The 72,089-nt window shown below is 41.6% G+C and overlaps 1 protein-coding gene across 1 annotated transcript; it reads left to right on the top strand.

Moving 5' to 3' along the window:
• The first annotated feature begins 29,114 nt into the window (after positions 1-29,114).
• On the top strand, positions 29,115-59,557 carry LOC127432798 (leucine-rich repeat transmembrane neuronal protein 4-like). Its single transcript, XM_051684224.1, has 3 exons — positions 29,115-29,599; positions 57,902-59,158; positions 59,226-59,557. The coding sequence occupies exons 1-3, from the start codon at positions 29,596-29,598 to the stop codon at positions 59,555-59,557; spliced, it is 1,593 nt and encodes a 530-aa protein (XP_051540184.1). The 5' UTR covers positions 29,115-29,595.
• Positions 59,558-72,089: the final 12,532 nt, after the last annotated feature.

Below are 72,089 nucleotides of genomic sequence, written 5' to 3'. Positions count from 1 at the left end.
GTAGACAGCGTTCGTGGATGGGTCGTGTACTCATTGCGAGAACATGTCCATGGCAACGATGTGGTCACGGCTTGCCTTTGTAAGAAAACAAGCCACCCCAGCGGCTCCCCATCCCGGTCCTTCTACCCACGTATATGAGGCCAGTGCAGCTAGCACTGGGGGCAATTTGGGGACCCCAATGGGACCACCTCCGCCGGGTATCCCCCCCACGGACCTCCCATTCCCTAGCATGCTCGAATGCCCCGATCGGGTTTCTGGATGAGTCGCCGGCTCGTCTCACGGCGAGTTCGACCTCTTATTCGGAGCCCGCAAAGGTGATGAGCTCTCGAGTGCAGCATTAGAGAGCGGGCTCGTCCAGTTGGACGCGGAAGCCTCAGCTGGGCTCCTCCCCTTGGGTGCGGTCGCCCAGTCACAGGCTGACGCGGAGATGACGGACATGCTTTCCTGGGCGCCGCTCACAGCCACGCCCCACCCCAGTTCCTTTCTTCCCGGAAGTGCACGAGGAGCTGACAAGGTCGTGGGAGGCATCTTTTACTGCCCGGTCCCGATCTTTCAGCTTCCGCGCCCTCACTACCCTCGATGGTGGGGTGGCCAAGGGCTATCTGGCAATCCCCCGGTGGATAAGGCACTCGCACTGCACCTATGCCTGCAGAGCGCTGCCACCTGGTGCGGGCGCTCAAAGCTCCCGTCCAAGGCTTGTAGGTTTACATCGTCCCTGACGGCCAAAGCCTATGGTGCCGCTGGACAAGCCCTGCGCCCTGCATGCCATGGCTCTCCTGCAAGTCCACCAAGCCAAGGTGCTAAAGGAATTGCACAAGGGTAGTTCCGCCCCGGGATTGATGCAGGAGCTGCGCTCGGCGACCGACCTCGCTCTCCGGGCGACGAAGGTCACGGCGCGGTCTCTCAGGCGGGCGATGTCCAACTTGGTGGTCCAGGAGCACCACCTTTGGCTCAACCTGGTCAAGATGGGACCAAGGTTCCTTGGCGCCCCCATTTCCCAGGTTGGCCTGTTCGGCGACACCGTCGAGGACTTTGCCCAGCAGTTCTCGGCGGTGAAGCAGCAGACGGAGGCTATATGGTACATCCGGTCTTTTGTCAAGTGTTGTGTTAGTGTACGTTGTGTCAGCCAAGTCAAGTCTCTTGTTTATTATATATTCTGTTTTGATTTCATGTTTTTGTAACTAAACTGCACTTAGGTTCTCACTTCATCATCGTCCTCATCCGTTCCTGTGTTCAGCCTGTCCTGCCTGCTCATTATCGTTACACACTATAAATTCAACGCATTTAAATACAAGCACTGATAATATAATGCATTTATTTTTTTGATTAGAGCAATTCAACATGCGTTTATGCTTCAAAGACTTTAGTCATAATTTTAGCTGCATAGAAACCCTTCTGTAACACTCTCCCAACTGCCTAGCAACCAGATGGAACACCCTAGTAACCATATAGCTCCACTCATATCTCAGCAGCAGAATATCTGTAGAGACGTGAAAGTAGGTTCTTTTGACTCAGGCCAGCAGCCTTTCTGTAGCACCCTTCCAACTGCCTAGCCACACCCTAGAAACCAGATGGAACACCCTAGCAACCATATAGCTACACTAATATATCAGCAGCAGAATATTGTATAGACGTGAAAGTAGGTTCTTTTGACTCAGGCCAGCAGCCTTTCCGTAACACCCTACCAGCTACCTAGCAATGCCCTAACAACTATATAGCTACACTAATATATCAGCAGCAGATTATCGTAGAGACGTGAAAGTGGGTTCTTTTGACTCGGGCCAGGAGTAGTTATGTCCAGTTCGTGAACGAATCGTTCTTTTGAACTGGTTCTTTTTAGTGAATGAGTTGAACTAGTTCAACAAATCGGACTGAATCGTTTGAAACAGTTCACGTCTCGAGTCAACACTGATCCACAAGTTACTCTATCTTAACCTGTCTCTCGGATGTGCCTGACACTCCGAATTGAAATGAGCCAATAACCGTTCTTTTGACTCTGGCCGGCAGCCTTTTCGTAACACCCTACCAGCTACCTAGCCATACCCTAGCAACCAGATGGAACACCCTAGCAACCATATAGCTCCACTAATATATCAGCAGCAGAACATCGTATAGACGTGAAGGTTGGTTCTTTTGACTCGGGCCAGGAGCCTTTCCGTAACATGCTACCAAGTGCCTAGGCACACCCTAGCAACCAGATGTAACACCCTAGCAACGTGCAGCAACAGTCATATCTAAGCAGCAGAATGCCGTAGAGACATGGAAGTGGCTTCTTTTGACTCGGGCCAGCATCCTTTCTGTAACGTGCTATCAAATGCTTAGCCACACCATAGCAACCAGATGGAATACCCTAGCAACCATATAGCAACAATTTTATCTCAGCAGCAGGATAGCATAGAGAAGTTGAAGTGGGTTATTTTGACTTGAGCCAGCAGCTTTTCCTAACACACTACCAAGTGCCTAGGCACACTCTAGCAACCGTGCAGCAACAGTCATATCTAAGCAGCAGAATGCCATAGAATCGTGGAAGTGGGTTCTTTTGACTCAAGCTGGCAGCCATTCCATGACACCCAACCAACTGCCTAGCCACACCTATCTATCTATCTATCTGTCTATCTATCTATCTATCTATCTATCTATCTATTTTTTTCTTTCCTACTATTCCCAAGTTTTTAAACTTTTTTAATCTTTTAGACAAGGCAACCTCAAAGTTTGTCTACAAACTTTACTTTTCTAGTTTCTTTGATTTGATTTTTTATTATTTATTTATTTGTTTCATTTAATGAATATATTGAAAAAAAAATTGTGGATGCAGAACAACATTTATTTGTCTTTTTTTATCCCTTTTTCTCCCAATTTGGAATGCCCAATTCCCACTACTTAGTAGGTCATCGTGGTGGCACGGTTACTCACCTCAATCCGGGTGGCGGAGGACAAGTCTCAGTTGCCTCCACTTCTGAGATAGTCAATCCGCACATCTCATCACGTGGCTTGTTGTGCATGACACTGCGGAGACTCCACATGTGGAGGCTCATGCTACCCTCCGTGATCCACGCACAAATTACCACGCGCACCATTGTGAGCAAGAACCACTAATCGTGACCACGAGGAGGTTACCCCATGTGACTCTACCCTCCCTAGCAACAGGGCCAATTTGGTTGCTTAGGAGACCTGTCTGGAGTCACTGAGCACACTCTGGATTCGAACTCGCAACTCCAGTGGTGGTAGTCAGCATCAGTATTCGCTGAGCTACCCAAGCCCCCGATGCAGAGCAACGTTAAGTATTTGGAAAAAAAAAGCTGATGGGCCACATGCCTAGCTTTTCATACAGATCCAGCACAGAGCTCTAAGAGGTCGGTTGTAGGACTTGCTGGGTGGGCTAGATAGTTGAGGAGGTGGAAGGTGGGTGGTTGGCAGAGTGGGCCAGCCTCATGGTAGGGTGGGCTAGTCCCGACCAAGCGCCCCCCCCCCCCCCCAATGAGCCAGGCCTGCTTTCATAGGGCTGAAACAACTAATCGATAAAATCTAAGCAGGGATGTTTCTAGGCATAGGCGAACCTATGGTGCCAGCATATAAGCCGCCCCCAGCCGCCAACCACCCCCTGTGGAATCTTAAAAGGTATGTGTCCTGAAAACATGATAATATAATTTTACATTTGGAAGGAAAGGGTCAGTAAAGCATATCTCTAGAATGTAACTTTTAACAACCTAAAACACCAACTGAAGTTATCAATTTGTTAATATTGCATAGTTTGACTTAAATTGATTGTCATCTAAATGTTACTTTAATGCCATAATTTATGCAATTTACATTTGCAGATGTAAAAGCTCAGCAAATGCAAGCAGAGGTAGAGAGGGTTCGATTTAAAATAATTAATCTAATAAATAATAATAATAATAATAATAAGATTCAAAAGCTAGTAATTCTGAAAATGAACTCAAGAGGTGGGTAGTAACGCGCTACATTTTCTCAGTTACATTTACTTGAGTAACTTAAAAAATTTATGTTTAGAGTAGGTTTAAAAGTGGGTACTTTTTACTCTCACTCAACTAAATTTCTAATTTACTTTTACTTCATTGCAATGGGCAGCGTTCCTGTCGTTACATTACTGCATTTAATTTTAATTAATTTAGTAATTTATTGAAAGATTATTGAATGGGACTTTTACGACAGCCGAGTCCATCACTGCTGCAGCATCAGCCTCTTCAAACTAAGTGAAACACTTTCTTCACTCTGCACAGTGAAAACATTATAGTTTCGTCATGCAATGCCTTCATTTAACACTAAGACAAGCGGATATTTCAAGATTAAAATTGCAGCTCCAACTTAAGGCAGCATGCTGATAACACTGGCTTTTCTCTGTCATTGTGATGGTCATTTTCAGGGTGATTTTGTAAAAATGGGCACTTGTGTCATCAGTTTTTAAGTGTACATTTTTAAATCTGCAGCAATATCTCAGTGCGCTTTGTCCCACGTCCCGCATGTCGTAAGCAGTAATTACACATTTACCCTGCACCCTCGCGGGGGTATTGGCAACTATCGCAGCTACTTCGGGCTGATTAACAGTATAAATCCATGTAAACATCCACGTTAAGTGTAAATGCCTTTTGCTCTGCAGAATGTGTAATTGACAACTGGAGAGCGAACAGACAGCATTTCTGTGCGTGGTGCCCTACGCAGGCTGCATACTCTGCGTTTAGGGAGCAACGGTACCATGTACAGAACTAATGATCTAAATTTTTCAACACTGAAAACTGTAACTACACTGAACCAACAACTAAAAGCTATGAAATAGCGAAAGTAGGCATTTATAAAACATGATCTTGCTGTGGTTTATATTTCAGCATTATATATAATGTCCCTGTGGGACACTGTTCATGTTTTTGCCATAATAATTACTAGAAAGGTTTCAAAACCTCTCTTCTTATTGAAAAATTCAACCAGATCTGACAAGAGCCATTAAGGGGATAGCTCACCCAAAAATGAACATTCTCTCATAATTTACTCACCCTCATGCCAGATGTGTATGACTTTCTTTCATCTGCTGAATTCAAATGAAGATTTTTAGAAGAATTTCTCAGCTCCTTTGGTCCATACAATGCAAGTGAATGCAAATATTGATCTGTTTCTCACCCACACCTATCACTAATGTAGATGTGGCTTTAACTACTTAAGTCGAATGGATTACTTTTATGGTGCCTGCATTTGCTTTTTGGAGCATCAAATTTTTGGCACCCATTGACTTGCATTGTACTGACCTACAGAGCTGAAATATTCTTCTAAAAATCATAATTTGTGTTCTGCAGAAGAAAGGAAGTCATACTCATCTGGGATGGCATAAGGGTGAGTAAATGATGAGATAAATGATGAGTCTGCAACCTCATTGTCTGAACACTTGCTGGAAAACCAAATAAAACTAATCATTTTGACTAATTGAAGTCAGTATGTTGGCCACATTCAAAATTCTTGTCTGCATGTGTGTGTGTTTTAAATCACAGATTTCAATGGCAATGACAAGAACAACTATTAGTTCCTCTTTAGGATAACAATGCCCAGAGTGCCTCTTTGTCCACATCCAGAGGTGTTGGCTTACATGTGCGTGACCGCGTATCAGAGGCTCCCCTGTGTTTTAACAACCAAGACCTGACATACTCTTTTGGGTTCCATTTTTGCAATGGAGGGCCATTAAGGTTGACAAACATTAGGGCAGAAACATTCTTCAGCAGGAGATTGCTCCATAGAGGGCTGATGATAGTATTCATTAGACTGAATCCTCGTTCACATTCGGCACTGCTCACAGGTATTAGGTTCATGATATTGGTTAGAGGGGCCAATACATCTGGTATGACTCTGGTGTCCTCTTTATAATCATGAAACCCCTCGAGAACACTTCTTTGTCAAGTGTAAATTGATGTGAGAGCTGTTTGATGCAAATCTCTCCATAATGTTCATACAAGGGCTCAGGCCAGTTTGCTGGTTCTAAAACTTTAAACTTTTCAAGCAAGTCCACATACATCAAGGTATTTTCAGCTGATACAGTTGAATTTTTGCTTGATGCAGTTGTAAATAACCTCTCCTCCATGTACTTAATGAGGGATTCAAGGAAGTGGGTTGAATCAATCTGCTTCATTCTCACATTAGCTTTTAAGGAGATGCCATGAAACTCTTTTTTTCTCTGAAGCATCCAGGGCTTCCTGCCTTTTTTCACCTGAAACCACTATCATAGAGGAGTGTTGCCGAGTTGTCCTTCTCATAAGCTTGTCTGCTTTTCGCAGTGTCATCCCTCTTTGTTGCAAATTCAGGGATAAGTGTGCTATTTCCTCTAATGTGTCGTACATTAACCCTAAATCACAAAGGAACTCCTGTGATTCCATCCTGGTCATCAAGCCTTTGTACATGGCCTTTTCTTTTTCATCCCTTTTGGCATCTTCTGCTGCAGCACTAAAGTTGCAATGGAGGGCTTTGTATGACCTCCACACAGCTTTAACTGTTCTGAAGCTACTGGCAGCCCAACAAACATCAAGCACCCTTCCAATCTTCTGCAGATGAACTTCCACTTCTTGTGCCCCCAGTTCATGATAGTTCTTTGGTGACTTGTGGTAGAGGGTGTAAAGTTTGTCCATAAAATGGTAAAATTGTTAATGTTAGTTACTTCTTTAACTGCGTGTCCCACTGTTGGAGGAAGCTGTCCGACTGGCGGAGGACCATATGGCAGCGTACCCCAGGGCAGAAGAGCCCTCCTACTCTCTCTCCCCTCTCCCTGTGTTTTCCCCATTCTCTTCCCCCTCCCCTCTTCCCTCTCACTCTGCTCTCTCCCCAGAGCCCGTTCCTGGACCGCGGAGGTGAGGAGTTCCGCCACCGAGGCCAGTTCCCCGTGCACGGGGGCCGGTACCTCCAACATCTAAGGTGCCCCGCCGTTCTCCCCCTCAGGTGGAGGCACCCGCCGATGCAGGTGCGGGTGTAGCACCTGGGCCAGCCTGCTAGAGTTACGGAGATTTGGGACACTTCCAGGATCAGTGCCCTGTGATGGAGCTGGGGATGGTGGTCCGGATCCCCGATACTCCGCAGGCTGCCCCCAACTGGGCCGGAGCATACTGGATGCCGGTAAGTGTCAATGGGGGTACTCACCAAGCATTGGTGGACACGGGTTGTGATCAAACCACTATCCACCAATGCTTGGTTCAACGCAAGGCTTTGGGCACAGCTAAAACGGTGAGGGTGAAGTGTGTGCATGGGGATATTCACAACTACCCTGTAGTGACCCTTGTGATTAAATTCCGGGGACCAAAACATAGAGTGGAGGTCGCGGTTAGTCCCAGCCTCACCCATGCACGGATGGGTCCTGCACAAAAGCGATGAGATGTGAAATGTGCGATGCTTTGGCAGGAGAGGCGGAGCCAGGGCCGTCTTCGTCAGCTCCACGTCAGGATGACGTGAGGGGGGAGAGGCTGCAGCCCCTTTCCCGAAGGGGATTTCCCTTTGGAGCAGTCACGAGACGAAACCCTCAAGCACGCCTTCGACCAAGTGAGAGTGATCGATGGCCGACAACTCTAGCCGAATGTCATCCTTTCATATCCCTATTTCGCAATTATAAACGAGTGGTTGTATAGAAAGACGCAGGGTGCTCAAACAAAGGAAGATACAACCCAGCTCTTAATACCACAGAGCCGCCGGGAAATGGTGTTCCAGGAGGCTCATTATAATCCCATGGTAGGGCATCTAGGGGAAAGAAAAACACTGAACCGACTAATAGCCCATTTCTATTGGCCGGGCATTGGCGGCGATGTTCGCAGGTGGTGTGCAGCTTGCCGTGAATGTCAGCTGGTGAATCCACCGGCCACCCCAAAAGTGCCTTTGCACCCCCTTCTACTGATCGAGGTCCACTTCGAGAGAATTGGCATGGACCTTGTCGGGCCATTAGAGCGGTCAACATGTGGACATCTCTTTGTATTGGTCCTAGTGGACTATGCAACACGATATCCAGAAGCAGTGCCCCTGCGCAACATCTCAGCACGCAGTGTTGTGGAGGCACTCTTCAAAATAATCTCCCGGGTGGGGATTCCAAAAGAAATCCTCACCGATCAGGGCACAACCTTTATGTCACGGACACTAAGCGAGCTTTATGAATTATTGGGCATTAAGTCAATTCTCACCAGCATTTACCATCCACAAACAGATGGCCTGGTGGAGCGATTTAAAAAAAAAACTTAAAAATATGATTGGTAAGTTTGTGCATGAGGATACTAGAAATTGAGACAAATGGCTCAATCCCCTGTTATTTGAAAGTACGAGAGGTCCCGCAAGCCTCCACTGGGTTTTCCCCATTCGAGCTGCTATATGGGCAGCGACCGCACAGCGTGCTTGACATCATATGCAAAGCTTGGGAGGAGGGACCTTCAAACAGTAAGAATGAAATTCAATACATTCTTGATCTTAGAGAAAAACTCCACACCTTGGGGCAACTAACACAGGAGAATTTGCTCCAAGCTCAAGAAAGACAGAGGGGGGGTGGGGGGGGGGGGGGGGGGTTAGTGCTTTTACATGTACCTAATTTCTCTCTCCCTTTTGTGTTGCAGACGGATGCTTCAGACAGGGGGCTGGGGGCCGTACTCTCACAGGTGGTGGAGGGGGAGGAGCGCCCAGTGCTGTACATTAGCCGCAAGCTCTCTTTGAGGGAAACAAAGTACAGCACTGTGGAAAAGGAGTGTCTGGCCATCAAGTGGGCGGTCCGCACTCTCCACTATTACCTGCTGGGGCGGGTCTTCACCCTCTGCTCAGATCATGCCCCTCTCCAATGGCTCCACCACATGAAGGATACCAATGCATGGATCACCCGGTGGTATCTGGCTCTCCAGCCCTTTAAATTCAAGGTGGTCCACAGACCAGGGGAGCAGATGGCTGTTGCTGAATTCTTTTCTAGACATTGGGGGGTGGGGGGAGTGGTAGACAGGCTGGATTGCTCCCCGGCCTGAGTCGGGCGGTAGGGATATGTGGCAGCGGGGGTGTGGTCGAGTGTCCATCTGTAGAGAGAGAAAGCGGTAAGGGCACTGACACCTGAGCTAAATTATGTCTAACACCTGTCTCTAATTCCAGTGAGCATGGGGAGAGCGGCATAGAAGCGGCCACACTACCAGCAGACAGAGAGTGAGTCTGGCACAAGAAAGCCCACGGTGCTCGAGAAGCTGTTGTGTTTTACCTGTTGTGTTTGTGAAGCTAATGTGTTTAAGTGACTACATGCCTGTGAAGCTGATGAGTTTTTTAAGTTGTAAAGTATTGAAGTGGCCGATTAAAAAGTCTTACCTGAGCCTGGAACCTGCTTCCCTGTGTCCTCCTTCCCTTCTGCTGTGAAGTCGTGTTACACTTGTGGACTAAATTGTTGTGGACTCATCAATAAGAACACTACATTTCTCATTTTGGGTAAGTATGTGTTCCACTATTTTCTTTCTCATATCATTTGCTATGTGATCAATGAAACTTGCTGCTGTGTAACTGTAGTGCAGAGTGGTTCCCATGTCAAGGCCATTTTGCTGTTGGAGAACCACCAACTCTTGGTAGTCTGAGTATGGCCTATTGTTCTTTGCAATGGAGTATGTAGTGCGAAACAGAGTGGCTGTCTTCTCCCTATCCCCTTCTACTTGTTTAGTAATTAAGCCTTCAATTTAGTTTGATGACACCTAGTTTTGGTGACTGTATCTGCTTTCAGGTGGCTTTTTGATGTGCTGTGATTATAAATCTTACTTCGTAAACATGTCAACTGGTATTGGTGGTCACTATTATGACTGTAAGTTACCTTGGTGTCTGACCACTCTTTTGACAATGACATTCCCATTTCCTTAAGTGCACCAAGGGATGTAATCTTGTGGCATGTTGCACAACCAACAAAGTCTCCATTTACTACAAGCCAGAGATTCTCTTTTTTAAAGTGCAAGTGTTGTTTTACTGTCCAAATGCTTGGGTAGCCTTTCTGTCTACTTTCATCCTGTTGTTATCTTCCTGCACTGCAGCCTGTCTCACCACCATCTGCCTTTAGTCTGTCTGCCTCACTACTCACTGTAAAGCGTGGTTTGGAGGTATAAGTATTTTATATTTGAATATACTTTTCTTATTTATCAACTTCAAAATATCTAGGCCGTTATTATCATCATTTATTAAATACATATAACAGCATTTATTAAATACATTGGTATGTCCCTTGCTTCCTCTCTCTCTCTGTCTCCTCCTGCTTTGCAACCTATCTCACCACCATGGTCTGCTTCTTCTTTGTCTATCTCACTACTCTCTATAAAGAAAGGTATGAAAGAAGGCTATAGGTTTTTATTACTACACTTCCTTAATTTTCCCACTTCAATGGATTAGAAAAAAATATTTAGGCCTTTATTATCAACAAAACACATTCAATAATTGTGGGATGGGGGGCGTGGTCATATGTCGGTCTGCGGGAGAGAGCGGTAAGGCTCGTCACCTGGTTCATAATTATCTCTAACACCTGTCTCTCATTATAGTGATGGCAGAGGGAGACTTAAAAGGCACGCCAGAGCATCAGAGAGGGAGAGAGTGACCAGAAAGCTACAGCAGTCAGAGCTTCTGAGTCAGAGTGTGACATTTATGTTTATAATGACGGTTACCGTCATATGTGTGTGTAAAAAACAGCAAATTAAAGAGACTTACCTTGAATCTGCTGTTTTTCACACACACATACGACGGTAACCGTCGTTATAAATATAAATGTCACACTCTCAGAAGCTCTGACTGCTGTAGCTTTCTGGTCACTTTCTCCCTCTCTGATGCTCTGGCATGCCTTTTAAGTCTCCCTCCGCCATCACTATAATGAGAGACAGGTGTTAGAGATAATTATGAACCAGGTGACGAGCCTTACCGCTCTCTCTCTCCCGCAGACCGACACATGACCACGCCCCCCTCATGCCACATTAATTAACACTAGTAAACAACTAAACTCTTTCCTCTCTTTCTGCACCACTGTGCTCTTTCTCTTTGTGCTCGTTTCTTTACTTTCTGTGAAGCAATGTTTTATATTATAATTTATTGGCATGATAATTATATTTACTGAATAAATAGACAAGTATATTAGTTGATATTGGGGATTTACAAAAACGGCTCATTTTCAGTCTCTCACATGTAGCTAGCCAGTTTACTAGCTAGCTAACTAGCTAGTACAGTAGCTACTTAAACAGAGCTACTGCATTTAGCTAACTACTGTAGGTAGCTAGCCAACTAACTGAAATATCAGAAACTGCAGTATTTTATTTACCATACCTCCTTATCCAAGTGCCTGGTGGGGGGTGAAGACAAGGAAGTCACAGGAATTAATGGACTTTTAAAAGATTTTTGTATGTCTGTCATCTCTGTCTGAGTGAGACTGATTGTTGCCGCCAGCGCTCGCTGGTTCTAAGCCGAGGTTGGGTAGTTCTGCATCATCAGTGTATAGTGTGCACGCTAGAGTGACCACCCTAGCATTTTGCGTAACAGTCCCGAAATTGGAAGCTTTGTCCCACGTCCCGCAAGTCATAAGCAGTGTCCCGCATTTCAATTTTGTCTGTATTATTTTTTATTATTATTATTATTTCTGCATCATTTTATTTCATCATCCTTTAAATTACAATTCCACAATAAAAAAAAAGTTAATAAGAAAACACTGAACATGCGCAGCGCAGCCGTTTTTGGTTCTTGCCAGAGCGGGAAAACACTGAAAAAAATAAAATAAAACTGTAGCAGAAAAATGGGTCTATCCGGAGCTCCCTAGAAGAAAAAGCATTTTTGTTCATATAATAAAGAATGGGAGAAAAAATATACATGGTTAAAACCAGTTACAGGTGACCCTAAAAAAGGAGAGTGCAGTGTATGCCACCGAAATTTCACCATCACGCATGGAGGTGAGGGGGATATAAGGAGGCATGGAGATGGGGAAAGTAAGTCACAAGAGAAATGCACAACAAAGAAATGCTAACGCTAGCATGACAAGTTTTTTCTCTCCACCAAAAGATAGCAACCAAAATAAAATCACAGCAGCTGAAGTGACAAGTGTCTACCATGATGTTCAGCATGGTTTATGCACCAGCATCTTTAGAAACATGCTTGATATGCTAATGATTGCAGATAGACCGGATTCTCTTCCACATTTCTCAATTGCATCTGATGTATCAAACCATGGAACAACCAAGTTATTCCTGTTAGCATTAAGATATTACACATCCGACCTAGAAGTGCAGAACAAACTGTTGGACTTTTATGATGACTGCAACGAAAACTCTGATGCGATTTTTAACCAGGATGTTTCAAGGCTCGAGGAGAGAAACCTGGGGTTAGAACGGATCACTGCATACTCGGCTGATAACGCCAGCGTTAATTATGGTTTGCATAACTCGGTGTATAAAAAACTGACGGACAAGAATGCATCAATTATCAAGGCCAACTGCGTGGCCCATATTCTGCACAACTGTGGGAGGCATGCAGGCGATAAGCTGAGAATTGACATTGAGAACATAGTCACAAAAGTTTACAACCACTTTTCGTCTTCAGCTAAATGTGTGCAAGAATTAAAGGAAGTGTTTGAGTTTGTGGACGAGGAGTACACGGCTCTTTACAAGAATGTGCCGACAAGGTGGCTAAGTTTGTGGCCTGCTGTCAAGCGTCTGCACGACTCCTGGCCAGCTGTCAAAATCTATTTTTTATCTCTTGGAGAAGAGCGCTGTCCATCAGCACTTTGGAAATTGCTCGCAAATGGTGAGGATAGAGAGGACGTGCCCTGTGAACTCCAAGCATACCTGTTATTTTTGCAAAATAGCCTCAAAGTTTTTTTAAGGTTGAGGGAGACGAAACAACTGTGTGTGAGCTTTTCGAGTTGATTACCAATCTCAAATTGAAACTCGGGCAAAGGGAAAAGGATCGATTCTTTGGATTGGAGACAAGCACTCTCCTGCAACATTTTCCCACTGCAGAGGTTGCTGTAATAGAGCAGGACTTTCTTATGTTCTATCAAAGAGCGCTTGCTTACCTAAACAAGTGGTTTGATTTCACTGATGGCAACTACCTAAGGCACATCTCATGCCTGGCTATCAAGAGGGAATTTAGCTTCCAAGACCTCCGTGGAGCAGCTGAAGCATTAAAAATGAGCTTTAAACTGGACATGAACCAGCTGTATGATGAATTCTGTGTTCTTTTGCCACGCGTAAAGGAAATCGCAACAACAACAAATCCTGTTGCATCAAAGTGGACAGCTCTGCTGAAGCACGTCAGTGCCCCAAACATGACAGCTCTGGTATCTTTGGCTTTGAGCATTCCTGTCACCAACATGTTCGTGGAGAGGCTGTTTTCTCTGATGACCGCTGCATGGACAGAGACAAGGAACCGAGCAACTGTGGACCTCATAAAAAGTGAACTCCTGGTGAAAGCGAACTACAGCTACACCTACCAGGAGTTCTACAGACACGTAATGAATAAGAAGGCCCTACTCGAAGCTGCCAGATAAGACAAAAAATATAAATTCAAGATGCACTGAATCCGGTAAGAACGCATTTAATCTTTCTAGTCTTTCCTAATGGAATTTATGTGCTTATTTGGAAATGTGCTTTTTAATGATTCGATTATTATTTTCACTTCATTATATTTAGATTGAGTAGGTCCGTGCAGTTAAAATTAGTTTGTATCATAGACCTTGTGCCAAACTGAGTGACGTTCACAGCGCCGGTCAGCGCCGTCATTAACATTTTATAAAGCCTATTAGCGATTTAAAACATGTTAACATCACTGTAAAAAGACATCTAATATAAAATCGATATTTATTCATATAGTATAATAGTAGTAAGTTATCTCTCCCTCGTGTCCCGCATTGTCCCGCAAAATTAGGTCTGCTGACCTGCAACAGAGCAATAGCCAGGTGGTCATGCTGATGAGTGGAGTTTTTTGTTGGATAGATGAATCAGTGCATGCTTGCAAGGCAAATCGAGCATGCGCAGGCGAACATAACGAGCATACTTTGCCTGCCTGAGCAATGCTGGGAATGCGGTAATAAGTAGGTAAACGATAAATGAAAATGTGAGTAAATGCTATTTCACAAATAAAAAGGTGTGTAAACTGTGTTTACGTGCGTTTACCCTCCACTACAACCCTGATTTTAAAGTAATTATACTTTTACTTGAGTACAGAGTACAAAAAACAAAAACAAAAAATCTAGAGAATGTTGCTGACATCTTTCAAAAGTTAGAATGCTTTGAGGGAGGTAAAATTGTTGCTGCTCCACTCCACTCACATACTCTGGCGTAGAGCTTCAGCTGAAAAGAGCATGACCCAAGCACTTTAAACAAAATGCATTATAGAAGCTCCTAGTTTCGTGTCATAGTTACATTTTACTCATTTATTCTAATCAGTAAATATTATTAACTATAAGTCTTACGAGTTTCCAATATAATTTTGCAAAACAACTTGACCCAACAGAAAGAAAGTCATTGTAACTTGAGGTCTACTTCAAGGAGTGACGTGCACATACGCCGCAACCACATGGAGTGCAACGCACAGAGAAAGGGACAGCAATCAACATATTTCCTGTAAAAATATCTAAAAATCCTTAAAACAAGATCAATTTGATTTATCTTGTTTTAGAAACAACACTGTATAAGATATTTAGGTTTTTCAGAGAATGTATTTTTAACATGTGTATTTTGTCTTACTGTACTGGCAGAGTTTTTATAGTCAAAACAAGTGAAAAATCTACCAGTGCTGAAGAAGTAATCCAAAGTATTTAGAATACGTTACTGACCTTGAGTAATCTAACGGAATACATTACAAATTACATTTTACAGCATGTATTCTGTAATCTGTAGTGGAATACATTTAAAAAGTAACCCTCCTAACCCTGCCTAATAGATATACTGTAGATGATTAGCTGCCAGGCAGTCAATTTATTAAGTGACGGTCTGTTTCCGGACAAAAGTAGTTTATTCAGCATACTAAGGCATTTCCTATATTGACTTTCATTCAACAGAAAAGCCTCTGTTGGGTGTTACACATTTTTAGGCTAACCTTGAAGGCTCCCTAGGGTATCTAGGGTAGGGGCTCTGTGTTAAAAGAAATAGAAAGACATTTTAGCCATATGAAAGTCACTCATATTGAGCAGACAGAAATGACCAGTTATAAGAACTTTCTTTATTATGTTTCAAATGTCAAATTATTATTGAAGATACCCCAAAGGGAATGCATGTTATTTTCTATAAAAAAATAAATAAAAAAAAAATTAAAAAAAATCACAGGCTAGAACATTTTGTGAAGGCACAGCATGCTATTTAATGTGTGAACTTCCAATCATAAGGCCTGTTATGACTTGTAATCATGGAATATTTATGACACCCAGGGAGAATTATAAAGAAGCCTGCAATTGGCTTATATAAGCACATTAGAAGCTTTAGGTGTTGTTTCAAGACAAAAGGTTCACCATTTATTTCTTGCAGGGGCTCAGTTTTCTACCACTGATTCTCACGTCTATAATTCACTTTCTCAACAGGCATGTTTAACACAAATGCAGACATTATGATTTTCCTAAATCAGAAACCATTCATGGCAGTACTTTTTTCTTTTTTCTTTATTTCTTTTTTTTTTTTTTACATAAATGAACTAAGTATATTTATTGTGTGCAGTTGTCATGGTTCCACACTGTAAAGCTATTGATTTACAGGGGTCATGGCATGAGGATTTCAATTGTCCTTGATCTTTTGACATGTCATTGTACTATATAAACATAAAGTTTCAGAACTCAAAACTTCCTCCTAACTGCGAAAAGAGCATTTGTTGAAACCAAGCAGCCAAAACGACTCATTCTATACTTCCTCCACGTTGTGATGTCACACTGTGGTAGACATTTGTATCTGACCGCTTCCTCAACAACACATCAACACCTACTTTACCTTATCACTTCTATTGCCCTGTCCAGTAGAGAACAGGTCAGTCAAGAGCAGAGAGCCAATCATAAGAGAGGCCGTTTACTGTCAAGTCTTAAAGGAGAGGCAGCATCAAAACTGAGTGTTTCTGACAGACACTAGTTTACGTTTTTGGGAATTTTTATGCCTTGGTAATGTTAGTGTGTTAAAAATGGTAAGTGGTTAAATAATAATAATAATTGAAAAAAAAAAAAATCACCATCTCTTTTCTACACAGCTGTCTACATAATGAGAATAAAAGACTAGCAGCTGTGACATTGTTTTGCCATTGTCCATTACTTACTTTGCCACTGGTAACTTACTGTTTGTGTAAACTGTACTTGCAATGCTTAAACTGGATAATCCCCTGATAAAATATATTCCATCACTTAAAATTATGCATGTCTCCGGTGCGGCAAGATGTTAAACAGTCATAGCATACATAATCCACTCTTTCGACTGTCAGTGTGCAAAAGTTCCACGATTTTTATTTCTTTGTGTAAATCTAGCCTGAGACAGGCATGCTGTGAAAAAATAAAAGGAGCAAAAAAATCTAATTCTTTTCACTTGTAGATAAACTCCCAAAGACCTCATTGAAAACATAAAAAACCTTAGTTACAACTTGTTAAAGACAAAAATAGTGGACTTACAATTGGATTCACTGTTAATGCCTGAAAAAAAAAAAAAAAAAAAAAAGAATTAATCAAAATGTGTTTTATGAATACACATTCTGGCTTTCTGTCATTTCACTCACAAGAAAAATAAAATAAAATACCAGGCTTTAAGGAAATATAATAATAATATTCCAGCCAAGGTTATAATAATTTTACATTTTTTATTTAGTTTTTATTTCTATTTCGTTTTAAAATTTTCACTCCAATTTAGTTTAGTTTTCATTTTGTTTGTTAGTTCTTTGTTAGTTAGTTTAGTTTTAGTTTTTAAATATTTTTAGTTTAGTTTTTGTTTTAGTTTTTATATCAAGTGTTACATATAGAATGGGGAAAACAAGCATTTGTGCAGCATGGGTCGTACGTATAGCTGGACACCCAAATGTACAGTTTGTAAATAAAACGTATAATATTAAAAATCTTCATTTTATTAAGACCAACTGAATTTCATTACTGATATTACAGTAGAATGAAACTGTAAACTTAAATAATTCCGATTAAAGAATGCTTCTTTTTTATTGACCGTTAACCACAAAGTCCTCTTTAGTGCATTTGACATGAGAAAGTAAGTCTTGTCGCAACTCTGAAAACTGAACATCAAACAAAACTCTATACTAGTTCCAAATGAAATGTAAAACAAATCACTGATTGACGGTGTAAGACAGAATGAGTGAAAAGACTGTGTGTGTGTGTGTGTGTGTGTGTGTGTGTGTGAGAGAGAGAGAGAGAGAGAGAGAGAGAGAGAGAGAGATTTCCGATGGCAGTTGGCAGCAAAAAATAAGCTCCTGTTGTAACTTACATTTTTGCCAGAGAATGTATGTTTTTATTTAAAAAAATGAAGAGGAGCTGGAGATAATATATCCAGCAGAAGTTTTATCAAAGATAAGAAGAAGATGAAAGAGATGATCCTGAGAGAGAACCCAGAGATGCTGCGGTCCGACTACAGTGGACCAGAACCCAACAGAGTCCAGTGTAACCTGCTCTTCTTCACTGATCAGCCATCAGCCTGGCACACCACTCTCTGCACTGCCATGAACTGCAGCAGAAAAGGTGGCATCAGTAAAGGTAGACAAATCACTCTGGAAGGTGAAAAAGAGATAAAGCTGACTGTAAACTTGCATCACAATGGTACAGTCATGGTCCAGGGATCAGAATCCAGCCTTGATGAATTCCAAAAGAGTTCCATGAACTGTAAAATGGAGGTTCAGAAGTTAAAGAAAGATCCTTAGTTGAAGAGCAGTGTAGAGTCCTGCTCTACAATAGTCACAAACGGAGCCCTCAGCTCAAGCACCGCTGTAGCACACAGACACCCTGTCTCTCCCGCATCTCGAAAGATCAAGGCCTTGAGAGACAGACAACATCGCTGAGCTGGAGCAGGACTACTTCCTGTTTAAAGAGGAAACTACCAACAACCTCTGCCAGCTCCAAAACCAGACCAGCCACCTCAGCACACAACAACTTCAACAGCTATGCTCTGCTGTCAGACAGCTGGAGAAGAACAACCAGGAGCTGCGAGAGGAGCTGAGGAGGGTGAGAGAGGAGCTGATCAATACAGCAGTATGCTGGAGAAACAACTGGAGAAGATGAGACAACAGCTACACACAAGCACTGAACACATCACAGCCACAGAACAACAGCAATAGTGTGCTAGCACAGAAACACTCAACACCTCTCCTCCTGAACACATCAGAAAACAACATAACACCAGCAGTGTGTCAAAAAACAAACACACACCATCCCATCCACTGCAACCTCGCAGGTTTCTCAGGTCTCTCAAGCTTCTCAGAACTCCAAGAGAAAATACATCAGCACCAGACAGAGATATCCACAGACCACAACAACATCCAACAGAGAACAGAAGAGACAACACAACATCATCATCCTCTGTGACTCTAATGGCAACCACCTGGACCAGAGACGACTGACAACCGGGAGAACTGTAAGGAAACTCTGGTGTCCCACCTCTCACTCTGCTTTGAAGCTGCTGAGTGAGGATAGTTTTGGGAACACCATCACACATCATATTGCACACTGGGACAAACGACCTCAGCACTAGAAGAGTGGATGTTGCCAAAGCTCTCATCAATGTGGTGAAAACAGCTAGAGGAATCAGTGCCAAAGTCATCATCTTTACACTGCTGCCTCGCAGAGACGTTCCACAAAACATCAACAATGCCATCAATGCAAAGATAGCTGATGTGTGTGCATTCATGCCGAATGTACATATAGCAAACCATCAGTGCACCACTCATGAGCATCTATATGATCGTCTCCACATTCATCAAGAGGGCATGAGAATATTTGCTTCGTTTAATTCAGTATATTTCATTACATGACTGGGTCAGGAATCATACATTCTTATTTCTGGTAAAAATCACAACATTATCACTTAAAATCACAAGCTACAACATTCAGGGAATGTTTTCTGCTGCATTTGGAGAAAAAAGCAAGAACCAGGATTTAGTAAATACTGTATATAGTTCAGATATCATAATATTACTTGAGACATGGAGTTGATTAGAGTCTAAAACCTACACTCTAAACTATAAAGAACTGCATATACCATCAGTGAAACACCCTCATGTTAAAAATGGAAGAGATTCAGGTGGAATTATAGTTTGGCTTAAAGAACATCTTTTCCATTACATTCAGCCTGTTAAAAAAGGGAGAACACATATTTGGATTAAAATTAAAAAGGATCTCATTTGTACCAATGAGGATACTTACTTGTGTGCCACCTACATCCCCCCACATGAGTCACCCTATTATAATTAGGAGATCTTCAACACATTACAATCTGAGCATATTCAGTTTCAGTCTCTTGGCTCAGTCCTGATAATGGGGGATCTGAATGCAAGAACTGGGAAAGAACTGGATTATATTAGTTCATTTGGTGATAAGTTTATTATTAATAATACAAATATACAGTACATAAAAACAAACATCCTACTAAACCACATCTGAGCTATGACAATACGATAAACAAAAGTGGAAGGCAAATTCTGCAGCTCTGTAAAAGCCTGGGTCTCTATATACTGTAGTTAACGGCAGAACAAAGGGTGATTCTCTGGGCCGATTTACCTACTGTTCCTCTCTATACAGCAGCACAGTGGACTATGCCATCACAGATCTAGACCAAAACAAGATAAATTACTTCACAGTGATGCCACAGCTACCTTTCTCAGACCACTGCCACATTGTTATAAGTCTGAACAAGTCAGCCAGTCTTCTACCATCTTCAGATCAGAAGTCTAAACTGTATCCCCTCCCAACCAGATTCTTCTGGAGAAAAGATAGTCCAGCCTTATATGAAGCTGAACTCTACAGCAATCATGTTGTGAACATGATAGATGCATTTCTCTTCACCACATTTGGAGAAGATGAGAAGAGCATCAATATGGCAACAAAACAAGTAACTAAAATCTTTTTCAAAATTGCCAGCAAATCATTGAAAAAAATCAAAATGAACAGCAGTAAAAAGAAAATTGTTAAAACTGACTGGTTTGACAAAGGTCAAATGTCAAGAAAAGAACTACCATTGTTATCAAATAAAAAACACAGAGACCCCTCAAACCAACAAACACGTGCCACCAATCAACACACTCTTAAAAAGGACAAGTCACTGCTAAAAAGCAAAAGAGCTGAATATATGACAACAAAGCTCAAGATTGAGGAAGCATTTGATCTAAATTTATTGTTGGAATTATGGAACAATTTAAATAAGTCCAAAAAAGATTAACAAATTCCCATCTGTGACCCAAACACCTGGACAGAACATTTTGGAAATCTTTATATACAAAGTGAACTAAACCCCATCCAAAAAAATATGACCTCACAACTACATCAACTAGAACACAAACGATACCAAGAAGGATGTTGATGATATTTAATTTCAAAAATATAATTATAAAAATCAGTGAGCCTAACAACTGAAATTAAATTTTTTAGAGAAATGACAGGACACCGGGACATACCTCGTAAAACCGGGTCAGACTTCTGGTCACCCTAGTTTTCTAACTGTTTTTCTCCTCTCCATGTTGTACTGTAGTGGTTTCCTCCCACTTTGTCTTTGCTAATGTAATGAAGGCAATAGGCATCTGCTTGTGCTCTCGCCGTCTAGTGGCATCTTCATGTTATAGTGATGGCGGGTTTAAAGATTTAAAACCCTATCGCAACAAAAACTAAATATTTTTTACGATTATTTTTATTTTATTTTTGTTTTTTTCAGAGCCATGAACATTTATTTTAGTTTAGTTTCAGTTTTTCCAATTATGTTGATTTTTATTTCAGTTTACGAAAATGTTTTTTACATTTAGTTTTAGTTTACGATAATAAACATTCCTGTTAATTAAAGTGGATGGCAAGAACAGGTATTTCTTTATGTGGCTTCTAATCTTTTCTGTGGTGTTTTGAGTCATATACAATCAGTTTCTGTCTCTCCAGTCTTTTCTATTGACCTGTTTCAATGACTTCACTTTTTCCAGCAGCCGCCATATTTGAGGCCATCAGCGGGAGGAAGCAATGGGGGAGAATGGAAAAACACCTGTAAAACGATGTCAAGAAAAACATTTTCATCCATGCCAAGTCTACACTGTAAAAAAAGTTTTGTTGATTCATCTCATATTTAGTGCCTTATTTTCATGTTTTTTTTTTAGTTTAATTTAGTTTCACTGACTTTTTTTTTCTCCCCTTTTTCTCCCCAATTTGGAATGTCCAGTTCCCAATGCACTCTATGTCCTCGTGGTGGCGTAGTGACTTGCCTCAATCCGGGTGGCGGAGGACGAATCTCAGCTGTCTCCAAGAGAACGTCAATCCATCTGAGAACGTCAATCCACGCATCTTATCACGTGGCTTGTTGAGCGCGTTACCACGGAGACATAGCACATGTGGAGGCTTCACGCTATTCTCCGCGGCATTCATGCACAACTTACCACGCGCCCCACCGAGAGCGAGAACCACATTATAGTGACCACAAGGAGGTTACCCCATGTGACTCTACCCTCCCTAGCAACTGAGCCAATTTGGTTGCTTAGGAGAGCTGGCTAGAGTCACTCAGCATGCCCTGGATTCAAACTCACGACTCCAGGGGTGGTAGTCAGCGTCTTTACTCGCTGAGCTACCCAGGCCCCTAGTTTAACTGACTTGAATAAGTCAACTGACTGATTGAATACGTTTTTCTCCCTGTTAAATTACACTAATGTGACAAGGAGGAGAGCATGGCCAGACCGTGATGGAGCATGGCCAGTGCTGAATCAGCTGATCAGCGGGAGAGCGAGATAAAGGGCAGCCTGAGATGCCGGTTGGAGAGAGAGACGCATGTGGCCGCGTTGCATATGTGTCTGTGTTTGTTTACGTTTGTTTTTAGTTGAGTTTCTCATTAAACCTTATGTTTACTGTTCAGCCGGTTCCCGCCTCCTCCTTGCCCATCCTTGAACTGTTGCAGTGATGCCGAAACCTGGGAGGGAGAAGGGATGCACTGTAGCGGAGTCCTTGCTGCTGCCATTCACCAGGGGAGCAGCCACGGCCGTCTGCCTGGGGACAGAGGGGCTGCTGGCCACCGAGAGCCGGAGGAACCACGGCCATCTGCCAAGAAGAGGAGGAGCAGTTCCGTCCACCAGGGCCTAGAGGACTCGCTGCCGTCTGCCGTGGGAGGACCGAGCTGGCATCTGCCAGAGGGCGGAGGAGCGGTTGAGGGCTGGGCAACAGCGCGTACAGGAGCCGGCGAGCAAGTTCTTCTCTCTCTCTCCTTTCTCTCTGTGTGTCTCTGCTGGCCCTTTCCCTCTCCCCATGCCTCCCCTCGTCTCTCTCTCTCCCAGGTTCCCGGGAGGCAGGGTGGACCACTGGCTGACAGAATGGCCGGAATGGCAGTGTCTCCCCTCCAGAGATGGGGGGGGGGGGGGTGATTAGCCAGACCGGTGGAGCCCCGGCCTGAATCGGGCAAGGGAGGAGTGTGACAAGGAGGAGGGTGTGGCCGGGAGCATGGCCGGTGCTGAATCAGCTGATCAGCAGGACAGCGAGATAAAGGGCAGCTGGAGACGCCGGTTGGAGAGAGAGATGCACGGGACTGAGTTGCATACATGTCTATGTTTGTTTTAAGTTGAGTTTCTTATTAAAATGTACATTGACTGTTCTGCCGGATCCCACCTCCTCCTTGCCCGTCCTTTATACTGTTACAAGTAAATTACTGTCAGCTACAGTCACCAGTTTCATACTGTTATTTTACAGTCCATCTACTGTGATCTTAAACAACAGTTTACTACCATAAAAATTATTACAGTACAGCGCTGTAAAATAAATAAAGATTTACAGCATAATACTGTTGGCTATACAGTATGTTTGGGATTATACTGTTATTTTCCTGCTCCTACTGTCATTTTCATTAAGAATGTATTATTCCAAAAATAGCACAGTACTAAAAATGAGACCATTTGTGACGCAAGAAAACATTGCAAGAAAAACTTTCATGAAAGACAAAATGAAACCCCATGAAACTTGCAACCATAAAGCTCAGACAAGAATCTACCTTATAACATTAGCCATTTATTAAAGGCAGCACAGTAACACGTTAATCACAGTCAAGTTTAAAGTAACAAAATAAACAATGTATCTGTAAATTTTCAACAGATGGGCCTGCTGGTAGTACAAGAGGGAAGGTCATGGGTCAAGTAAATGTAAAAAGTCGACTGGCACACAACCATGATGATCACTATTACATTTTAGCCTGCTACAGACTAGAGAAAATGTCGAGACACCTGAGTTCTGTTTCATTCATTGCGCTGCGTCTAGGTTGTTTTTAGTGCATGTGTCACAAAGATTTAACGTTCTGAACAAGTTCAGGTTGCAAAGAGGTGACTGTCTGTTACAATGTTTAACATTATTCCAGATTATTCTGCACCAAGCAAAGTTTCAGTGCTTGATAAACGGGAATGTTTTTTCCCCTTCTGCTCTAGTGTGCTGAGGGGCTGCCGTGCCTTGTATGTTTACTGTTACAGTTAGCTACAACAGCTGATAGGTTGATTTTAAAATTGTGATTTAAAATCAATTTGATGTAATTTTTTTAAGCAAAATTTTCAAAATGGGGCCCCAGGTTGATCGGTTGTTTGGTGCCTCAGAAATCGTAAACTAGCACCTGGAAATTGCCTGTATTTTTACAGCATTTTTTACAGTGTACAAATTAAAAAGTAACCTAAACTGATTTAATGTAGTAGTAAAAACTTCATTTAATTTAGCTGAACTTAAAGGGATAGTTCACCCAAAAATGAAAATTCTCTCATTATTTACTCACCTTCATGATATCCCAGGTATGTATGACTTTCTTTCTTCATCAGAACACATTTGAAGAAAAATTTAAAAATATCTTAGCTCAGTTGGTCCTTAAAATACAAGTGAATAGTGATTCGATTTTTGAAGCTCCAAAAATTAGATACAGTCATCATAAATGTCATCCATACAAGCCCAGCTGTTAAATAAAAGTCTTCTAAAGCGACATGATCGCTTTTGGTGTGAAAAAGATAAATATTTAAGTACTTTTTTAACTCTAAATCCTGCTTCCGTTCTGCACATGACGTAATTGCGCTGGCATTTGAAACACGCGAGAACTGACACAAGTGCGTCATAGCCGGAAGAGCAGCGCTGTTTACAAGTGAGAAGGAGGAACGCTGTACAGAAGCTTTGTTGGTTTTGGTTTAGATCTGTATTTGTATCTGTTTCTTTACTCATAATGGTGTGTTTGTGTGCTTATTCTGGATGTCTCAACCGATGAACGTGAGATCACATCCGTATCATGGCAACGCGAATACATCACATGAGAGACCGCTTGAACTCCACCTTCACGTGAAGCTTACCGGAAGCGATGATTTAGAGTTAAAAAGTACATAAATATTTATCTTTTTTTCACACCAAAATCAATCATATCACTTTAGAAGACATTAAATTAACCGCTGGAGTCGTATGGATGACGTTTATGCTGACTGTCAGTGATTTTTAGAGCTTCAAAAGATAAATCTCCATTCACTTGCATTTTAAGGACCTACTGCGCTAAGATATTTTTCTAATTTTCTTCAAATGTGTTCAGCAGAAGAAAGAAAGTCATACACACCTGGGATATCATGAGGGTGAGTAAATAATGAGAGAATTTTCATTTTTGGGTGAACTATCCCTTTAAATTGTAAGTAGTTATAATAATTTCACTTTAGTTGACTGAATTTTAAGGCCTGCCACTGTAAAGTTAGTGTTCAGTGAACCTAATTTTAATTGTCAAGTAAACCCTGCAAGTTTTGCACTGCAGGACAGTCTCTTGAGAGACACAAGTGATAGTTTGAGTTGGAGGCACATAGATATCAACACTTGACACATAAACCTCAGTAACAGTGATACTCAAGAAACACTGAGTAAAAGATAAGCTCCTAACATCACCACACAACTACTAATCAACAGTAATGACAAAACAACAACATTAGCAAAAATAAAAATCTGCAAATAGCAAAAAATAAGCCTACAATACTAACCTCATTAGTTATTCATGTTGTAATGCATGCTGTGTACAGTATGACTAATGTGTTTTCATTGTAGTCTGGTGGTGTTAATAAAGTCCGTGCTTCATAATCTAATTATGTGTTTTGTTTTATTTTGTTTTGTTTTGTTTTGTTTTGTTTTGTGCTAACATTAGTATATACACATTAAATATTTAGGATTGTATATTAACATTATATATTTTTTATTTATTTCAGTGTGTTACAATTATGACATACCTTTATACAGTCGGTGTGTTATGAATATAACATTGTCCTATGTTTATTTCCAGTTTAATTGTATCAAAAACGATTATGCAGCCTTATCTCATGAACATTACGTGAACGTGGCAACATTTTTGCAAAACAAAATGATGTGCCTTATTACACGTTTGGCTTCAGTTTATTATGTTCTAAATGTTACTGACAATTGTACAGATAACTGACATGTCTGAATAAATTAGGAAAAAACCAACAAGTGATTTATTCCTGCTCTCCCCCTTTATCATTGCTTGACTTTGGTGAAATGAAGCCATGTCACTTGAAATATATACTAAAACAATTTCTGAAACTTCACCATAACATCAACATAGAAATGAAAGTGATTTACAACAAAAATACATTCATTCTTATGACATGAATAAGACATGTTTTTTCTTTTTTTTTTTTTTTTTTTTTTTTTTGGTAGTTTCTTCCTCCCTGGTCCTTTTTTTTTTTTTTTAGATGGCGATTTGCCCTGTAAAGACTCAGATTGGATTTGAGTTTGGAAAAATGGCAATTAAGACAAAATTTGGTAGACAAATTGAAGAGAGTGTTGTGGTTAAAAAAGTGGAGAATCTATCTCTAGTTGCTGATGTTGTTCTTCTTGATATTCTCTGACACAAGTGCATCATACCTGTATGTCTTGCTAAGGATTTTCACTGAACATATTGACCTGTTTCATATAACGTCACTGTATGTCTGTGCCAAAATTCCATTTAATTTCTGTGTGCTGCGCTGTGGGATGCGACAAAAGCCGTGGGAAATTTTGTTCCTATTTATAAATCTTTGAAAAGTGATACTGATGATTACTTAAAAGAGCCAAAATGTTTTAATTCTTTCAATAAAGTTATTTGTAAGTACCTTGACCATAGAAAAATTTCTACAATACAAAATATTACGCAACTAACAATTCCTTTCAAGACATGCCCACAGTCCCTACTGTAAACATTTTTCATCTACCTAAAAATGTACTTCATGTGTTTACATCTGACAACTTTCAATTATCAATTAATTGATTCACTGTAAATCGACATGAAAAGGTGATGAAAAGTAGCTTTGTATAGAACATTTATTTTCAAGAGTAACAACTGCACATTTCACTTTTTACTGTAGACTCATATTGAAAGAAAAGTACCATTATGTTTAGAGAGTAACAACTTCACCTCACTTTTTACAGAGTAAACTCATATTAATTGAAAGAAAGAAAGAAAGTGTAAAGTGGTAACAAGTAACCATTTGTTTCCATTCCACGTTAAATCTGTGGTCATTAAAAATCCTAGGGCACTTCTCGTAAAGAGTATGAGTGTAACCCCGATGTCCTGGGCAAATTCCTGCCATTGGCCTTTATCTATCATGGCCTCCTAATAATCCCCATCCCTGAATTGGCTACATCACTCTACTCTCCTCTCCACCAATATCTGGTGTGTAGTGGGTGTTCTGGCAAACTATGGCTGCCATCATCATCCTGGTGGAAGCTGCACACTGGTTGTGGTTGAAGAGAGTGCCCCTATACTATGTAATGCGATTTTAATGCCTAGAAAAGCACTATATAAATGTAAGGAATTACTATTATTTGTTAACATTAGTTAATGCACTATGAACTTGTATTTTTATTAACTAACATTAACAATGATTAATACATGCTGTAATATATATATATATATATATATATATATATATATATATATATATATATATATATATTGTATATATACTCTAAAAAATGTTTAACTATGGGACAGAACACATTTTGGGCTAATCCAACCTAGGTAGTTGGGTTGTTCATTTTAACCCAGCAAATGGGTTGTTTTTCAACCCAAAAGATGGTTTCATTTTACAAAAACGCTGGGTTAATTTTATATAAAAAATGGGTTAATATTTTTAGGGTTATTTTTATCCTTTCAAAATGTCAAATATACCACATTATAAACAAATATGTCAACATGGTATCTCCTTTATTCTTTTATTAATAACATTTTTCAGTACATGTGCAATAATAATTACATTTTACCTCAAAGATTCAAGAGCTTATAGAATAAAACTAAATCACAAATTTCATTTATAAACAGTGCTAAAGCATTCAAAACAAACACAATTTTATTATTATGGTTTGTTTTAAGTGTATACATTTGGAAAACTATTTACAAGTTCAGGAAGTTGCCATTCAATTAACTTCTCCTGTACAAAGCAGTCCATTCATGTATTATCAGACCACCTGAAACATAAAAACACAGAGCTCCATTACATCAAACAGTTATTTGTATTTATGATGTATTATTAGACTATATCTCCTTATGTGTTGACTTAAAGACTGGGATAATTAATTCTAGCCAGCACATTAATTCAACTTCAAATATGATAAAAGCATGTCGATATGATCTGTCTGTCAGCTACTTTAAATCCTACTGTCTCCAGTTTGACCTAAATCAATCGTGTGTATGTGACGTTTTAGATTCAGAACAGCACATTTCGCAAAATGTTAACGATTGATAAATAAAAAGACAGATACAAACCTTTATTTCACCAGAAAAAAATGCTCCAGTATATCCGCTTAAGAAGTGCTGACTCAAGTCCCTCCTGAAGATGGTCCAAAATGCCCGCGACAGATAACTCAACAACTGGGTTGTTTTGACTCAGCACCGCAGTAAAACTTGAGGTTTGGGGTGGGCAACACTGACTGTTTACATGGACACAAGAAAGTGTTCCGAAATTTATTGCGAGAGCTGCTTAAGTGGTGTATGGTATGGACAAAAATCTTATTCTAATCATCTGAAAAAGCAAGAAATGCGCGTTTACATGACTAATCGCATGACATGTAACTTCAGCTTAAAGTAAACCAAAGCTAATTAAGCTAGCGGTACATTTAACATTTAATGTCATGTAAGCTGGCCTGTTTTCGCACATTTTTGCATTTTTAGTGTACAGTAATGGTTTTATATATAAATATATTGATTCGAACCTTGTTTCTCCAAATAAATTCAACACTCTGTCTGTGCTGAAAACCGCTGCCTCCACCTGAGGTAAATTCAAACAGCCCGCATGCCGCGTCAAGTTACTCAGCGCTGATTCGCTGAGTTGATTTGACTCAAGGAACTGGGCTGATGCGTCGGGGTTGGGGAGAGGGGTGTATTGATTCAACTGTCAGTGAAAATGACCCAGCCATTAACCCAGCGGTTGGGTTACACAAAACTACCCAAAAACTACCCAACACTGAGAAAATAACCCAATTAAATGACCCAAAATGCTCAATCCAGCGTTTGGGTAGCAAAAATAACCCAACAGTTTTTTTAGAGTGTATATATATATATATATATATATATATATATATATATATATATATATATAGTATATTGTTTTTTCATGATAGACAACCAAATGTAATAACTAATGTTAACGAATGTAACCTTATTGTAAAGTGTTACTAAGAAAGTCTATGTGCAGGCCACATTTGGTACACAATATGCACACTGAATTATTATTGCCATTAGTTATGTACTACAGCCTACAACATAACAGCTTTACTATTTACATTCATCGACAGTCTTGATTTGACCAGGGCAGTCGGGCAGGGGATTGTTTTGGCATTTCTGCTTACTGTTTTGCAGGTTTGCCTCCAGATCACCTTTATTATGACTGTGGACGACCTGAGGGCGGGAGTGAGCAATCACTGATATTTCTCAGGGACGCGGTTTATGAGCTGCTCGAGAGATTGTACTGCAGCGGCGGGCGCAGATTTCCTCTCACCCAAAGCCCACAGATATAGCTACACTTCAGACTCAGTCTATTTTGGCTCTGCTCACCTCTGGTTGTTGGATGGTCGATAAGCGGAGCATGAATTAAACATTTCTGCTCCAATTATGAGAGCCAGAACAACTTTTGCTCTTATCTGTCGACAGTTTTAGAGACTTGGTCGCTGCGTGGTGCGAATTTAATCATTTTCCGATTAACCGACGGGTGACCATCATGTTGTTAAGTGATGGTGGATGTATACTGGTTTGCCATTTCACTGGATTAAGCTGGGGTCTCAGCAAGTGACACGTTTTCTTCTGTTTTGGGAGGTGGAGTCGAATCTTATGCGAAAATGATCTTAGTTTGGCTTTAACACTGCTCGGACTAAAGGTAAAAGTTAGTCCACGCTGGGTGACGTGGAGTGAATCCTGAGAGACTGAAGCTGTGCAGTATCTGTCCGCAGGAATTAAACGAGAGCAGAATCAAAAGAGCGCGGCTGATATGGGTGAGTTACCCAGCATCCTGGAATAAAGTTGATCGATAACTACTGATGAGGACACTATTCTTCAAAACTGGGATACACACCGTAGTTATCTATTTTATTTATTTATTTATTTTTATAAAATCAAAACGTTAGTTCATTTGTGTATGATGAAACGTGATAACGTAAATGTATTTCCTCCAGATCTATGGGAATCGCGAAGGTGTTTGTATCGTAGCCAAATTCACTTTCCTCACGTTTCCTCAAGGGAATGTTGGCGTGACACTCAATTACTGGCTAACGTTCATTTTGTTTGTATTTTCGGTGCACTTCTTATAGCTAATGTGGCGTCCAATTGTTATAAAGCCAAAAATCAATAGCTTGAGCCCACCAACCTTTCTGAAAGCAAAGAAAAATGCACCGAATTTGTTGTATAGTTCAGTGGAGCGTCCAGTCACTGAGGCAGATTTGCGTTTGCTGAATGTTACCGCAGAGGAAGATCTGTGTCTTTCTGCCAGATTCTTGCAGACTTTAAAGGTATAGTTCACGAAAAAATGAAAATTCTCTCATCATTTACTCACCCTAATGCCATCCCAGATAAGAATGGCTTTCTTTCTTCTGCAGAACACAAATAGAGATTTTTAGACGAATATTTCGGCTATGTTGGTTCATTCAATGCAAGTAAACGGTGGCCAGAACATTGAAGTTTTTAAAAAGCATATAAAGGCAGCATAAAAGTAACCCGTACATCTTCATTGGTTAAATCAGTCCCTGCGTCTCGATTGGCCTACTTAGAGTATCTACTTTTTTTTTTTTTTGTTATGGAAAAGTGCACACTTGAGTGTGTAGCGAGTGTGCAAGTATTGAGACATACTTGCACGTCATAAAACCACATCTTGAAACCACAGACCCCTTGGTCACGTTGTCGTGTGCATCGTGCAACCACAACGACCTGTCAGTCATCCTGTTACAGTTGTCATGACACACATTCCTCATTTCATTTTTACTATTGTTCATTCATTATTCAATTTAATTTACGCTACCCCACAATTGGTGTTGAAGATTGTGGGTCTTTCGTGCGGAGATCCGTTGATGTTTTACAGTTCATATGATGCGTGTAGTATTCAATGCAAGCCAAAATGATATACTGCACTATCATTATCGCCGTTGAATATGTGAAGTTCACAGTATGTTGCAGATTTCTGTTCCTACCGTGTGAACAAAGTTTATTTTCACAGAATTTAACCATTAAACTTACGTGGCGTATAAGATGTGAAAATATTTAAGAACTGATTAAGCGCCATCATCACTGACATGTTTGTAGTATTTCATGTTTCACAGTTGTAGCAAACTCCTCTTCTGTCGAGCAAGGGATTGTGGACAATATTAGCTGAAAAAGCATGCACGGATCCACACTTCGCAAGTCTACCAGAAATAGTAGACCATCCATATTTTGGAACCCTTTTCTAAACATACTACCATATGAGACATACTAATGGGGCTTTTCCATTGCACGGTACAGCTCGACTCGACTCTGCTCGCTTTTTGGGGGTTTTCCACTGTGGGTAGTACCTGGTACTTTTGTTTAGTACCACCTCGGTCGAGGTTCCAAGCGAGCCAAGCCGATACTAAATGTGATATCAAAACCCTGCAGATCACGATTGTTCAGAGAGAATCGTCAGTACCAGCGTCACTGGATTTGCAACACGGGACATCAACCCGCTAGTTTTAAAGTTAGCAACAGCGATAGCAATATCATTTGTTCACACGACTTTAGAATTGTAAAAAGAAATGGCTGTGCGCAAAACCACGCCGTGGTCAATAAAAGAGGTGCAGACGTTCCTTTCGTTAGCGACAAACAAAATGTCGCGAAACGAAAAAGTCTTACAGGAAGTGTCTCAGCTGTTGGCCGCACACAGCTACCACCGGACCTACCAACAGTGTAGGGAAAAGTACAAAAAAACTTAAAAGTGACTACAGAACCATCAAGGACCACAACAGCCAGAGTGGTTCAAACAGAAGAAAGTGGAAGTGGTTCGACCAAATGGATGCTATCTATGGCAATAGACCGGCAAGCAATGGGAGGGAGAGTGCCCTGGACTCGGCCACGGCATTGTTGGAGTCCACTATGGAGGATGGTACGTTTTGTTATGTTAAATCTATATTCTGCTTGAAAGCTTCACTTTATATAATTGACCAGCTACTGGAAAGCTTGCTTCTAAAACAACCAATTTAACTGTTACACTTGTGTAAAATCACCATGCAGCAACTGCTTTATGCAGCACAATGAGCTAGTAGCTAACAGCTAGCGGTCGTGTTATTGTTTATGGTCCGTAATGTTTGTGTCACGTTTAAGATGATGTCACGGCAGTAGAGGTGGCTCAACTATGACGATCAGCCTATAATCCCACCCAAGTTGAGGCGGCAATAAACTGCAGTGGAAAAGCAAGCTCAGAAAAGTAAAGCGAGCAGAGTCGAGTTGAGCTGTAACGTGCAGTGGAAAAGTGCCATAAATCTTATCTCAAATACTATTTAGGGTGGATAGTGAGCACACTGGAATGCAGGGTATGTCTTCAGAAGCAGTATGATAGGTGTGGGTAAGAAACAGGTCAACAAACCCTTTTTTATACCATAAATTTCCACCGTTAACCAGCCCCAACCAGTAGGTGGCGACATGCACAGAGAATGCAATCACCAAAAGACAAGAGGAATGTGGAAGTGAAAGTGAAAATGAAGATTTATAAGGGAAAATGTCTTAAATTTTGATCTGTTTCTCACCAACATATCACTTCTGAAGACACATATTTTTAATGATTACTTTTATGCTGCCATTATGTGCTTTTTGGACCTTCAAAGTTCTGTCCACCACTCACTTGCATCAAATGGAACTACAGAGCTGAGATATTCTTCTAAAAATCTTAAGTTGTGCTCTGCAGAAGGAAGACATACACATCTGGGATGGCATGAGGGTGAGTAAATGATGAGAGAATTTTCATTTTTGGGTGAACTATCCCTTTAATTTTCCTTTATTATAAAGACTCCAACTCCATGGTTTGTTTAATTATTCAAACTGTTATGTTGTTCATATTTGTTCCTGAATTGCTCAGTTCTCTAATTTTTTCAGAATAATTTTCTTGCCTGTGTCTTCCTTGCCTGCCAGTGTTTTTGATGTTGTTGTGCAAGTTTTTCTCCAGCACACTCACGTTAGGGCCATGAAGCAAAGTGCTTCATGGGGGTTGCCCACCCCAGCACCCCCCTAGATCTGGCCCTGGCATAATTTGAGATACATAGCTATGCTTTATGTTTTAAACATACACGTTGCAGGGCTCCAGACTAAAAAAAATTACTGAAACATTAAGGAGCCAAATGGCACACACACACATTATTTATACCATGATCAATGGAAACATGTAAATTCTTCACACTGCAACAACCCCAGTGTTCAAGCCAAATCTACACCCTTGGCATTAGACCTTGTTCCTTTAAGAGCTGGAATTATTAGTTTGGTTTAACTGGAGAGAAGGTTAAAAGACCAGGCCCAACTGAATATTTCACTCAGTTCTGACAGCATACACGTTTACTCTTTCAATGCAATTTACTAAACTATGTGTAATTGAGAAACTGTGTTACAGTAAAATTGCTTGCTCAAAGTAAGTTAACCTTGCAACTTTGGAAATCCAAGCATACAGTTGCACTATATTTGCAATGCGTCTCTTGTTAATATTGAATGAAGAAAGGTGATTTGTCTCTGCTTGCTTGTGTTTACAGTATGAACTGCTTCTTCTTTATTTTTTATTATTCATAAGGTCCAGACTCCTCTCTAAAGGGAGGCTTTCGAAGATAGTTGATTTATTTTCAGAGCAGTCACCACTCAGCGTTTACCATTCTTAATCATACACAGGGTAAATGCAATTCAAATTGACTAGCACTTAGTCCTTACTGCAACACATCTACTTTGTTCATTGCAGTGGATTAAGTAAATTTTACCATCTATATTGTGCCATAAATAATGCTTTTAGTATAAATCACTCTGTGTCCTGCACTACGCATCTGAGACATGGTTACGGCACTCTTCAATCTCAGAATGAATGAGTGTACAGTAATGTGCTTTAAGTGTGTAGGAGGTCCTTCATTTCATTATCACAGCTTCAGTTTAACCGGGTAAATTATGTTCTCTAGGTGTGGCTTTGCACAGATAAACTTCCAGCGTCAAGTGATTTGTAACATCACTGTTACATACTAGATAGGTCACCCAGCAGAATGAAACCTATGTTTGTTTAACCACCCTAAAATGTAATTATCCTAAAACTGTTTAAGACATTGGAACATATAAAAGAGCAACTGCTGACATTGTTATTGAAGAGCCACTGTATGCTCCAAATTCTGCAAGAATGGCCTCACTTGAGCTCTCAAGATGTTACTTTGAAATAAAACAAAGTTGTGGGTATTGAATATGAAGCACAATTGAGTTCAAGTGGTTCAGCAGAAAGGACTCAGCAGGATGGACTTTTTAGTCTTTAAAGACCCCACGTAATGGCTTGATGAGTTCTGTTTTCATATTTCCTTTGTTGGCATATTTTCTATTGAAACTGGACATTTGGGTGGGGCATATTGAAGGGACATTCTCTTGTAGAGGTTTGATTGAAATAAAAACTGTGTAGGGCAAAATTTGTCATCAATATTTTTGGTCCACTTTCAGAAAGGAGAAAGACTGCAAGTTTTAAAGGTGCATATCTGCTAAAATTGAAACCTTTTTGGAGTTCACTAGCAAATACTGTAGATGACCACAAAACAAACACAAATGGACTTAAAGCCACAAAACTTGAATGTTGATTCAATTGGGTTTTAAATAGCTTTATTTTTATTGGAACTGGCACCAAATCATGGCCAACAGGGGTCATAGTTTGCAGAGGCAAACGACTTAAGAAGGGATGGAATACAAAATGGAAAGACTATCAGTCAAGTTTATCACTGTCATACTTATAATTTCAAGACAGTGTTTTGGTTTGTAGAGAATATTACCATTATTTTAAATTTAGGCTTGTAAAATGCATTGGGACATTTCCATTTCCTGTGGCTTTTGCTTATCAACTATATTAGCCTTAGCTAAGTTACATTTCATTCTACTGTATATTTATACTCCATTTTCCACTTAAGTTTAGAATGATTGGAAATTTGAATATGTTTAGCAGTTCTTCCATAATTTGCTCAATCTGTCATATGGCTGAACTGAGCATTAAAATTTGTGTTGACTTGACAACTGTGCCGACAGTGGGATGTCAGTTATGGATCTTTTTGGGTTTAGTCTCTATGTGAAATTTATATAAATAGACATACACGTGGGTTAAAACCATATGAGTTCCTTTCAAGCATTTCCGCTCCAATGGTTCATGCTTTTCCAGGTTATGCCATTATCCTGGTACTTTGGGTAATAGCTTTAGCTTCAGCACACCATAACACTGTAGCATTTAAATGAAATATCAGCTTGTCACTGTGCCAAGGAATACGGCAGCTGACTTTGCTTTAAGTGCCAGCATCTTCGTAGCGTTTTGAAAGGGGGCTGCCACAGTCATACAGTGTTTTAAATGAGTGGCTTTTAAATGAACTAACCTTGGATGAGCTATGGCACATGGGCCATCAATGTATTTTAGTTAGCGGAGTAAAAAAGTGGTTTCTGCATCGATTTTCATCTGCAGTATTACTCACAGGTGGCAGACTTGCCATCATGGCCTGCCACAGATCTGTTGCTACTTTTTGGTGTTGCTTATTCTCTTGGTTTGAGTCATATAAAAAAAAAAAAAAAAGATCAGAGTCAGGGGGGAATTCACTAAAATAAATATTTGTTCCCGCTGATAGCGTGGTTTATTTGCACACACTGTCTGCATTGTTTTAGTGCCCGATTCACTAAAAAAGAACTGTGCAAACACAGATAAAAATATAGTGCTTAACGCAACATGCTTGCTGCATGTTATATCTGCAGCATCTGCTATCTCTCCAGAACGCCACCAGAGGTCTCCATCTCCGGAATTCTAGATTTCCCTTCACAAACTACATTTCCCATAATTCCCATTTATTAAACTGCACATGGATCTTAACACAACTGCCCCAGCATCTTAGCTACACCGCAGATTAGTTCTGAATGCTAGGTTGTGGAGAATGTAACAGACTACCACGACCATGCAGACTTTACTGGGACTGTATAGCATCACTCCACCACTGTGATGGAGACACTTGAATCACTCTTTAATATGCTGAAATTGTGATTGTCTACACCACGTTTCTGGATATATGCCTAGTTATAATGCTCTTCTGCATCATTTGATACAGAAAACGTACACAAACATATCTTTTTAAAAAAAATAAAAATCTGTTTACCACTTGCTTTCTGTAGGCGTATTAGCACAATGTTGCTTGTGGCAGGCAAATGGCACTGACTTTTGTAAATAAAGTCCCAACCTATAAAAAGTGTTTGTGCTGAAAAGGACAATGACTTTATTTGAATGCAGCACTGCTCTGTTTTGGCACATTTAGAGGGGAATTCACTAACTATCAATTGCACCTGTTAAATGAGCCAGATATTTGCACTTGCTGTCTGTGCTGGTTTCGCGTAAGATTCACTAAATAAGTTATACAGATCAGGCAATGGCGCAAACATGCAATTTGCATGTTGTGAGTAAGTTCGGTTCTTTGGGCAATGGAGGAGTCAGGAGGCAACGAAGCAGATCAGGCAAGTCTTTTTTATTTTCTACCTACTTATTTGTTGGCTGCTTTACCAAACACTTAATTCACGTAGTTTTTTTCACAACACTCAATAACATAAACTTAATACACTCAGTACACCGTGCTCTCGTGTCGCAGACAGACACATGACCATGCCCCCATCCTCACACACGCGAAGTCCCCAGTCTTGCAGCTCAATTCTGATAGCGGAGTATGCAGCAGACTACCACGATCTGAGGGGTATTCCAGAAAGCAAGGTTAACTTACCGTGACATAAACCCTGAACTCTCGGTTGATTAACCCAAATCTTACTTGCGGTATGTGGGTTCCAGATCACCTGTGCGGGGTTAGTTCACTCAGCCATGAGTTTCAAACGTAAGAGTTTTTGCACATTCTCGGTGAACTCAAAGGCATTCTCAGCTGATCACCGAATCCACGAGTCACCATGGAAACAGACGCTAAGAAGAAAGGCGCGCCATATTTCAGTGAAGCAGAACATGAAGTTTTAATGACTGCAAACGAGCATTATTTCATCTTCACTCGTAATAGCGATAGGAGCTACATTGGTTTAGAATTGAGAGTTTGCTTGACAGAAATTATATTGAATCATTGCGTGAATTTTTAAATTAATAAAACTAAAGTTCTACCGTACATATAAAAGCTTAATTCAACATTAATATTAGACCTCTCTCACCTACATTAATGTTTAATAGGTCGACCATTACATTATTTGTTTGCACTGAACTTCATTATAAGTATTAACATTCATATTATATTAATATTATGATAATAGGCTATAGGTTTACTATATCTTTTATTTTAAGATTCATTTTAATGGTATTTACCATGATCTGTGCATGCTAATTTTATTTTACTGTATGTCATGTGAACTGAATGTATTTCCTTTATTTTTAACACCATTTGATGTACCCAGTTGGGGTTTCTAAAAACTTAGAATCATATCACCTTTAATTCCCACAGTTGCTGATTGTCTCATTGTATTAATAGACCCTCTTTCAATTGTAGGATCTCCCACAGTTGCCATCATTTTCCACTGATTTAATGTAATGTTTTTTAGTAGGCCACAAATGATTATTCATGTGCATTATAAGATGAAGATCTGCTGTAACAGTGGTGGACAGTGATAGGAGTTACATGTCCATTGTGTTCTTTTCTCATTTGATGTGGTATTAAAACTTGTCATGTTGTGTTGTCATGTACAGTAGGGTCCATCTGCCTACACCAAGTTGGTACGGAATGAAATTATGTTGTTTTAATTGAAGATCATGTGTCTGATTATACATTATAGATGTTCATGATCTCAGCATTAGGGAAAGTAACTCATCTCTTCCTTATTAATAGGAAGCTGTAAAAGGTCCCTTTTGAAAGGCAGAACAAAAATTTAATTTCGAGATGGACCATGTACAGCTTCTGATCGAGTAGAGGAGGCTGAGTATCAGAAAAAATGTATCTTTCATTGAATCACCTGGCCACCAGCTAAATGAGGGGACTGTGGGTGACTCTAAATGACAGTATGTCTCATTTATATTTTCAGATTATAAAGAGAGTACAGTGAACAAGTCTGGAAATGTGTGCATTTATATGTACAGTAGCTTACATGAATTAGAGTGATAAGAAATAAAATCTCTAACCTCTATATCTGTGGTCTGTGAAATTATCACATATTATCTAGTTAGTGAAGAAGAATAACGAGTGATTAATTGTTTAAGCTATTAATTGGCAGACATTACCTGCATATTGATTCTATGGAATGTCCTTTTATAAATAACATTAATATTCATTGACTAAAGGAACTGTAAATAGAATGTTGGTGCTATAATAATTTTATTCTATTAAATTTATAGAATAAAATGTTTTTATTAGAAGGGCTAAATATAAATACATTAAGTCCTGTCTTCACAATGAAGAGTGTGGAGGACTTTCCAATGTGTTCTGTGTTAAAAAATATTACAGTATTAAAACCTTCCTATTAAAAGTTAAAGCACAATGTACACAGTTTGTTCACTTTTGAATACAGATCTGCGGTGTGAGACTGGAAATGCCGGAGTAAAGAAGATTTGTGAGGTAAAAATGGCAGTTTACCGTAATATTGCTTTAAAAATATAATATTGTGCGTAATCTGAACTTTCTCGCCCGCTGTGTCGCTATTAAAAGGGCACACATGCGCTGACAGCCTCTGACACGTACTAAAATCTACCTGAAATAAACTAACTCTGGAACATAACCTATACCGGAGCAGGTTATGTTCAGAGAGTAAGTTGCTATGGCTACTAACATACCCTGAAAGTTCTCCGTTTTTGGAACAGAAAGTTGAAGTTATCCGCTTATTCTGAGTAAACTTACCCCAGGTAAGTCACTTAACCTGCTTTCTGGAATACACCCCTGGCTCTCTCTGCCAGGACTGTACTCCATCGCTCCATACATTTAGGGGGGAATGGACACTTTTCACACTTCCAGGTTTTGGAACACGGAAGTAAATGGTTGCATTGTACACTTTGATAGCGTTGAATGGAAGATCATGCAAATATAATTTTTGCATACTCATTTGCTCCAACATCTAAAGAAAAATGCCACTATTACGTTTCCACAGTGTTCCAAATGAAGAAAAAAATAGAGAGGGCTAGAATATGAGAAGATGACAAATTTACTGTCACACCCTCAGCAGCTATATTAGAAACCTCATTGCATGCGTGGTAAGTTGTTTAAAAAAATAAGAATAATAATTCCATGGTAATATAATACAAAGTATAATGTTTTAAATTAACACAAAATAAAAATAAAAAAAACTGCAAACATACATACATACACACATACATACACATACACAGTGCATTCAGAAAGTATTCATAGCGCTTCACTTTTTCCACATTTTGTTATGTTACAGTGCTCTGTTGTGATGATCTGCATGTTCCTTCATGCGCTGCTTTGCACTGCGATCAGTGTTACAGAGTTCCGTTTTTGAGTTGTCTTGAGATATTGAAGGTAGATTGATGTTGAGTTTTCTTCTGAGAAATAGTTCTGCTGGGGTCTGTTGAGTGGTTCCATGGGGTGTTGCTCTATAATTTCTCAGGAAACTATACAGGCACTGCTTCCATGGCTTACCCTCAGCATTTGTAGTCATGACTGTTTTTTTGAGTGTTCTTATGAAACGTTCTGCTTCCCCCGTTAGCCCTCGGCCAGTAAGAATTTATCGTTCTGTGTTTAAAACCAAGATCCAAACTGAAGTCTGCAAAGGAGCAACTGTTGAACGGTGGTCCATTGTCAGTTTTGACTGTGCGCGGAATGCCAAATGACTTGGGGATTACGGCATTGGCTGCCATTGATTTGGCTATCTCCACTTCTGGATATCTAGAATAATCTTCAACAACTACCAGTAAGTAATCATCAGAGGGAAACAGACCAGTGAAATCTACAGAGACTTCTAGCCATGGATCTTTTGGTAATTTAGACATCTTGAGGGGTTCTGTGTGAGTTTGAGGTGTGGCTGCTAGACAAGGAATGCAATTTTGTACATCCTTTTCCACTTGTTCCTCGATACCGGGGAACCATACTTTCTCCCTTATCAGTTGCTTGGTCTTAAAAATGCCCATGTGTCCTACGTGTGCAAGTTAGATGGCTTTTTGATACAATGATGATGGAAGGATGAGTCTATTTCCTCTGAGGACAATGTGTTGAGACGCATTAACTGTGAGTTCATGTCTAAGACGGTGAAATGCTTTCAACTTTGTGCGATCAGAATCTGTTATGTTTGTTGGTACATGCATCCAGGCTTTTCCATGTAACTCTTTTATCAGAATGGAATCCTTTTTGGTTTCTTCTGTTACTTCTGCCAACATCATTGCCTTGGGGACTGTGTTGTTAGTGATGAAATTGACATAGTTTTCGGCATTTGAGAGGGTGCCCCAACAAATAGTCTGCTGGGTTAACTTTTCCAGCTTTATATTGCACTGTGAACATGTACTGTTGGAGTCTCAGTCTCCAGCGTTCAAGTCTGGCAGGTGGTGATGAGCTAGGGTTATTGAAGATGAGCTCCAATGGTTTGTGATTTGTGATGACCGTGAAGTGAGAGCTATACAGATATAGATGGAAATGTTCACATGCACAGATTATTGCCAGAGCTTCTCTTTCTGTTTGCGAGTAGCGTTGTTCTACAGCTGTGAGCGCTCTGCTGGCATATGCGATGATGTTATCACATGAATTGTTGGAGATGGACTGACTTAATATGGGCCAACTGGACTGGCGTTGACCAGTAGTGTGGATTTTTTTTTTTGTTTTCCGGGTCAAAGTACAGTGCATCCGGAAAGTATTCACAGCGCTTCACTTTTTCCACATTTTGTTATGTTACAGCATTATTCCAAAATGGATTAAATTAATTATTTTCCTCAAAATTCTACAAACAATACCCCATAATGACAACGTGAAAGAAGTTTGTTTGAAATCTTTGCAAATTTATAAAAAAAATAAATAAAAAATAAAAAAAATCACATGTACATAAGTATTCACAGCCTTTGCCATGACATTCAAAATTGAGCTCAGGTGCATCCTGTTTCCACTGATCATCCTTGAGATGTTTCTACAACTTGATTGGAGTCCACCTGTGGTAAATTCAGTTGATTGGACATGATTTGGAAAGGCACACACCTGTCTATATAAGGTCCCACAGTTAACAGTGCATGTCAGAGCACAGACCAAGCCATGAAGTCCAAGGAATTGTCTGTAGACCTCCGAGACAGGATTGTATAGAGGCACAGATCTGGGGAAGGGTACAGAAAAATTTCTGCAGCATTGAAGGTCCCAATGAGCACAGTGGCCTCCATCATCCGTAAATGGAAGAAGTTTGGAACCACTAGGAGTCTTCCTAGAGCTGGCCGCCCGGCCAAACTGAGAGACTGGGGGAGAAGGGCCTTAGTCAGGGAGGTGACCAAGAACCCGATGATCACTCTGACAGAGCTCCAGCATTTCTCTGTGGAGAGAGGAGAACCTTCCAGAAGAGCAACCATCTCTGCAACACTCCACCAATCAGGCCTGTATGGTAGACTGGCCAGACGGAAGCCACTCCTCAGTAAAAGGCACATGGCGTCCCGCCTGGAGGACTCTCAGACCATGAGAAACACAATTCTCTGGTCTGATGAAACAAAGATTGAACTCTTTGGCCTGAATGGCAAGCGTCATGTCTGGAGGAAACCAGGCACAGCTCATCACCTGGCCAATACCATCCCTACAGTGAAGCATGGTGGTGGCAGCATCATGCTGTGGGGATGTTTTTCAGCGGCAGGAACTGGGAGACTAGTCAGGATCGAGGGAAAGATGAATGCAGCAATGTACAGAGACATCCTTGATGAAAACCTGCTCCAGAGCACTCTGGACCTCAGACTGGGGTAAAGGTTCATCTTTCAACAGGACAAAGACCCTAAGCACACAGCCAAGATAAAAAAAGGATGGCTCCAGGACAACTCTGTGAATGTCCTTGAGTGGCCCAGCCAGAGCCCAGACTTGAACCCGATTGAACATCTCTGGAGAGATCTGAAAATGGCTGTGTACTGACGCTCCCCATCCAACCTGATGGAGCTTGAGAGGTCCTGCAAAGAAGAATGGGAGAAACTGCCCAAAAATACGTGTGCCAAGCTTGTAGAATCATACTCAAAAAGACTTGAGGCTGTAATTGGTGCCAAAGGTGCTTCAACAAAGTATTGAGCAAAGGCTGTGAATACTTATGTACATGTGATCTTTTTTGTTTTGTTTTTTGTTTTTTATTTTTAATAAATTTGCAAAGATTTCAAACAAACTTTTTTCACATTGTCATTATGGGATATTGCTTGTAGAATTTTGAGGAAAATAATGAATTTAATCCATTTTGGAATAAGGCTGTAACATAACAAAATGTGGAAAAAGTGAAGCGCTGTGAAAACTTTCCGGATGCACTGTATGCCATCATAGCATTCAGAATCAGTTGTGATTTGAGCTTGTATAGCGCTGACTGTTGTTTTGGTCCCAACACCAGTTATAGTCTTTTTGGGTGAGTTCACGCAGTGGTTGTGAGGTTGTTGCATAATCTTGTATGAAACGGGAACAGGACGTCGTCATTCCTAACAAACTGCACACTTCAGAAACATTTTGTGGAGCTGGAAGGTTTTTGATGGCTATTATTTTCTTTAGATCTGCTGGAATACCTTTGTCTGAAAACACATAGCCAAAAAAATCTAGTTCTGTCGTCCTGTACTCACATTTGTCTCCATTGAGAGTGAGGTTTTTCTTCCTAAGCCTTTTGAACAGCTTGCAGGCTGGCATTGTATTCATCACGTGTTTTCCCATACACTATGATATCATCACTCATGTTTTTCATGTTCGGAATGCCATGAAGAACCTTGTGAAACACCTCGGGTGCTGAATTAATGCTAAAATTCAGGTGAGTGCATATCCAAAGGCCTGCATGAGTTGTGAATGTTGTGATGTACCTTTAATCTGGATGAAGTTCAAGTTGATGATATCCAGCAATTAGGTCTAGTAAATAGCACGGTACCATTAAGGTCATGAATCAAATTGTCCATGGTAGGGGTGACATGACATTCACGATGGATAGCACAATTTGGCATGTGCATATCTACGCATATGCAAATATTTTCAGGATTTTTGGGTTTAGGTGCAACGACTATGGGAGACCACTGACCTTCTCAATGATGCCTTGTTGTTCCAGCCTGGTGAGCTCTTGCTCAACTTTTTTTCTGATGTGGAATGGAATTCTTCTGTGTGGTCATTCTGCTGGCTTTACAGACTCGTCAATGTATAGTTTTTGCTTGAAAGTCTTTTAATTTTCCAATGCCCTGAAAGAGGTCTTTGTACTCTTCCAGTAGCAGTGTTGTAACCAAGCAGAGAACCAGAATGACCGTTGATCACATGTGGCTGTGCTCTTTCCTTTGGTGGAACTTCTGCTTGAAATTTTCCCTTCAGCAGAAGTGGTGTGGGTGGTCCATACGCAGTTGTTTTTTGGCAAGTCGGTGTACTGCACACAGCAGTTTAATCAACATCGGCACAAGAGACTTACATGCGCAGTTGCCATTGTCCATTTGTCACTTGTCGCCAATTGTGATGTTGATTCTTGTTCAAAAGAAGGACAACGTAGACAGGGAAGGCAGGTTCAGTGGTACATTTTACTATCTGATACCTGGATCAGTATCGGCTCCGATACTGATGTTTTTAAACGGATCGGGTATCGGTCAGATGAGCCCGATCCAAATCCTATACTGTGTGTTAGTCATGTTCGTTACTGTCAAGCTCAAAAAATGACATAAACATTTAAAACACAATTAAAGTAGTTCATATCACTCGTGCATTTTATTCAAAGCCACAGACGTGCGATAGCTCTGTGAATCAAAAAAGGCTGTGTTTTATAAGTAAATATAAAATGCATGCGCAGCTCCAGCGTGTTATTGAATGGCGCTGCTCTGTTTACACACACACACGCCTATTTTTAGCCTTCACGCGGTGCACAATATTTGAGCTCTACTCACGAACAACATCTTAGATGTACGTAGATGCTCAATAGTTTGGTTCACTTATATGCATTTAGAATGGCACCGAAGGTGCACTTTTACCAGAATTTGAATAAGAAGCAAATTAAACTACTGTGAACTTTCCTACAAACAGACACATACAGGACTTCCTGGAGAGTTCAAAATGTCAAAATAAAAGCATGAGGGTTTAAAAGTTAAAGGTGTCATGGAGGCAGAGATACGAACTCAGTAGCATTGTTTATTGAACAGATGATTGAAACAGTTATTAAACATTGTGAGTAAATCCAGTTGAGCAGAGTGGCAAACATCAGGTGAGTAATATCCAGACAGGGTATAGACACAATGAACAGATAACCCACAACAGTCTTATGATACTTGCAGGCAGTAATGAAGACACAGGTATGTTTGACAGAGTAGAAAGGTGTGGAGTCTCAGAGATAGTATCAATGAGAACAGACAAAGGGTGTGTGTGAAAACAGGGCATATATGCAGTTCTTGATTAGCCACTAATGATATGCAGGTGCGTGTAATCAGAACTCGGGAGAGTGAGCGCTGTGATGGCAGTGAGGGAGAAAGAGAGAGACCAGTGGATCCATGAAAAAAAGGTGTACGATTGAGATATATTACTATATATTACTATTATAATATATTATAATTATTATTATTTGTTTACAAATTATAATAATATTGAAGTTAAATGGGTTCCAAAAAATAACTGTGAATGAAAAGTGAGCTGATATCTTACAATTAAACTGAACAAAAAAGAGATCTGAATCCTTTAAAGTCCAGATACAAGTTGAAGAAATTTTGCCTTCTTTTCTACTGATGACTTACACTGGAATTACTGTTATTTTTGCTGCTACATTATCCAATATACTAGTTAACAATAAAGTTTTTCTTATTAAGCTACACATTTATATTGCAATAATGTGTAGTTAGAGGTTTGTGTTTATTTACATATTAAAGAGTACACCCAATTAGTTCCACACAATAATGTAAAGATATTCTAAACTGATTATGTGAAAAAACAACAACACTGGTATCAGATCGGTATCGGCCGATACTGAGATGGTGGATGGTGGAAAAAGTGGTATCGGTGCATCCCTACATTTTACTGATGCATGTCACTCTCCTTCACTTACAGAACAACATCCTATTTTTATGCTCTACCTGCTTGCGTGCTTACGTAACACAACTGCAAGCCAACTGAAAAAACATGGAAATTAAGTTGTCTGAAGACACTACACTGCCTACTGTCATCAAGCAGTTGTAAATCGAAATGTAAATTGTGGTGGGCAATATTTGTGAATGAACAACATGATCTCATGAGAATTTGTTTGTATTCTTACGTAAAGTTTGGTTCTAACAAACTTACATTTGCTTACGTTTGCATATAAACAGAAACGTATAATACTGAAATATTGATTGCATCTAAAATATCATCATTTTACATTAGATTTAGGGAACCCTAACCCTGGAATGAAGCACATTCGATAATGAGCCTAATTTTAATAGAAAAGAGGTGTGTTTGCATGTAAAGGCATGACAATGACTTCATTTAAATAGTCAAGGAGCAGGAGCTATTTTGCGCCTAAAATAGTAGGGTGGTTCGTGAATAAGGCCTAGCTTTTTGCACTGAAATTTTCCACCCCCACACCCCCCCCCCCCCCCCCCCGGGGATTGTGAATATTTAGTAAATAATATGCAGGTTTTTGCTCTGCAGAGTTTTGGTTTACGAGTAGTGTTCCACCCCCCTGAAATATTTGAACTCGATTGCCATAGATTGATTGTCTCGGTAGATAAGGATTCCACAATTGAGTTGTTGCTATCAGCTGTCAGTAACTGGCAGTTTGTTAGTTTTGTTAGTTTTGCACCTGGAATATAAAATTTTAAGTCTGCAAAATGAAATGTAAGACCAAGAGACAGAACTCTCACTGGTGTTGCACTGAACTCTGGCTAATACACTTAATAACCTGGCATAATGGGTACGCCATGTTTATTACTTAAGTTATGAAAAAGCAGGGGATTCTTGCACCTTTTTGATTGTGCTTATAGAATTTTCTTGGAGCTTGGGGCTGGAGGTTGTAAGGTTACATTTTTAGTGCTGTTGCCTTATGGACAGTGCAGTGTTTACCTGTAGGGGTTAATTATGAGGGTCAGTCTGCTCCAATTCATTACACATTTTCTGTTTGTTGCAGCTATTCAGCATTCATGAACTGTGGGGGCACCTGAAGCTACATGACCCCAACATAATGACACTTCACAGAAAAATGTGTGTCCTTGTAGAGAGGCAAATAATAATGGACTGCCAGTAAAGCATAACAACCTACAAGAGTCAACAAGTCAGTTGTAAACATAGTTAGATGCATCTGATCCATTTTTGTTCTTCAAATAGCCTCAGGGGATAGCTAATGGCAGGTTTGATGGTTTGCATTGCCATATGTTTTCTCAGAAATCTATACTGAGTCACTTCATGCAAACTGCAATTGACGACAATGAAATGCAATTGTGAGATTCATTGCTCAGGTTCTGAAGTCACAATTTAATCCTTAAAAGAGAGTATTAGGCAGCCCGGTTGGAAGATGTAATGACAGTGATCTCTTTCTCTAGCCTTTCTCTAAAATGTTCTTAACTGCACTATGGAATTATAGTTTAGGTAAAACTGATGACTCTGCAATTTGCCGTGTATGCTTGGGTGGCCTCCGTCTTGCTTTTTTAGCAACAGTAGGCAATGAGTGCATGGTACATGCAGTACGAGTCTTAAACCGTAGGGCTATGCATTAAGACTCCAATCAATTTCTTTGTTCCGTATATTGCTGTGTTCATTTTTTCTGGCAAAGAAAACTCCTGTTGCACTTAAAACGTATAGAAGTTTGTAATGAAATAGCCCGTTTTACATCATCTTTTCTGGCATAAGTAACACAGAATGAAACATATTTTAGGAGCAGACTTAATAGCTCCTGAGTAATTAGGTGTGATTTAATGATTCTGCTCTAAATTGACTAATCAATTCCATAAAACAGTATAAAAATATAGTTTTAAGATATTGCTGGACACAGCAAATAGTCACAGCTTAAAGTTGATAAGTGTATATAATTAGTCAGATTTAAAAATTGTTCCTTGTAAATTAATCCAAAAAACACTTTTGAGAGTTAATCGTAATGTAGGTCTAGTTTAATTCAACAGAGAGTGCCAGAAACGTCTCTTTTCATTTGGTGTGCACTTATTGTTAAGAACCAAATGTTTTTAAATATTGTGCCATTAATGGAGAAATAGAATTTATGATAGCAAAGAGTACCTTTTAGAGCTACAGACTAATGAGCGATAATACCCAAAAAATGAATGTGTCCTTATACATATTTTAGAGAATTAATTGAGAACACTAGCAGCATCAACTGAGCCACTCACCTCTCAGTCTCTGTGGCCCCAACAAGATAGAGAGTAGGTAAAAGACAGATACCAAAAGCAAACCAGTTAGAGCTAGTACAACTGTAGGTGCTAATTTTTATATGGAGTGGAAATGTTTTATCCCATGAAGTGACCTATAACCTCTCAGTTTGTAGAGACTGACAATCACAAATTTCAGATATGTAGTTCTCATCTATCTCAAAGTATAACATTTTCATAGCTTTATATGTTCTTCATATGACCGATTTATATATTTATTTATTTCATTTAGCCGTATCGATTGATATTGAATAGTAACGTTGTTATATGCAGATTAGGATAACTTTGCCATCATATTAGATTACGACAAAAACATTTAACCTGCATTGTTTCTTGATGAGAGCTTCCTTTTAAGAGTGCTGTCCCTTTTATGAACGCATCTCAGAGTGTGCTCGTTTAGCTATAGCTGAACTGTGTGCGTTCATGCATAAAACTTTTATGTTTAAGTTTATTGTTTGTTTACACAACCTTTACTAATGTTACTTTCAAATCAACTTCAGCTCTTAATTATGCTTGTTCATTTTATCCATCTCTGGTGTTAGCTAAAATGCTAATTTTCACATTGAGTCATCATGCCTTTGAATTCAGACATTCATGTGAAGTGTTAAGTGTGAAACTGTATAATTTTCTACGTTTATCTCAGGGCTACAAATGTTCATAATTGTTGTATGTATTTATACCTAATGCTGCATGATTACCTAGTGTCACACCACACATACTAACTCTTTTTATTTTATAATAACCAACTATTCATCAAATTAAATCCATTGGCCGTAACTCTTCATAACAGTGAACATAAGAGTTCTACTCTGTAAAATCACACAGTAATGTCAATGAAGCATATATATCACAAAATAACAATATCACAAAACCAACAACCCTACTAACTTCAAAGCTTCATTTAAATTTTTAATTTTTTTTATCTTTCTATTTGTTTCGAGGGACTGGGTGCTCTGACATCATGATTTCCTAGTGCCTTCTCCCTTACAATGAATTCAATCCATTGCGAGCAATTTGAAAGGTAACCATGACTGCTACTAGAGTGCAAAATGCGACTTAAATCACAATGTTAGTGTTATTACAAAATGGTTTAGATTTATAATATTGTCTATCAATAATGTGTATCGTTAATAACATAAATACAGTAATTAGCTTATCTGTGTAAGAATTTAAGGTTCATCCCTACCAAAGCTGCATAGAAAAAATATATATATATACATATATACTGTGTGTGTGTGTGTGTGTGTGTATATATACTGTATATACAGTTGAAGTCAGAAGTTTACATACACTTTTTTTAACCACTCCACAGATTTAATGTTAGCAAACTATAGTTCCCTGTCTGTCACTCACTCGACATTGTGTCGATGTAGTAACACTAGGGGTTCGATCTTGTGAGCCCCAATCACCTTTGCTTAAAATAAAAAAGACCAGTGAGAATTGGCGAGTGGAATTTGCATGCCACTCTCTGCCTCGGACATACGGGTATAAAAGGAGATGGCGTGCACCACTCATTCAGATTTTTTCTTCGGAGCTGAATGCATGTATTGTGTTCATCCCATCACCTACGCCAGGGGTGTGAAACTCGGTTCCAGGAGGGCCACAGTCCAGCAGAGTTTAGCTCCAACCCTAATTAAACACACCTGAAGCAGCTAATCAAGGTCTTCAGGAGTGCTTGAAGATTACAAGGAGGCATTTTGGAGCAGGGCTGGAACTAAACTCTGCAGGGCTGCGGCCCTCCAGTAACTGAGTTTGACACCCCTGACCTACGCTTACGCTGCTGGATTTACAGCGCATATCAGCGGTCACCCTCGCACGGTCGAGTGTTGTACTTCCCCTGGGCGCTTCGGCGGCCGAGTCTACAGGTGCTAAAAGAGTATATTCTAAAGAGTATACTTATATTTCTACTAAAAGAGCTCGCACAAATGATTGCCGTCTTTTTAAAGATGGCCTTTCGCCTTTGTGCTACTGGATGTGGCCGTTATCTCTGCCCTCTGGATAGCCATGAAATCTGCCTCGAGTGCTTGGGGCGCCAGCACGCCGAGGCAGCTTTCGTGAAGGGGTCATGTTCTCATTGCGAGAACATGCCCATGAGAACGTTGCGGTCACGGCTTACTTCCTTCTTCGTAAAGCAAGGAGACACCGCGGCTGCTTCCCAACCCGGTCCATCCTGGGCAGAAATTCAGGCGGCCGGGTCGGTGAGCGCTGCGGGCAATCTGGATGTGGACATGGGAGCATTTCCGCGGACCTCCCATCCCCCAGCACACTCGTTCTACCTGGAACATTTTACAAGAGGAACACATAAGTGAATCATCTTAAGGAGACAGTGGTACAAAAAGTGCCATATTACAAAGTTTCACTTCTCAGAGTAGCATTCAAAACAGATTCAAATGCAACAAGGAAATTTTTTTTAGTGACTGGTTAAGTGCTCATGGAAAAGATGTGTTTTTAGTCATTTTTGAAGACAGAAAGTGAGTCAGCTTCACGGATGGAGTTGGGAAGGTCATTCCACCAGTGTGGTATGATGAAGCCGAAAGTCCGGGAAACTGTTTTGGTGCCTCTTTGTGTTGGTACAACAAGGCGACATTCCATTGCCGACCGCAGGCTTCTAGTGGGCGCGTAGCTCTGCAGAAATGATTTTAGGTATGCTGGAGCAGTGGGGTTACTCGAGCCTGCTTAAATGTAGTGGGAAACGTGCCTGTAAGTAGAGATGTGTTGATTATGTGAGTGAGTGCAGGTAAGATGGATGGAGAGATGGCCTGGAGAAGGTGAGAAGGAATGGGGTCAAGGGAACAAGGGGTGGGGTGGTTGGAGAGGAGTAGTTTAGAGACCTCAGTGTCAGTCAGAGGAGAACATACAGGATTTGCATACAGGAGACAGGTGTATGACAGGGTGAGGTGCTGAGAATGTATTGCTGATGGTTTTAACCTTATTAGTAAAAAATGTGGCGAAGACATCTGCTGTCAGTGATGTGTCAGGCGGTGGAGGGGGAGGACAGAGAAGTGTGTTGAATGTTCTAAACAAGCTGCGAGTGTCTGTGGTGCTGTTGATCTTGTTCTGGTAGTAGGAAGTTTTTGCAGATTTAACGTTATCTGAAAAAGTTGCAAGCAGAGTCTGATACTTACTTAGATCTGCTGGATCTTTAGATTTCTGCCATCTCCTCTCAGCTGCCCTGAGGTCAGTCCGATGTTCACGAAGGACGTCAGAGAGCCAGGGGCTGGGTGGTGTAGTACGTACCCGGAAGAGCTGTCGAGCGATGCAGGCGGTCCGATGCAGGCGGATTTAATGTCTTGTTCGCGGCTCATGAAGAGGATGAGTTATTGGTTGCAGCATCGGAGGGTGGGCTTCTGCTGTTGGAAGCGGACGAATCTTCTGAGCTCCCGCTCACGGGCAGTAGAGCTCAGGATGAGACGGATGCTAAGATGGCAGCCGTGCTTGCCCGGGCGGCTGCGAACATCAGGCTAAAGTGGAACCCTCCACCCTGCCCTGAGCATTCGTGGCTGGATGATTGGTTTCTAGGATCGGAGCACATCTCACAGCCATGCCCCGCCCTGGTACCTTTTTCTGCCCGTACATGCTTTGCAGGCTCGTCCATCATAACTACTCTCGACGGCGGAGCGGCTAAGGGATACGTCAAGCTTCCCCAGGTAGAGCGTGCCGTAGCGGTGCATTTATCCCCGCAGGGCGCAGCCACCTGGAGGGACCGACCAAGGCTCCCTTCCAAGGCCTGTAAGTTCTCTTCCACGTTGATGACGAAGGCTTACAAGGCCACGGGTCAGGCTGCCTCCACCCTGCATGCCATGGCCATCCTGCAGGTCCACCAGGCCAAGGCATTGAAAGATCTGCGTGAGAACTGACCCAGGGCTTATGCAGGAACTGCGTACTGTGACCGACCTCACCCTATGGGCGACGAAGGTCACGGCACACGCCCTGGGCCGGACGATGTCCACTCTGGTGGTCAAAGAGCGGCACCTATGGTTCAACCTTGCGGGACACCATGAAGGTTTGCTTTATCGATGCGCCCATCTCCTAAGGGGGGCTTTTTGGTGACACTGTTGAGGACTTCACCCATCAGTTCTCGATGGTGAGGAAGCAGATGGAGGCAATCAAACACATCTTGCCGTGGCGAGACAAGGCCTCCGAAGTCCCGCGCCCCATCTGCCTCTTGCCAGGGCCGTCCTCCTGTGGCGCCGGCCCCGGCTCCTGCACCATCGTAGCCCGTACGTCGGTCTGTGAGAAGAAGATCCTCCCACAGGAAGGTGGCTCCACCTGCCTGTCAGCTGGCCCCCAAGAACCCCGGATGGGCTTCGAGGCAGCCCTGACATGGGCGACCCAGGGATGAGGCGACTGACTCCGACCGGTCTGGCCCGGGTGAACTTACCAGCCCCACCATCGCCTCTGGGCCAGCGCGTGGTGAGTATAACATCGGTGAGTGCCCTCTGGGCCTCAGCACCCACATGGTCAATAAAAGAGCAGTTTCCTCATTCCCTGGGTCAGCATGCTCGCGACGGCCAATAGCTGGAAGTCTTTCCGGTCAACCAGTCGGATGCGAGGTGAACAGGTAAGTGTGCTGGTCTCTAGGGCCGCTCGCCCACCCCAGCCACCGACTACCGTTGCGGGCTTGCGGAGCAGCACATCCCCCCTGGGCTGTCTTCCAGGTGGAGCGCCTGCTCTGCCTTGCTGCAAACCACCCTCCCCAGGCACGATAAATCCAGTCGTCCCCTTGGTGCCGCTGGCGTGGAATCTGGAGGCCTGGTTAGTGCTCTCCAGCCCCTCACGGTGGCTCATCAGGACGATTCACCTCAGCTACGCGATCCAGTTTGCCAGACACCCGCCCAGGTTCAGTGGCATCCTCTCCACTGCGGTGCGGGGCGAGGGTGCCTCCATCCTCCGGGCAGAGGTTGCCACCCTTTTGGTGAAGGGAGCAATAGAACCCGTCCCCGTAGCTGAGTCACACAAGGGCTTTTACAGCCCTTATTTTATTGTGCCCAAGAGAGGGGGAGGGTCACGCCCAATCTTGGACCTGCATGCCTTGAACAAGGCCTTACACAGGCTTCCGTTCAGGATGTTAACGTAGAAGTGCATCCTGGGGTCAGTACGATATCAGGATTGGTTCGCGGCCATCGACCTCAAGGATGCATACTTTCACGTATCAATCCTTCCTCGACACAGACCCTTTCTTTGGTTTGCCTTCGAGGGATGAGCATACCAGTACAAAGTCCTCCCCTTCGGTCTGTCCCTGTCCCCTTGTGTCTTTACCAAGGTTGCAGAGGCTGCCCAGGCCCCGTTAAGGGAGAAGGGCATAAATATTCTCAATTATCTCGATGACTGGCTAATCCTAGCACACTCGTGGGATCTATTGTGTGCGCACAGGGAACTTGTGCTTCAGCACCTCGACCGACTCGGTCACTCTCATGGCACGTCTTACGACCGAATGTGCACAGTCAGTGCTGACCTGCCTAAAAAGCTAGTGGCGCCAGTGAAAAAATTTCAGAGGCTCCTGGGGCATATGGCATCCTCAGCGGCGGTTCTCCCCCTCGGGTTGATGCATATGAGACCGCTTCAGCACTGGCTACAGATTCGAGTCCCGAGGTGGGCATGGCGCTATGGCACCCAGCGTGTGACTATCACACCACAGTGCCGTCAGACTTTCAGCCCTTGGTCAGACCTGGCATCTCTACGGGCGGGCGTTCCCTTAGGCGGTCTCAAGGCACGTTGTGGTCATGACAGATGCCTTGAACTCGGGCTGGGGTGCCGTGTGCAATGGGCAAGCAGTATCGGGTCTCTGGACGGGGCCCCGACTCCAGTGGCACATCAACTGCTTAGAGTTTCTAGCAGTATTGCTGGCCCTGCGGAGGCTTCAACCATTGATTCAGGGCAAGCATGTGTTGGTCCGGACCGACAACACAGCGACCGTGGTGTACATAAACCGCCAAGGCGGCGTACGCTCGCATCGTATTTCGCAACTCGCCCGCCGCCGCCTCCTTTGGAGTCAGCAGACATTGAAGCCACTCACCTTACGGGCATCCTCAACCATGCAGCGGCAGGTAATGCTCCATGGGGAGTGGAGACTCCACCCCCACGTGGTCCAGCTGATTTGGGAGAGATTCAGGGAGGCGCAGGTAGACCTTTTCACCTCCTGAGAGTCATCTCACTGCCCCCTTTGGTACTCCCTGTCCGAGGCTCCCCTCGGCACAGATGCCTTGGCACACAGCTGGCCTCGGGGGCTACGCAAGTATGCATTTCCTCCAGTGAGCCTTATTGCACAGACACCAAGATGGGCAGCAAGTCCTGTTCATTGCGCCGTACTGTCCCAACTGGACTTGGTTCTCAGATCTGATGCTCCTGGCAGTAGCCCCTCCCTGGTGCATTCCCCTGAGGCAGGACCTTCTTACTCAGGGGCAGGGCATGCTCCGGCACCTGCAGCCAGACCTCTGAAACCTCCATGTCTGGCTCCTGGACGGGACGTAAAAGGCCTAGCAGATCTTCCACCAGCGGTGGTAAATACGATCACTCAGGCCAGAGCCCCCTACACGAGGCAGGAATATGTGAACTTGCCTGTTGGTAAGTCCATGTGAGGTATTCTCCACATGTTAACCTCCCTCCGGTAGGTTGTGGTCTCTGTAGTGCCCTCCCTCCTGGAGAGAGAAGAGCACTTCCCAGCGCTTTTCTAGAAGGTGCTCGGTGAGAAATTGCTTAACAGCAAAAATCAGGAAAGGCCACCGCCTGTAGCCTCCTTGGGTAAGTGCCTCCTCACCCCTTAACGGGACTAGGGAGACACCTTACCTAACTCGCTGGAAGGTCACAACGTGGTCGAGCGCTTGCTTTGAGGCATGCAGCAGCTTGCCTGTGTCCACTCTTCCATACCCCGTGACACGGTTCAGCGCCTGTGGTGTTTCCTATAGGAACCCCTAGTGTCACTACATCAACACAACATCAAGTGAGTGACAGACAGGTAACATCTAGGTTATTTGTGTAACCTCTGTTCCCTCATGGAGGGAACGAGACATTGTGTCCCTCCTGCCGTGGTGCTGAAACGGCCGCTGACATGGCCAGGACTCTCTATCGGCTCCTCAGCATAAATCTGAATGAGTGGTGCACGGCATCTCTTTTTATACCCGTTTGTCTGGGGCGGAGAGTGGTATGCAAATTCCACTCGCCAATTCTCATTGGCCTTTTCTATTTTAAGCAAAGGTTATTGGGGCTCTCAAGATCGAACCCCTAGTGTCACTACATCGACACAACATCTCGTTCCCTCCATCAGGGAACAGAGGTTACACCATTAACCTAGACATTTTGGCAAGTTGTTTAGGACATCTACTTTGTGCATGACATGAGTAATTTTTCAAACAATTGTTTACAGACTGACTGTTTCACTTTTCATTGACTATATCACAATTCCAGTGGGTCAGAAGTTTACATACACTAAGTTTAGAAAATTCCAGAAAATTATGTCAAGCCTTTAGACAATTAGACATTTAGCATCTGATAGGAGGTGTACTGAATTGGAGGTGTACCTGTGGATGTATTTTAAGGTCTACCTTCAAACTCTGTGCCTCTTTGCTTGACATCATGTGAAAATCAAAAGAAATCAGCCAAGACCTCAGAAAAACAATTGTGGACCTCCACAAGTCTGGTTCATTCTTTGGAGCAATTTCCAAATGCCTGAAGGTACCACGTTCATCTGTACGAACAATAGTAAACAAGTATAAACACCATGGGACCATGCAGCCATCATACCGCTCAGGAAGGAGACGCATTCTGTCTCCTAGAGATGAACGTAATTTGGTACGAAAGGTACAAATCAATCCCAGAACAACAAAGGGCCTTGTGAAGATGCTGGAGGAAACAGGTAGACAAGTATCTATATCCACAGTAAAACGAGTCCTATATCGACATAACCTGAAAGGATGCTCAGCAAGGAAGAAGCCACTTCTCCAAAACTACCATAAAAAAGCTAGACTACAGTTTGCAAGTGCACATGGTGACAAAAATTTTACTTTTTGGTGAAATGTCCACTGGTCTAATGAAACAAAAATTGAACTTTTTGGCCATAATGACCATAGTTATGTTTGGAGGAAAAATGGTGAGGCTTGCCAGCCGAAGAACACCATTCCAACCGTGAAGCATAGGGGTGGCAGCATCATGTTGTGGGTGTGCTTTGCAGGAGGGACTGGTGCACTTCACAAAATAGATGGCATCTTGAGGAAGGAAAATTATGTGGATATATTGAAGAACCATCTCAAGACATCAGCCAGGAAGTTAAAGCTCGGTCGCAAAATAGGTCTTCCAAATGCATACCTCCAAAGCTGTGTCAAAATGGCTTAAGGACAACAAAGTCAAAGGTATTGGAGTGGCCATCAAAAAAGCCCTGTCCTCAATCCAATAGAAAATTTGTGGGCAGAACTGAAAAAACGTGTACGAGCAAGGAGGCCTAACTCAGTTACACAAGTTCTGTCTGGAGGAATGGGCCAAAATTCCAGTAACTTATTGTTTGAAGCTTGTGGAATTCTATCTAAAACGTTTGACCCAAGTTAAACAATTTAAAGGCAATGCTACCAAATATTAACAAAGTGTATGTAAACTTCTGGCCCACTGGGTATGTGATGAAATAAATAAAAGCTGAAATAACTCATTCTCTCTACTATTATTCTGACATTTCACATTCTTAAAATAAAGTAGTGATCCTAAATGACCTAAGACAGGGAATTTTTTGTCTATGATTAAATGTCAGGAATTGTGAAAAACTGAGTTTAAATGTATTTGGCTAAGGTGTATGCAAACTTCTGACTTCAACTGTATATACATATAAATAGCTCCTCAATTACCTACAGTGCATCCGGAAAGTATTCACAGCGCATCACTTTTTCCACATTTTGTTATGTTACAGCCTTATTCCAAAATGGATTAAATTCATTATTTTCCTCAAAATTCTACAAACAATACTCCATAATGACAACGTGAAAGAAGTTTGTTTGAAATCTTTGCAAATTTATAAAAAACAAAAATAAAAAATAAAAAAAATAAAAAATCACATGTACATAAGTATTCACAGCCTTTGCTCAGTACTTTGTTGAAGCACCTTTGTCACCAATTACAGCCTCAAGTCTTTTTGAATATGATGCTACAAGCTTGGCACACCTATTTTTGGGTCTTTGCAGGACCTCTCAAGCTCCATCAGGTTGGATGGGGAGCGTCGGTGCACAGCCATTTTCAGATCTCTCCAGAGATGTTCATTCGGGTTCAATCTGGGCTCTGGCTGGGCCACTCAAGGACATTCACAGAGTTGTCCCGTAGCCACTCCTTTGTTATCTTGGCTGTGTGCTTAGGGTCATTGTCCTGTTGGAAGATTAACCTTCACCCCAGTCTGAGGTCCAGAGCACTCTGGAGCAGGTTTTCATCAAGGATGTCTCTGTACATTGCTGCATTCATCTTTCCCTCGATCCTGACTAGTCTCCCAGTTCCTGCTGCTGAAAAACATCCCCACAGCATGATGCTGCCACCACCATGCTTCACTGTAGGGATGGTATTGTCCAGGTGATGAGCGGTGCCTGGTTTCTTCCAGACATGATGCTTGCCATTCAGGCCAAAGAGTTCAATCTTTGTTTCTCATGGTCTGAGAGTCCTTCAGGTGCTTTTTGGCAAACTCCAGGCGGGCTGTCATGTGCCTTTTACTGAGGAGTGGCTTCCGTCTGGCCACTCTACCATACAGGCCTGACTGGTGGAGTGCTGCAGAGAGGGTTGTTCTTCTGGAAGTTTCTCCTCTCTCCATAGAGAAATGCTGGAGCTCTGTCAGAGTGACCATCGGGTTCTTGGTCACCTCCCTGACTAAGGCCCTTCTCCCCCGATCTCTCAGTTTGGCCAGGCAGCCAGCTCTAGGAAGAGTCCTGGTGGTTCCAAACTTCTTCCATTTACGGATGATAGAGGCCACTGTGCTCATCGGGACCTTCAGTGCTTCAGACATTTTTCTGTACCCTTCCCCAGATCTGTGCCTCAATACAATCCTGTCTCGGAGGTCTACAGACAATTCCTTGGACTTCATGGCTTGGTTTGTGCTCTGACATGCACTGTTAACTGTGGGACCTTATATAGACAGGTGTGTGCCTTTCCAAATCATGTCCAATCAACTGAATTTACCACAGGTGGACTCCAATCAAGTTGTAGAAACATCTCAAGGATGATCAGTGGAAACAGGATGCACCTGAGCTCAATTTTGAGTGTCATGGCAAAGGCTGTGAATACTTATGTATATGTGATTTTTTTCGTTTTTTATTTTTAATAAATTTGCAAAGATTTCAAACAAACTTCTTTCACGTTGTCATTATGGGGTATTGTTTGTAGAATTTTGAGGAAAATAATTAATTTAATCCATTTTGGAATAAGGCTGTAACATAACAAAATGTGGAAAAAGTGAAGCGCTGTGAATACTTTCCGGATGCACTGTATTCTGTTTATACTATGGTTACAGATATGATGGAATGAAAACAAATGTTTATTATAGGAAAATATGTGTGGATGGTAGAAGTTTTTCCTCATATGAGCCTTGACATCCTTAAACATTTGTAAAAATAAGATTTGATTTGTTGCTAAATATTACAAGCTTATGTTATGCTTTTTTTCTCTGTAGGTTCTGCTATGTGTGACAAGAGATTATTGGGCCTCATCCTCCTGCAAGCCTCCTCCCTCCTGCTGTTCAGCTCTGGGGAAAGGATGTGCCCCAATAGCTGCCACTGTGAGGGCAAGATTGTCCATTGTGAATCAGCTGGCTTCCAGGATGTCCCAGAAAATATTTCAATTAGTTGTCAAGGCCTGTCTCTTCGCTACAATGACCTGCATACAATGCTCCCCTACCAGTTTGCTCATCTTAACCAGCTACTCTGGCTGTACCTGGACCACAATCAAATTACATTAGTGGATAGTCGTGCTTTTCAAGGGGTACGACGATTAAAGGAGCTGATATTGAGCTCTAATAGGATTTCGCAGCTCCATAATGTCACTTTTCATGGAGTACCTAACATTCGCAGTATCGACCTTTCCTATAACAAATTGCAGGAGCTGCAGCCAGGCCAGTTCTATGGTCTTCGAAAAATGCAGAACCTGCACTTGCGCTCCAATGGGCTCACTACAATCCCTGTCCGGGTCTTTCTGGAGTGCAGGAGCTTGGAATTCCTTGACTTGGGCTATAATCGGCTTCGCGTTTTAACTCGCACAGCGTTCCTGGGGTTATCCCGACTCATGGAACTCCATCTGGAGCACAATCAGTTTTCACGAATCAATTTCTTTCTCTTTCCTCGCCTTGCTAACCTTCGTGCCCTATATCTACAGTGGAACCATATTCGAGCTGTTAACCAAGGCCTTCCGTGGAGCTGGTATACCTTGCAGAAGCTTGATATCTCTGGCAATGAGATACAGACACTAGATCCTGTTGTATTTCAATGCCTTCCCAATCTTCAGGTTCTCAACTTAGAGTCCAACAAACTGGCAAATGTATCTCAGGAAGTTGTGGCTGCCTGGATCTCCCTAACAACCATTAGCCTTGCAGGTAATATGTGGGACTGTGGGCCAGGCATTTGTCCTCTTGTTGTTTGGCTCAAGAATTTCAGAGGCACTAAGGACACTAGTATAATCTGCAGCAGTCCCAAGCACCTTCAAGGGGAGAAAGTTATGGAGGCCACCAAGAACTTTATTGACTGTGATGATTATGAGATCACTGCTCAATCACCTTTGTATCTGCAGACCTTTGATCCAAGTTTTGATCTTACCCCTGAACCAACTGAACCAACAATGGCTCCAACAACACCTCCTCCACCCTTGCCTTCACCTGCCTCCGAGGCACCCATTCCTCCTCCCCAGCCTCTACCACCTCAACATCCCACCTTTCCCAGTCATAAAAATAAAGACCCCAGAGATTCCCGTCAAGGGACACCCTCATCTTCCAATAGCTTATTTAGTGACAACAGCTCCTGAACAGGACAGCGTGTCTTTTCATAAGGTGGTAATGGGCAGTGTGGCACTGTTCCTCTCAGTGTCTTTAGTCCTATCAGTGATTTATGTCTCCTGGAAGCGATACCCTGGTGCCACCCGACTGTTGCAGCCGAGTTCAGTTGTGGGTCGAAAGCGCAGGAAAAAGAGTCAGGAGCCAGAGCAGAACCTGAGCTCTCAGCTCCAGGAATATTACATGAGCTACAACCCTGCAGCCACGCCAGAAGCCTTGGAGGTGTTGGGCAATGGGACAGGTACCTGCACCTGCACCATATCCAGCTCCAGGGAATGTGAGGTATGACGTGCAAGGCCACCTAAAATCAAATCAGATCTAAACAAATGAACTGCTCAGGAAATAGAGGTAAATTCTTAATTGTGCATGCTGCAAATATTCATCTGATCAGGGATAAGCACCCTTGACTCCTTAGGTCCTTCATAAAGCCTCATATAAGGGATGTCCCATTTAGTCCACTGTCTGTCACTCCAAATTGATATATCTATTTTCATGCAAAGTAAACTCAAAACCAGGAGTCAATGGTTCCAAAAGCACTGCACTGTCCCACACATTGGCACAATCTTGTTTTTTGTCTCATTAATTATTGCACTTATTTATTTATTTATTTATTTTTGTCATAATGATTGATTAGAATGCTTTGCATTTGGAACTCTTGATATTACTTGTTACCTAATGATTTTACTGACAGTGAAAAGCTTGTCCATTGCATTTAGAAGGAGTTTGCATAATTTAGCTTGTAACAGTGCAGCAAAATAACTTGGAAAAAAAAAAGGAAAACTTTAAATAATTCAGACTGCAGAGCGGACTAATGTTATATTGATTTTCACAACCCATTAGAGCATGCAAAATGGCTCCTTCTTCACTCTCTAATGTCATATATTTAAATGCATCTATCTTTCTATCTGTCCAAACCCATTACTGGTTCATACAGCTCTTTTAAAAGATGTGCCAGTTTTGGAAACCATGACTATGTAGATTAGAGTATTTTTTTTACCTGTTGATTATAGTTAGGGGTTTTGATTATGACAGCCAAGTGTCATTTTTTGCCAGTTATCATAGCAGTCTTAGGCTTATGAATATTCTGGTTTTGAGAGTCATGATTTAAATCCAACTAGGAAAAGGAGCCAATTTATTGGAGTAATTACCATAACCTTCCTCTGTAACAATCAGGGCAGGAACTAGAAACAGAGACACAAGAAGGTAAACAAAACTTGTGGAAAGTGGAGAGTCTTCCACGACTCCTCCTCCAGCGGTTTCGTTTACCTTCAGAAGTTGTAGAAGACTCTGAGAGCAGAGTCATGGAAGACTCTGAGGCACTGTAGTCAGGAGCACTGGCAGCGACTGGGAAACGGCGTCCATAGTCATGGGCACTGGCAGTGATAGAAGAATGACGGGCAGTGCCTGGGGAGTAGGAGCCCTTCTTCTCCGCTTCCGGATGGCCGTGAACACAGCTGTGGGAGACTCGGAAGGCGGAGCCGTGGGAGGCTCGATGAAGGAAGGAAGAGACATGGGAGGCTCAAAGGGCGGAGCCATGGTGGACTCCCCCCCCGAAAATTCCACTAGGGCTGAAGCAGGCGTGAATGCGGACTCTGGGATGGACAAGGCTGGCAATGCTGGCTCTAGGATGGCCGAAGCTTCAAGAACAGGCTCGTTGGCTGTGGCAGGTGTGGGCTTGTTGGCCGTTGCAGGCATGGCCGTTGGCTCGTTGGCCGTTGCAGGCATGGCTTTTGGCTCGTTGGCCGTTGCAGCCATGGCCGTTGTTAGCGGCATGGGGTTCCCGCCATAACCCACAGTGTAAGGGGAGAATGTGAGCCTCAAAGCAAGGTCAATTAATTCTACTAAAGAGAGTTCACACCTGCCTCTAGGTTTGCAGGACTTCACCAGGTCATTGAGTGCAAGGTGATAAATGTCCTTGAAACAAAGTTCTCCCCAATAAAAATCCTGGGCGAGACTGCAGAAAAGCTCTGTATACTGCTCTTTGGTTTGGTCTCTCTGTTTGAGATGCAGCAGTTGCAAAGCCGCTAGATCCATAGTTATGGGTCAGTTGTTCTTGTAATCGAATGCAAGAAGAAGTCAAGAGAGCAGGATGTAATTGCAGCTTTAATTTAATAAGAAAACAAGTCCAGATACAAAACTTGGAAAAACACAGGAACAAAACAAAACTAAAACTCGGGAACAGAACAAATATTACATCCATGGGGATACCAGGAAACAACAACTGACAAAGACACAAGCAAACACAAGGACATTAAATACATTGGGGCAAACAAGGTAAACGAGAAACAGCTGGGAACAATCAGGGAAGGAACCAGGAACAGAGACACAAGAAGGTAAACAAAACTTCAAACTAAAAGTCTCTTAAACTCCTAGCGACCTCTGGTGGCCGCTAGGGCAAAGGTCTCAGGTGTGACACAGTGGTCACAATGAACTATAACTATGTGTGAAAGAGCAGAGTGAAGATTCTTAAAAAAATATTCTGCTTTTGCGTTCAATTAAAAAAAGAAAATAGCAGCATATGGGTCTGGAACAACATTAGTCTGAGTAAGTAATGACAGAATTTTATTTTGGGTGAACTGTCTCTTTAAGCCCTTTAACCTTCTGGAGTTGCACGCTGCAACCTCAATGCGATAAGTAAATCTTTAAGCCAAGAGCATATCTTGTGAAAGTTTATTTTGCTCCAATGAAAAAAGCCTGTTTGAAAATAAATATATTACATATATTTTATACTGTAACTGTAAAATATTACATTCCTGTCAGCAAAACGATACTTACAATATCACATTATCACTTACCAGACCATTTAGTTCCTTAGTAATAAATAATCTTTTTCACCTTTGTTTTTGCTATTGTACCAGTTTATGGCAATGTTTAATAATAGAAGAGCAGGCATCAATTCTGCTTATGCTTATGAAAGTACAGTGTTGCTGTGCCGTGTGCAGAGCTTTTTCTTTCAGCCATGCACAGTGAAGGCCGTCCCTGTGGATACTAGTTAGAAAAGCTGATCATGAGCAGGACCCAAGTATCTCAGTGTGCACAAGCTTTTGCTTTGTAATGAAATCAGAGAAAAGGGAGAGCGAATGAAATGCCAAGTAGCTCTTTGGACTTGAATGACCTTATTCATCTGATCCTTTCCCACAGAGTGCATCAGTAGGATTCAGAAATGTTGGGTCTGAATTAGCAATGCATGGTTTAGAAATGCAGCATCACGGTTTGAAAATGCTCTTTGAGCATGCTCACCCCAGCAAGGAGATACGGACATGAAATATTAATTTGAATCATTATTCAAAAATATCTGACCGCTGAATGTTCCAAATGACCAGTCAGAATTGGTCAATCCATAGAGCCGAGTAACAAGTAAAGTTGATCAGGTCTTGTGTCACTCAGAAGGGTTTATTTTGGTTAATATTCAATATTTCTTTGAGTTGACAACATATGATTATGAGAAGAAAGAGACAGCAGAGTTAAACAAGAGACATGAAACTAGCACAGCTTTATTGGAAATTGGTTTCCTTGACAATGGTCCATTAATTTAGTCTACATTTTACAGCGCAGCGATTGACCAATCTGAATGATGTGTTCCAGAGAGCCATGTAGGATTGTTATATTAAGTGGACAAAAAGCTTCTGCTTAACATTTACATAAATGTTACCCTCAAATGTGCTTAACATATGCAGCACTTGTGTAAATGCTTAGTGATTTAATGAGTGGGAGAGCGTTTTATTTCAACCAATTTATTATATATCACAAATACTCAAGCTTTCTCATCGAGGTCGGCATCCTTTGTGTCATGAAGTGACTCAAAGATGAATACACACTTTCAGATGTGAAAGTGAAAGTGGAGATTTAGAGTAAAAAAAAAGAGAGAGAGACATTTTTATCTGTTTCTCACCCACACCTATGATATTGCTCCTGAAGATATGGATTTAAACACTGGAGTCATATGGATTACTTTTATGTTTCTTTTATGTGATTTTTGGAGCTACAAATGTCTGATCAGCATTCGCTTGCATTGTATGGACCTACAGAGCTGAGATATTCTTCTAAAAATCTTTGTTTGTGTTCTGCTGAAGAAAGTAAGTCATTAACATCTGGGATGGCATGAGGATGAGTAAATTATGAGAAAATTTTCATTTTTGGATTAACTATCCCTTTAATGTCACAAATTTGCTTATTTGATTAGTGATCTGGATATTGTGTGGAATTGTATTTCTTACTCATTTCATAACTTTGTATTTAAAAAAAAATAAAATTCCTGAAACTTTCTTAAGGTTTAATTATTTTGAATCAGACTCAGCCTTCTGTCATTGTGGTTTAAAGAGCGTGTATGCAGGGTTGGAAATCTCTAATATTGACAGCAGTATTTTCTTATTACATCAAGTAATGTTCTGAAAGCAAAAAGCAAGAAATTAATGTTAGCTGTCTTTTGCTCAACCGCTCAACGCGTCCTACGCAAAATGGACACGTTTACTTGCACGACTCACCAAAAGTGAAATGCTGCCTGAATTAAACTGTGCTGCAATATGGCTTGCACACGCTGCAATCATCTGTTGACATGCCCAGTTTTGTAACACTTTAATAGTATTTAGCTATTAAATACAGCTCATAACTAAATAAAATACGCTGCGTGATCATGAGGAAGGATTCTATTATGAGATAGATTGGCATGCACTTGCAAGGGACTTAAATAAATAAAATACTCCTCTCTCTGGCTGTTGCTCACATGCCATTGATCACCCCTCCGTGTGCCAATGGTGGCATGTGTGCCACTGGTTGTTGACCCTGAGTTTTACGCAGTATTCTGAGCTTATACATTATGTGTTTAAATAGAGTCCTTGGCAGGCTGTCATTCCAATAATATGCAAGGTATTTATCTTGCTCAAACTTGTGGAGCGCTGAATAGATTCTGCCAGACTCTATCAAAACACTAACAAAAGAAGTACTAAGTCACTAACGATGAGCATAAAGACCTTACAAAAATATGGCCCTGATGTGATAAAAAAGTTATTTGTGGCAATAAGTTCTAAACCTCTTTTAAAAACTGTGATTTCATAAAATTGCATTCCTTTTTTTTTTTTTTTTACATAGAGAAATAGATTTTTAATTATAACATATAAATCTTTCAAGACAGACCTAATATGAGCTCTGAGGTTGTAAGCAACAATATATGCCTCTCTAGAAGCCAATGCAGAATTCCCAGTGAAGAAACATTAGGATAGCACACAAGATCAGGATATCACACAAGAAATCGACATGTTTCCGAATGTTCATGTGCCCATTCCCCTTCACACATTTTTACGTCAATTCAGAGGTGTTTACCTTTCTCTCTAGCACTAATTGCACTATCAACCTCAGAGACTAGGAACTAGGAAGTAATCATGATCACATTATCAATGGTGTCCGTGATTCGGTGGTTGCATTTTCACTCTAAAATTTAATTTTTACTCCACTGACACTTTTAGGGTTTAGGGTTGGGATTTGGGTTAGGGGGTTAATAAAATACAGGTGCATCTCAATAAATTAGAATGTCGTGGAAAAGTTCATTTATTTCATTAATTCAACTCAAATTGTGAAACTCGTGTATTAAATAAATTCAATGCACACAGAATGAAGTAGTTTAAGTCTTTGGTTCTTTTAATTGTGATGATTTTGGCTCACATTTAACAAAAACCCACCAATTCACTATCTCAAAAAATTAGAATACATCATAAGACCAATAAAAAAAACATTTTTAGTGAATTGTTGGCCTTCTGGAAAGTATGTTCATTTACTGTATATGTACTCAATACTTGGTAGGGGCTGCTTTTGCTTTAATTACTGCCTCAATTCGGCGTGGCATGGAGGTGATCAGTTTGTGGCACTGCTGAGGTGGTATGGAAGCCCAGGTTTCTTTGACAGTGGCCTTCAGCTCATCTGCATCTTTTGGTCTCTTGTTTCTCATTTTCCTCTTGACAATACCCCATAGATTCTCTATGGGGTTCAGGTCTGGTGAGTTTGCTGGCCAGTCAAGCACACCAACACCATGGTCATTTAACCAACTTTTGGTGCTTTTGGCAGTGTGGGCAGGTGCCAAAGCCTGCTGGAAAATGAAATCAGCATCTTTAAAAAGCTGGTCAGCAGAAGGAAGCATGAAGTGCTCCAAAATTTCTTGGTAAACGGGTGCAGTGACTTTGGTTTTCAAAAAACACAATGGACCAACACCAGCAGATGACATTGCACCCCAGATCATCACAGACTGTGGAAACTTAACACTGGACTTCAAGCAACTTGGGCTATGAGCTTCTCCACCCTTCCTCCAGACTCTAGGACCTTGGTTTCCAAATGAAATACAAACTTGCTCTCATCTGAAAAGAGGACTTTGGAACACTGGGCAACAGTCTAGTTCTTCTTCTCCTTAGCCCAGGTAAGATGCCTCTGACGTTGTCTTGGGTTCAGGAGTGGCTTAACAAGAGGAATACGACAACTGTAGCCAAATTCCTTGACATGTCTGTGTGTGTTGGCTCTTGATGCCTTGACCCCAGCCTCAGTCCATTCCTTGTGAAGTTCTCCCAAATTCTTGAATCGATTTTGCTTGACAATCATAAGGCTGCGGTTCTCTCGGTTGGTTGTGCATCTTTTTCTTCCACACTTTTTCCTTCCACTCCACTTTCTGTTAACATGCTTGGATATAGCACTCTGTGAACAGCCAGCTTCTTTGGCAATGAATGTTTGTGGCTTACCCTCCTTGTGAAGGGTGTCAATGATTGTCTTCTGGACAACTGTCAGATCAGCAGTCTTCCCCATGATTGTGTAGAGAGACCATTTTGAAGGCTCAGGAAAACTTTGCAGGTGTTTTGAGTTGATTAGCTGATTGGCATGTCACCATATTCTAATTTTTTGAGATAGTGAATTGGTGGGTTTTTGTTAAATGTGAGCCAAAATCATCACAATTAAAAGAACCAAAGACTTAAACTACTTCAGTCTGTGTGCATTGAATTTATTTAATACACGAGTTTCACAATTTGAGTTGAATTACTGAAATAAATGAACTTTTCCACGACATTCTAATTTATTGAGATGCACCTGTATGCATTCCTGTTGACATGTTTTACATATTTACGCTTGCTCATATGTTCAGACCGATTTCAGCTGTAGAATGTTTGGCCTACTAATGCTGAATTCATAGTGCAATCAGTCTGAATCATATTACTATAAATCAATATTTTAACATTGTAGATTGTAATATTTGATTCAATTGATTTTCATATACATATTATTATTATTATTATTATTATTATTATTATTATTATTATTTTTGCTACAAATCAAAGTTTTTAATGTTTCAATCAAAATGTGATGCATTTTGGAGCTGGTTTGGTTTAAGCCTTAAAACTCTTTTTTTGAAAAAGTTTTTAAAATGCCCATGGGAGGTGGGGGTGGAGAATCCAGAATCAAGGCTTTCCAAAGCTGGTGGTCACTGTTGCACTCTATATAGTGACACAGCATTCATCTAATTCATTCTTTTTTAAGCCACTTTCACCCTGTTTTATGATATGATATGAACCGGTGACAGCACATGCCCACTGATTCCCATTGCCTCATCAGATTAAAGTGGCCATTAAATACTTAATGTCTCTTGATGTCAAAAGGGCCTCATTATGAATGTAATGAAATTTATGATTCACATTCATTTGCTGTTTTAATTTAAAAGCTGATCTTTTAAGAGCCATTTCCATCCATACCTCCCCAAATTTCCCATTAATTAATGTATAAATCCATCCCTCGTGGAGATTAATTGTAGATTTGCCTTCCAAGGCACTAGGGATTGGTAAGTAAGTTAAAAAGAGCACAAGAAACAGAAAAAATATCACAGTTAGGTTGAAATGTAATAAGTAGAATACACCTTTCAAAGCTGTGTTTCTGTATGTTTCTTTTTAGTTCCCCTTAAATGGGCCTTATAGAATGGATAGTTCTGATTCTACATTCTGATTAGATGAGTCATGTTCAAAGCCATTTTAAAATGACTGCAAACACACACCATTCTATAATAATGTGCCTTGTTGCTGCATTGTTTGGCAACCGCAAACAGCCTACAGTTAGGAAATGAACTCAATTTGCTGAAGAATTGTTTATTCCGACAATTATTAATAATAAAATGTAACTGTTTGTTGAACATTGGTATCTTTTACTATATTGTGTTGCCACAATGTCATTAAAGCAATATACCATTTGAGTCTGTGCATTATGTTACCACTGGTAACGTCTCGGTTACTGTCGTAACCTCCATTCCCTGATGGAGGGAACGAGATGTTGTGTCGATGTAGTGACACAAGTGGTCTCCCTTGGGAGCCCCAAACACCTCAGATCTTTGAGAAAAGGCCAATGAGAATTGGTGAGTGGAATTTGCATGCCACTCCCCCAGACATACGGGTATAAAAGGAGCTGGCACTCATTCAGGTTTTGTGCTGAGGAGCTGAGACAGGGTCCCGGCCATTTCAGTGGGTAGTACAGTGTTGTGGCAGGGGGGACACAACGTTTCGTTCCCTCCATCAGGGAACGGAGGTTATGACAGTAACCGAGACGTTCCCCTTATGTCACTCACTCGATGTTGTGTCAATGTAGTGACACTAGGGGTCCCTATACGAAACGCCACAACTAGCTGAACTGTGTTATGTGGACTGCCAGTGTAGGTGCAAGCAAGCTGCTGCGTGCATAGTAGCAGGTGCACCGGTCTGCACGTAGCCTCCCCAATGCCCCAAAAACGTCATATAGTTCCCCACATCCCTGGGGGGGAAGAGACGTATCCAGTATGGGAGCAGGCCGTGCCAGCCGCAGCCTTTTCTCTCTATGTTTTCTCTCCACAGAGTATTCAGTTATTTGGCTGGGGCCATTTTAACGCTCAATATATGCGGAAAGGCATCTTGAAAAAGACGTTCACGTCAATGTGTTTGCTCTAATAGAGAAAATATACTCTTTGCAGGAATATAAACTCTCTTAGCGCTGTCAAAGCGCCCAGGGGCGTAATCTGCACAGATCTGTGCAGAAGGAGAGAAAAGCAGCTGGAATGCGCCATATATCCAACAGCAAATGCTTCTTGGGAGGTGAAAGGACCGTTAGTGGAAGACAGCTTGCTGACACACAACCGCTCGGCTCCGAAGAAAAAATCTGAATGAGTGGTTGAGAGCCAGCTCCTTTTATACCCATATGTCTAAATACCTATATGGGAGTAGCATGCAAATTCCACTCGCCAATTCTCATTGACCTTTTCTCAATGATCTGAGGTGTTTGGGGCTCCCAAGGGCGACCCCTAGTGTCACTATAACGACACAACGTTGAGTGAGCAACAGAAGGGGAAGGAGGTTTTAGACACTCCGCTATACTTTGTGCCAAAGAACACTTGCTTTGTTACTTTAACAGAGCATGACAATTTGTCATCTCTTCTAAGGTAAAGAGAAAACTAGGTCCGGAGGTTGGTCAGATGAAATAAATATTTACTCCTGTGATAAAAGTAAAGACATTTTCCTTTCTGGTGACTCAAGCGTGAATGTCTTAATTCAAATAATCTTAAACTATCTTTTGTTTTAGGTTTGAAACGTTTCATGGCTTGACCCAAATGGGCATTTCATTTGACATAAGGTCTTGATTGCGTTTTATTAAAAGCTCCAGCCGGAACCATGTCTAGCCCTCGGGCAAAGACAACTAAGGGAAGCCTGACTTTTTTGTAGAGCTTTAAAATAAAAGTGTGACAGCAGAAAATAGTAGTTACCTACTGCAGAGAAGGTTTAAAGAAATGAAGAAGAAGAAACTGACACATTTCTTTCACTCTGGGCATGCTGCAATATTTAAACTCTCCCAAAATTTAAGGATTCTTTTGATGAGCACACACACACATAGGATATATGTAGCTGCTGTACACACTTTAATCTAATAGTGCCCATGTTGCTGAGTTAACATGCTTTGTAGCTTTAATGATGTGGTGTTTGTAACGTCGGCTGGCAATGACAGACAGACGAAGATGATGATGTGAAGGACCCAAGTGCATTTTATTCATAAATGTGAAAACCAAAAACCGTGAACAGAAACATAAATTAGACTGAACTAGACTTGACTTGGCTTAACTTGACAATCAACCAATGATACATTAAAAATTCCTCACAAAGGACCATGGCAAACATGAGGGTATAAATACATGGACAAGGGTAACAAGACAACCAATGAACAGACAGAACTATAAACAAGATAACAAGACTAATAAACTAAAACCAATGAAAAGACAAGACTGATAATGAGTAACTCAAACAATGAACCAATGAAAACAAGACACATGTACATGAAGGGAAACAGGATATCACATGACCAGGAAACACATGACTATTAAACAGAAAATCACATGACATGAAATCCATGACTATAGAAGAGGAAATCACATGACATGAAACACAAACATGAGCAAAAACACATTAAACGTGACATATTCCCCCCACTAGGGGCGGCTCCCGACACCCCAAAACATAAACGCAAAGTTCACTGTGAGGGAGCTGGGGGGCGGGGGGGTGGCGGCCGTGGTGACTTGAAGTGGTTACATGGCATGACGTGGTAACATGGTACAGCAGCATCCTGACTTGGCCATGGTAGGCTTGGATGCTGACTTGTTGGCCATAACAGGAGTGAGCGCTGGCTCGTAGAGCGGAGGCAGGCCTGGACCATGAAGCAGAGGTGGGCCTGGACCGTGGAGCAGAGGTGGGCCTGGACTGTGGAGAAGAGGCTTGCTTGTGACATGGCATGGAGCAGTCTGGGACTTGGCTGAGACATGGCATGGAGCAGAGTGAAGCTTGGCTGTGACATGGCATGGAGCAGACTGAGGTTTGGCTGTGACATGGCGTGAAGGAGACTGAGGCGTTATTGTTACAGGCTGAGGCATTGCTGTAACATGGCATGGAGCAGGCTGAGGCATTGCTAAGGCTGAGGCGTTGCTGTGACATGGCATGGAGCAGGCTGAGGCATTGCTGTGACATGGCAAGGAGCAGGCTGAGGCATTGCTGTGACATGGCAAGGAGCAGGCTGAGGCTTGGCTGTGACATGGCATGGAGCAGGCTGAGGCATGGCTGTGACATGGCATGGAGCAGGCTGAGGCATGGCTGCGACATGACATGGAGCAGGCTGGTGACCATGGTCCCAGGGTCCCACGTCATGGCCAACGAGCCTCGGCGGCCATGACGTGGGACCCTGGCTCGGTGGCCAACGTGGGACCCTGGATCAGCGGCCATGACGTGGGACTCTGGATTGGCGGCCATGATGTGGCACTCTGGCTCGTTATCTGCCTCCCCCACAGTGAAAGTTGAACCACAAGACTGATAATGAGTAACTCAAACAATGAACCAATGAAAACAAGACACATGAACATGGAGGGAAACAGGATATCACATGACCAGGAAACACAAAACATGAAAAAAAAAAAACACATTAAACGTGACAGTGTTCATGAGATTTTTCCAAATGTCTTTCTTATTACTGTAAATAGACATAGTCCTTTTTATCTCTCCTAGTAAACTTTAATTTGGAGAGGTCAGTGAAATCTGTTGATGGCTTTGAACAATATGGGGTTAAAGGAATAGTTCACCCAATTGTGAAAATTCTGACATTATTTTCTCACCCTCATGTTGTACTCATAAGTATAGAGCATGAGTCATATGAGTTTCTATGAACTGTCAGGAATGGAAAAAGATGCGTAAAACTTCTTCAAAAACTCCTAATTTATTGTTCCACAGAAAAATCAGCATACAGGCTCAGAGCAACCTGAGGATGAATCAAATAATGACAGAATTTTTTAATATGGGTCAACTATTCCCTTAACTGTATTGCTAAGTCTAGTGTCTAGAGTCTAGTGTTGACACAGGATTTTCAAAATAAATAACTAAATATATTTTTGGAATCAGTTATTCCTGAATTGAGCCTCCAACACTGCAAAAAAGTGAAAGCAGCTCTATTGAAAATACTAAAACAGTACACTTATAATCAACTTAATATATTTATGTTTGAGATGAGAACAAAATTATATGGAGTAAAATTCAACACAGTCATTAAAAAGTGATATGATCACATTTCTATGAAATGTTTAAATGGATTCAGACATTTAACTGATGGTGTTCACTGAATGTGATTTTTACTGCTTGCTCAATTTACTTAATTAAAATTACCTAATGCAACACAATTATTTAGCATTTTTTCTCAACTTAATTTTTTTGTGTAAAATCCATCTACGTTGCATCAGTGTATTGCTAGGTTGGGTATTTTCAGTTCCCGGCATGCTTTGCTTGGCACTGGATTGAGAGAGTACAAGAGTAGCATCTTGAACGGGACTCTGTGTAAAGCCCAGTTCAGTACTCGCAGGTCCAAGATTGGCCACAACCCACCGCCTTATTTCGGTACGATGAAGTAGGGGCTGTAAAACCCCTTCTTTATGTCAGCCGGAGGGACAGGTTGTATCGCACCCTTCCGTAGGAGGGTAGCGATCTCCGCGCGCAAGGTAGCAGCGTTTTCGTCCTTCACCAAGGTGAAGTGGATACCGCTGAACCTGGGCGGATGCCTGGCGAACTGAATCGTGTAGCCGAGTCGGACGGTCCGGACCAGCCATCGCGACGGATTGGAAAGTGCAAGCCACGCATCCAGTTCCGCGCAAGGGGGACCAAAGGGACAACGTCGTCGGACGTACCGGCAGGTGGGGCCCCGCGGCTGGGTGAAGCTCGAGGTGCCACACCATGTTGTGGCTGTGCTGAGTCTAGGGACATTGAAGCACTTACCTGGCTCCTTGTGACCACTCCCGGAACAGCCTGGGACGGGG

Source organism: Myxocyprinus asiaticus, chromosome 42 (genome assembly GCF_019703515.2).
Source record: "Myxocyprinus asiaticus isolate MX2 ecotype Aquarium Trade chromosome 42, UBuf_Myxa_2, whole genome shotgun sequence".
Classification (NCBI taxonomy): Eukaryota; Metazoa; Chordata; class Actinopteri; order Cypriniformes; family Catostomidae; genus Myxocyprinus; species Myxocyprinus asiaticus.
This window is presented reverse-complemented; position numbering and strand designations above follow the sequence as displayed.

Bases quoted from the DNA above. Each gene is read 5' to 3' on its own strand.
- LOC127432798 (XM_051684224.1), top strand. The intron at 59,159-59,225 runs GTCATAAAAATA...TAGCTTATTTAG, and splicing joins TCAACATCCCACCTTTCCCA to TGACAACAGCTCCTGAACAG.